Source organism: Nicotiana tomentosiformis, chromosome 6 (genome assembly GCF_000390325.3).
Source record: "Nicotiana tomentosiformis chromosome 6, ASM39032v3, whole genome shotgun sequence".
In the NCBI taxonomy this organism is placed as follows: Eukaryota; Viridiplantae; Streptophyta; class Magnoliopsida; order Solanales; family Solanaceae; genus Nicotiana; species Nicotiana tomentosiformis.
In genome coordinates, this window is record NC_090817.1 from 116,723,413 (window position 1) to 116,795,501 (window position 72,089).

The 72,089-nt window shown below is 37.8% G+C and overlaps 5 protein-coding genes across 6 annotated transcripts in view; 2 read left to right on the forward strand and 3 right to left on the reverse strand.

Moving 5' to 3' along the window:
- Positions 1–6,399: 6,399 nt before the first annotated feature.
- LOC104085628 (mitogen-activated protein kinase kinase kinase 20-like) lies at positions 6,400–7,566 on the reverse strand. Its single transcript, XM_009589720.4, has one exon. It carries the CDS (start codon positions 7,534–7,536, stop codon positions 6,571–6,573), a length of 966 nt encoding a protein of 321 aa, XP_009588015.3. The 5' UTR covers positions 7,537–7,566; the 3' UTR covers positions 6,400–6,570.
- An 8,335-nt stretch (positions 7,567–15,901) lies between these two features.
- Positions 15,902–18,589, forward strand: LOC104091753 (uncharacterized). Its single transcript, XM_009597156.4, has 2 exons — positions 15,902–16,481; positions 17,159–18,589. The coding sequence occupies exons 1-2, from the start codon at positions 16,156–16,158 to the stop codon at positions 18,462–18,464; spliced, it is 1,632 nt and encodes a 543-aa protein (XP_009595451.1). The 5' UTR covers positions 15,902–16,155; the 3' UTR covers positions 18,465–18,589.
- An 860-nt stretch (positions 18,590–19,449) lies between these two features.
- On the reverse strand, positions 19,450–25,197 carry LOC104091755 (uncharacterized). Its single transcript, XM_009597157.4, has 4 exons — positions 24,861–25,197; positions 24,151–24,263; positions 23,979–24,063; positions 19,450–19,888 (listed from the first exon to the last, which is right to left on the reverse strand). Exons 1-4 carry the CDS (start codon positions 25,071–25,073, stop codon positions 19,799–19,801), a joined length of 501 nt encoding a protein of 166 aa, XP_009595452.1. The 5' UTR covers positions 25,074–25,197; the 3' UTR covers positions 19,450–19,798.
- Positions 25,198–65,202: 40,005 nt separating this feature from the next.
- Positions 65,203–69,237, forward strand: LOC104092563 (myb family transcription factor PHL11). The gene is made up of 6 exons (XM_033655189.2): positions 65,203–66,005; positions 67,110–67,186; positions 67,272–67,335; positions 68,040–68,115; positions 68,407–68,476; positions 68,697–69,237. Exons 1-6 carry the CDS (start codon positions 65,852–65,854, stop codon positions 69,099–69,101), a joined length of 846 nt encoding a protein of 281 aa, XP_033511080.1. The 5' UTR covers positions 65,203–65,851; the 3' UTR covers positions 69,102–69,237.
- Positions 69,238–69,258: 21 nt separating this feature from the next.
- Positions 69,259–72,089, reverse strand: part of LOC104092562 (isoflavone reductase homolog) — a 5,033-nt gene continuing 2,202 nt past the window's right edge. The window contains exons 2-4 of one of the 2 annotated variants that reach the window (XM_009598186.4): positions 70,357–70,597; positions 70,031–70,234; positions 69,259–69,544 (exon numbers count right to left, since the gene is read on the reverse strand). In XM_009598186.4, the coding sequence (XP_009596481.1) occupies positions 69,378–69,544; positions 70,031–70,234; positions 70,357–70,597 (612 nt within the window). In that variant the 3' untranslated portion in view covers positions 69,259–69,377. Of the gene's footprint in view, positions 69,881–70,030; positions 70,235–70,356; positions 70,598–72,089 lie in introns of both variants that reach the window. The other variant, XM_070177718.1, reaches the window with a different exon arrangement.

Consider the following 72,089-nt stretch of genomic DNA (forward strand, 5'->3'; position numbering starts at 1 on the left):
AAATGGGACCAAGCAAAATAATCTATATTATCAATAAGAAATCGAATAAGCTTTTTCCTGAGTTCGGAGGTTAGTCCCATTCCCAGGTATACCTTTCGTTCAGGCAGATATTCAATTAGTACGACTTGCTCAGTTCTTCGACCATTGATTGGGTAGCATCGGAATCATCGGGGATCACGAAGGATCTTGGGATCCCTTGCTCATCATCTTTGTCAATCTTCTGATCTTCTAGTTGGTTCGAAGCTGACGTATGTGATTGCTATTTGGTATCACGTTCCCCCTTCGAGCCCGAACCCTTTGTCGATGAAAGCGAGGATATCAGAATTTCTTCTTTGACGAAAAACATTTCCCTTACGGCCGGTTGTTCCCCGTATACTATTTTGATTCCCTCCGATGTTGAGAATTTAATAACCTAGTGGAAGGTCGAAGGTACAGCTCTCATATTGTGGATCCACCGCCTTCCAAAAAGGGCGTTGTGTCTCATATCGCCTTCTATTACATGGAACTTCATTTCCTGGATAGTCCCGGCCACGTTTATCGGCAGAATTATCTCGCCTTTAGTAGTTTCACATGCCATATTGAATCCGTTTAGAACCAGGGTTGTAGGTACGACTTGGTCCTGTAGACCGAGCTTTTCTACAACCTTCGATCTAATATTGTTGGCCGAACTACCTGGATCAATTAACATACGCTTAACTTTAGTTTTATTCATAAGTACAGATATTACCAGTGCATCGTTGTGAGGTTGCATGACTCCTTCTGCATCTTCATCATTAAAGGAAAAGGTTCTTATGGGTGCGTAATCCCAAGTTCGAGATCGTTTTTCTCTCATAACCGATGTCTTAGTGTGTTTAAGTACCGGCCCCTGAGGCGTATTGATGCCACCGATGATCATGTGGATGACGTGATGTGGTTCTTCCTGTTCGTTTTGTTTACCGAAATCCCTATTTTTGAAATGGTTTTTGGCTCTGTTGCTTAAAAATTCTCGAAGGTGCCCTTTATTGAATAACCGGTCTACTTCCTCTCTTAGTTGCCTGCAATCTTCCGTTCTGTGCCCATAGGTGCCATGATATTCACATATTTGATTGAGGTTCCTCTGGGCAGGATCGGTCCGTATGGGTCGAGGCCATTTAGTGTCCTTGATGCGTCCGATAGCCGACACAATGGCAGATGCATCGATGATGAAGTTATACTCCGATAGCCGTAGTGCTTCCTTAGGTCCGGTATGCCTATCGAACCCATTTCTGTTCATTAGTCCCCGAGACACTTGGCTTCGATCATTTCTCTTTTTGCCTCGTACGGGGTTATGTGAAAGTTTGCTACCCCGACGATCTCCGTTGTATGGCCGGTATCGATCCTTGCTTGACCTTGGTTATCGATCGGTATCCCTTTTAAAACCGGACCCGGAACCCAACTAATCGTCTTCGACCCTTATTTTAGATTGATACTGATTTTGCACATCAGCCCAAGTAATAGCTGGGTATTTGATTAGGTTATGTTTTAGCCGCCGTGAGCCATCGAGCTTCGTTCGTTCAGACCTTGAGTGAAAACTTGAACATCCCAATCGTCTGTGACTGGTGGTAGATCTATTCGTTCTATTTGAAAATGAGATACAAATTCTCTCAGCATCTCATTATCCTTTTGTCTTACCTTGAATAGGTCCGACTTCCGGGTCTCAACTTTTATGGCCCGACATGTGCTTTTACGAAATAATCTGCAAGCATAGCAAAAGAATCAATAGAGTTAGATGGTAAATTATGATACCGTATCATTGCCCCCTTCGACAAGGTTTCACCGAATGTTTTCAATAATACAAATTCGATCTCATCATCTTCTAGATCGTTTCCTTTAATGGCATATGTGTAAGGGGTGACATGTTTGTTGGGGTCGGTTGTCCCATTATACTTAGGAATTTCGGGCATGCAAAACTTCTTTGGGAATGGTTTAGGGGCCGCGCTCGGGAGGAATGGTTTAGGGGCCGCGCTCAGGGGGAAAGGCTTATGTACGAATTTTTTGGAATCTAAGCCTTTCAATATAGGGGGTGCCCCGGGATCTGATCAACCCTAGAGTTGTACGTTTCCACCTTTTTATTGTTTTCTTCGATCCTCTTTTCTCCTGATTCTATTCATTTTGTCAGTTCTTCGAATATCTTAACAATTTCGGGATTAGTCCCCGATTCTTGCTCATTTGACCTTACTACAGCTAGCTCCGTTCTGTGGGTGATTTCTCGGGGTGGACTGGGCTCCGGTCTGCTCGGTACCTGTGTTTGACTCTGTAACTGAGTTATCGCTACTTGTTGAGCTTGCAACATTTTAAAAATCATACGCAAGCTGATTCTGTTTTCCTCAACGTTATGGGTGTCTTGAGGTGCAGATCGAGTACCACCATGAATGTTATTTTCAGGCTCAGAACGTTGGTTTTCCTCAATAGCCACATACGAATTAACATCTAATGGTACTTCGACTCGAGCTCCAACGGTGTTGACGAGCGGCTTTTCGCCACCGGGCGCCAAGTTAATGTTCTCATCTTGAAGGCCAGCTTCGTTGTCGATAGGCAAGGCCGTTGATCGGGAGTTCGTTGTTCCTAATCTGAAATCAGAGATGCTTCAAAATAAGCGTGAAACAGCCAGTATTTCAGAGATTCGTTTCAAATAGCCATTGTTATCCTTAGCCCCACGGTGGGCGCCAAACTGTTTATCCGAAAAATGGATAGAGTTAAATTTATACATAGTTCTAAGGGTATGTGGCATAACTTGACACAAATCGTAAGAATGAATAGAAATATCAAGTGTCAGCTGTAGAGAATGAAAAATAAGCAAAGTTGGGAAGAAGATGATTTACAGATTAAGCAAGATGAATCAATTTATGAAGCTAAAAATGATAACTCTTCAATATAGGAGTGTATGATATCTCAGTTACAATGTATGCAAAAATTTGGTCCTTACAGAAATAATAATCATCCCCTTTATAGTGGAGGGATCCTACTTTAGATATAATTAAAAATACATAGTGGGAGACCCATGATAAATTAGCTTTTTCATAATTCCTGCCAAGATTCTCTCCTCTAGTGGGATTGCAACGGCTCTTGTCTATGAGCTCGATATTGACTCGAGCTTGGTATCGACTCGAGCTCTCGATCTTGACTCGAGCCCTCGATCTTGACTCGAGCTCGATTATGACTCGGATCATTGTATTGATTCGGGGTTAGTGTAGGTCGGTCTCTACCTCATAAGCTCGATAACTTCACTTTGCATCATAGTTCGATTTGGATTCGAGTATCGAGCTCGACATTGATCGATCCCTAGGGCTCGAGGCTTGGTCCAGTGACTCTTGATATTATGAAGACGCTTCTTCGATCCAATGCATTACTATTTCGACCAGTTCATATGAAGGACTAACCGGTTTTTACCGTAGCCATGTAGCAACATGGCTATATAGAGCAACCAGGAGGCCAACATACTTGGAATTTATCCAAGAAGAGTCTACTACTGCAACTATAGCTGAATTTAGCTGGGACCTTAAATATGTTGGAGCTAGGGGTGTCAAATGGGTGGGTTGGATTGATTTTGGGCGGATTAAAATGGGCTGAGTGAATAAATGGGCGAGTCAATAACCTGCCAAAAGTACATGTGCTGAGATGGGCTGGGTCAAGTTGGGCTAAAATTTGGGTCATAGTCTAACCCGCTCAACTCTTACCAAGCTTTAATTAATGTGTATTATTTTCTTATGAATTATTTAATTATCAAATTAGCTTTTTTTCTTTTGTTATGGTCATATAGAGTATATCAAACAATAAAAAAAAAATTTAATATATTTAAACAAAGTTACTCATGGATCAATTTGGGCTAAAAATCAACCCAACCTTACATGGTCTGAAATGGGTTGGATTAAGATGGGTTGAGTTCAATAAATGGGCGGATCAATGACCAACCCAACTTTGGACGGATTGGGTGAGTCAAATGGGTTTGGGCTCAAATTGTCACCCCTAGCTGGAGCTCAAATACTCCTCTCTAAGGTAATAATTAAAATTCTTCCTTTATATAGACGCGAACGTGTGGTGCCCATGTAACCACACCAGGGCACAATTGGGGTAAAAAAAAAAGTGCCAATATTCGGTCCATAATATGTCGTTCTATTTTGAAGGTGAAAATAGCACGTGCTAGCTAGTTTTCGAACTGGTAATTGAAAAATAGCCATCATTTGCAAAGTCATTGAAAAATAGTCACTATTTTGCTGCAACACGGAAAGTTCCAGCATAATATACTGGAGATTGGTGCACCTGTGTATGAAAGCATATTATGTTGGACCAGTATATTATGTTGAAACTCCAGTATATTATGCTGGAAGTTCACATGTAAAAAATTTGAACTCCAATACATTATGCTAGAATAATTTTCGGATTTTGAACAGTGTTTTCGTTCAAATTTATCTTTACATGAAAAGTGACTAAATTTTGATTACTTTTGAAACTGTGGCTATTTTTCAATTACCAATTGTAAATCTCTCTATTTTTTAATTTCAGGCATTTTGAAGGGGAGAAAGATTTACAGAATTTCAAGCAACAAGCTGATGGTTATATTTGCTCAATACTTCCACATGGCCCCCATCACCAGGTTTATATGTCTTTAGGTATTTCTTTGTTTTGTACAGAAAAATTCATGTCTTTCATCTATTGAGCTTGTTTCAATGGTTTAACATGTTCAACTGCCAAATGTCTAATTTATCAGGGGGTCTGCTTCACCTTAGAGATGGAGCTAATACTCAATATGTTACTGCCACAGCTTTTCTGTATAGTGTTTATAGCCAAGCACAAGCAAAAGGTCAGCTGTGGTGACAAGCAGTTCAATTCTGCTGATCTCGTGGCCAAACAACAGGTAATATATATTTGCACTTTTCAGATGCTTCTCACAATTTTAAATTTAGCAATAGGCCAGCCCTGGATAAAAATTTCTAATGCCGTCATACTATTTGTGTGGGTTCAGGACAATACGCAATTTTATACTAGCTGTTAAAAACAAATATGCGCATTAATTAGTACTCTTTTTTTCTCTTATTTTTTTTTCCTTTTTAGGAATGGTTGTAGGGGTCATGTAATGTATGAATATAACTACATGATCATCTTAGCAGAGGCAGAGCTACATGTAAATTCAATCGCCTTCATCGGATAAATATACTGTGCAAACCTTATGCCCATATATGTGGGCACACGTTTAAATTTTCATTGAGAAATGAAAGCACAGAGGTGCCTCTGTCCCGAAAATGTCTCCAGACAAACTGGTGGACTGCTCCATGAGTTTTGTACTTTTGTATACTGGTACAACACAGAAAAACCAAATCCAAATGAGCTAACAAGCGCCATTGTTGGTGGTCCTGATCGATATGATAACTTTGAAGATCGTCGTTCAACTTCAGCCATGACTGAGCAGGACAACATATACAAATTCTTTGGCCGTTGGTGTCCTAGCAAAGCTCGCGAAGCACCATGCCCGGTGTTGATCACCTAACCACATGTTCATTAGCTGGCTACTAGGGATTGGAGCAAATAAGCTCGAGTTTATCTCTCTTTTCTACAGATTTGATGTGTTTAACTTAGAATAGGATTCTTTTGATGGTCTAGAATCTAGGTACTACTGTTGCAATGTTGATTAGTCACATAAAGTCTGCACCCAAGAAGAGTACCTTCTTGTGGCGGTTTGTGTAAATTTGTATGGATACACAGAATAAAGAAAGAGCCTGTACAGACGAAACATTGCCATAATAGCCAGGTAAATATTTCTGTACTCTGATAAGCACAATGAGAAGCTTCAAACCTCACTAGTGTTACACCATGAGTCAGATAACAACACTGACCAAAACCAGTAGTACTTGACAGGTAAAAACATTGTTGCTAAATTGGTTGACGAAAGAGTGAGCGCAAATATGTTGACTAAACGCGCAGCAGATCAGTCATATTAAAGAAACCAAAGATTTGTTACATTGCAGATCAATCATAATAATAAACTCAATTACTGAGCAGCGTTTACGCGCGGTTGCCAGCTTCATCAAATACAGGACCTCTGATGCCAAAAAGAGGCAATATGGCAAAATCCAATGAAGGAATAAAGAACAGGATTGGAAAATTTTCATTAAACTTTATGATTTGTGCTAGCATAAATCTGCAACAGAGTTTGCAGTTTGAAATTGGACTAGCACTTAACATTAACGAATGACATAGAATAGAACTATGCAACTATTTTACTGAGGCATGTATTTAAAAACTGGTGCCACACATCAATGGCAAAAATCATACTATATAAAAAGAAGCCTTTTCTTTGTAAGGAGCATTGATCAAATAGCTATAAGCATATGTACAACATTCAATTGTATTTCTTCTTAACTAAAAAAGGGGCTGCACCTAAGATCATCTTGGTCACAGGCTGCCTACGTACCCCTAACAAATCCTAAAGAGGGATCAAGCCCAGACGTAGTTCTTTACATACTATATTACAAATCAATTATCAATCTGAGTATCTACTTTCAGTATCGCCTCTCTAATTTCTTCGGATTCTGCAGGCACATTCTGATTATTGCATCAATGTTCTACGATCAGATCACGGTTATGTGGTTGTGTCTTGAATACTATCTTTTGCTGCGGTCTGCGTAAAATGATCTTGTAACTACCTAGCTTCTTAGTTGTCTTTGTTGCAGGCTGGATATTGTCTGCTACTTTGGATGAATTCAGAAACGAATGATTCAATAGCATCTTGGCTGTCCAACGTGAACTGGGATTCTTGACTAGACACCTCTTCAAAAAATCTTGTGCTTCATTCGACAACTTTGCATTCTGAAACATTGGTTCCTCAAACTCGATTCTGTATAAAATACCCGAATCTTGGCTATCTTCATCTGATTCCCACAGCGGTGTCCCCGTCATCAACTCGTAGACAGTGCAACCGAGAGCCCATATATCAACTTCTGGTCCGTACTCTTCGTCAACCACGGATTCTGGTGCCATATACCTTTCAGTTCCCTTCAGTCCCTGATTTTCTGCCCTGCTCTGTTCCAAAGTCATTGAGAGCCCGAAATCTGCGATCTTGGCAGTTTCATCAGTTCCCACAAGAAGAATATTATCTGGCTTGATGTCACAGTGAATAACTCCTCTGCTGTGTATGTGAATGAGCCCTAAAACGATGTTCCTGGTGTGTTTTCTAACTTCAAACTCTGACAGTCCTTTCCCCGAATTGTAGCTCTGAAGACGATCGGCTAAGCTTCCTCCGGAGGCATATTCGAGCAGTAAGTTGTAAAGGGTGACGCCATCTTCTTGTGTAATATTAACTCTGAAACAGTGAATAATGTAAGGCGAATCTTCAAACATGCGGAGAAATGCCCTTTCTTCTTGCAAGGATCCAGAACGATTGAGTAAGCAAGATTTAACTGCAATGAGAGGTGGAAGACGCTCTAACGCGGCAGGTTGAATATTGGACGTCGAACCTAAAGAAACAACTCCAAACCCACCTCTACCCAGCGTCCTCACTCTCTTCCACAAGGCTTCTGCCATTTGTGAAATATCGGTATGTAATTAGTGAACGTCTGCTGCTGCTGCTTCGTACTCTGTTATATGTTTACTTCTTACTTATGTTATAAGGTGAAGTTGGTGAGTATTAGGACATCCCAATCCATTTTTAATTAGGTTTCTAACTTCCCTATTTTTACTTGCGGCCCTATTCATTCACGTAATTAAATTTCATTCTGTCTCTAGCCACAATTCAAAAATGAAAAAAAATTACTCCATAAGAGAACTAACTTTATACATACGTGTTAAATTCCAATACCGTCCTTTTCATTATTAATGTAAACATATATAGGGTGTGTTTGGGAAAATGTTTTCAAATTTTTCCATGTTTTGTTGGTTTAAATATTTTGAAAAATATTTTTGTCATGAACCCATTTTACTTCAATTGGATGAAAATGTTTTCCCTGTCAAGAGAACGGAAAACACTTTTCAAAACTCTTTCTCCACCTTTCCCACTCTATTCCTCATCCCAACCCACCCAGTGGCGGATCCAGAATTTTGGATTCGTGGGTGCTTAACTATTTTTGACGTACAGTTACTATCAATCACATAGTATAGCATAACTATTTGAATATAACGGTAAAAAAGTTAATAAAAAACTCGTATTAATATTATAAACGCGTGTAACGAAAAATGCTAGGTAAAATACAAAAGGAAAAACTTTATAAAAAAAGGGGAGGTAAATAAAGTAGTAGTATTGGATACAAAATGTAGCTATCGGATACAAATTTATAAAGAAGTCCTAAATGGGGTAAACGAAGAAAGTAAAATTAAGCCTCCTATGAGTGAGTTTCGAACTTCCAGCCCCTCACACTAATAAAGCAGCCACTATACTTGCTTGACCAAAGCAATCTTTATGTTATGTGGTAGCTTCCTGATTTAATATATCAAACACCTCAAATTTTCTATATAGCTAATACAGGTCATGCGAATATGGTAAGGTTAGTGGGTGCTGAAGCACCCCAAATTTAGTACGTAGATTCGCCCATGAACTCAGCCCCATACCCCCCACACCCCACCCAACCCCAACCCCGCCCCACTCTCGCCTACCCCCACCCCTCAACCTAAATAAAAATATTATTAATAATACTTTCTTTTTATGTTATAGATAGATTATTTTTTTGTATTTCAAAAAATGAGTATTATTTTTATATGATATAAAAAAGTATTTTTTTTATTTCAGCAAAAAAAGTACTTTCTTTTATTTTAATAAAATGAGTACTTTATTTTCATCTTGTAGAAATAGTAATTTCTTTTTCAACCAAAAAAAAAGAGTATTTTCTTTTTAGTTATGGAGTACAAATTTTAACGTTATTTTTGCGTAAAAAAGTAAGCAACATATTATTTTCTTTGGGTTTATGTTAATTTTTAGAAGAATAATTAAATTCCTTGAAGAAAATAGAGTCGGCGAGCAAGGAAACATGGAGACTTGGAGGAAGGGGGTGAGGAGAGTAGCATACAAAAATATTTTCCTAAAAAAATATTTTTTGCTCTCTAACCAAACATTAGATAATAATTTTCGGCAAAAATTTTCCACTCACCAACCAAACAAGGAAAAATAAGTGATAAAACTACACATTTTTCATGAAAATATTTTCTAGAAAAAAGACACATCCATAATGTTATTTACAAATCATCAAGAAGAAAAGTCATGTATGTTAACCCATAATTAGAAGTCATATGTTAATACATTAGTATAATAAGGCATACTTATATGTAGTTTTCAAATATTTAAATTTAAACAAAAAATTTAAAGATTTTATGTCCGAGTTCATTGTCAAAATTACGTAAATTGGGACGAAGGAATTGTAACTCTAATGTAAGTTGTCATTCTCTATGTTATCACAAGACATGAGCCTTAAATGTTTCTTGTGTAAACAAGAAAAATGTTGTTAGGATCGGTAAATCGGGTAGTGCAGAATTTAGCAAAATAATGTTATAATGACAATAACAAAGACAATGCAAGTTGATAATAACGGCAATTAAAGAAGATAAAGAAGACACAAATTTAATATGGTTCGGTCAAGGTGCACTGCGTCCACAAGCGGAGAGAAGCAATTTCACTATACCAACAAGAGTACAAAAAAAAGTACAAAATTAGAGTAAATACTCTAATTAGTCCCAAATACCCCAAGAGAATAACCTCACAAGATCACTCCAAAGAAAGGGTTCACACAAGTGCTTCTTCCCAACACTCACTCTCTTACAAAATACTCTATAATGAAATAAAGAAGGAGAAAGAAAGACAAGAGTAAAAAACTCTTGAATTGGTGTGTTTACAAATGAGGAGAAGCTCCTCTATTTATAGCAAGAAATCTTTGGCCTAATAGTGGATCTTATGTCATGGAAAATGTCATGATCCACAAATTTTGTTATAGTGGATATTATGTCATAGCAAATGTCATGAAAATTTGGCTCCCACTTGAGAAGAAGCCAAATTAATGGTCATATTATAAATCCCCACCTTGGCTTAATTTCAGCTTATATATAGTAAATTTGTTCCACCTTCTCCGTAAAAATCCCAATAGGCAAAATCATTCTTCATAAATGCCAATCAAGTTCAGGCAAAGCATGAACTTGGACACTGGAAGAGGTTTTGTGAACATGTCAGCAGGATTGTCTCTAGTGTTGATCTTCTGAACAGAGACTTTTCCTTCAGCAATGATTTCTCGGATAAAATGATACTTTATATCAATGTGCTTCGTCCTCTCATAATATATATGATCTTTAGTCAAGTGAATGGTACTTTGACTATCACAGAAAATGATAAGACTACCTTGGTGTGAACTGAGTTTCGCAAATAGACCCTTCAACCGTAAGGTTTCTTTGATTGCCTTGGTCACTATCATATATTCTGTTTCGGTAGTAGATAAAGCAACTACATGTTGTAATGTAGCTTTCCAACTAATAGCGCAACTACCAATGCAAAATATATAGCCTGTTAGTGATCTTCTTTTGTCAAGATCGCCTGCATAATCTGAGTCTACAAAACCAACCAAAGTGTTAGTATTTATTCCAAACTCCAAACGTGTGTTTGAAGTACCTCGCAAGTATCTGAGAATCCATTTCACAACCTGCCAATGTGTTTTACCAGGGCAAGCCATATACTGACTTACCATGCTCATTGCTTGTGAAATGTATGGACGTGTACAAACCATTTGATACATAATACTGCCGACTGCACTGGAATAAGGAACTTGTTCCATGTACCTCTTTTCTTCCTCTGACTGCAGGGGCTGAGCAGCTGATAACTTAAAATGATCAGCAAGAGGGGTACTAACTGGTTTAGCATCTTTCATGCCAGACCTCTCCAAGACTTTTTCCAAGTACTTCTTCTGGGTCAGGAATAGCTTGTTGGCTTTTCGATCTCTTTTGATCTCCATGCCAAAGATTTTCTTAGCTTCTCCCAAATCTTTCATCTCAAATTCACTTTTCAACTAACTTTTCAAATTGTGAATTTCTGTTAAATCCTTAGCAGCAATAAGCATGTCATCAACATAAAGTAATAAGTACACAAATAAACCATCATTTAACTTCCGAAAATAAACGCAACTATCATATATGCTCCTCGAATAACCATAACCCAACATAAAGGAATCAAACCTTTTGTACCATTGTCTTGGAGACTGCTTTAATCCGTACAAGGATTTCTTCAACAAGCAAACATGATCTTCTTTTCCTTCAACTTCAAATCCTTCGGATTGATGCATGTATATTTGTTCCTCAAGTTCGTCATGTAAGAAAGTTGTCTTAACATCAAGTTGTTCTAATTCCAAATCATACATGATAACGAAGGCAAGCAAGATACGAATAGAGCTATGTTTAACAACATGTGAGAAAATATTATTAAAATCAACTCCTTGTATCTGACTATAACCCTTTGCAACTAATCGTGCCTTATACCTCGCATCTTCAACCCCTGGAATGCCATCTTTTTTCTTGAAGACTTATTTGCAACCAACAACTCTTTTTCCTGATGGCGGCTTCACAAGAGACCAAGTACCATTCTTGTGGAGAGACTCATTTTCTTCATTCATTGCAATCAGCCACTTGGCTGAGTCAGCACCAGAAACTGCTTCTGAATATTTTAATGGTTCTCCAATTTCTTCAGTTTCCTGTGCAACTGAAAAAGCAAATGCAACATAATCTCCAAACCTTAATGGTTGTTTACCTTTTCTTCTTGGTCTATGTTTGGCTATAGAATACTCCTCTTCTTCTGGTTCAACTTCAGGAGTCTCAACTTCAGGAATTTTAGCTTTTGTCCCAACTTCAGGAGTTTCAACTGTATTTTGCTCCAAAATTGATGAGCTTGTCTCAAAAGGAATGCCAATCTCAATCTCTACCTGATTCTGTGTACTCTTTCCTTTATCTATATTACAAGAACTAGAAGACTCTTTTCTAGAATGTAACATAGAGGATTCATCAAAGGTTACATCTCTGCTAATTATAAATTTTGGTGTCGTGGGATCAGGATACCATAGTCGGTATCCTTTCACCCCAGATGCATACCCAAGGAAAATACACTTTTTAGCCCTTGGCTCTAATTTTCCATCATTTACATGCATGTATGCAGGGCAACCAAATATCTTTAAATAAGAATAATTAGCAGGAGTACCTGACCACATTTTCTCTGGAGTCTTAAAGTTCAAAGATGCAGAAGGAGCTCGGTTGACAATATAACAAGCTGTAGAGATAGCTTCTGCCCAAAAGGCGTTTGTCAACCCAGCATTTGAAATCATGCAACGAGCCCTTTCCAAAAGAGTTCTATTCATCCTTTCTGCCACACTATTTTTCTGAGGTGTCATTCTCACAGTACGATGTCGAGCAATTCCTTCATTCTTGCAAAATTCGTTGAATTCATCATTACAAAATTCCAAGCCATTATCTATTCTAAGCAATTAACTTGTTTTCCTATTTGTTTCTCAATCAAAACTTTTTATTGTTTGAAATTTAAGAAAATATCACTTTTATTTTTCAGGAAATAAACCCAAACTTTCCTTGAATAATCATAAATGAAAGTTAACATATACCTGGCACCACCTTTTGATGGAGTACGTGAAGGACCCCAAAGATCTGAATGAATGTAATCCAAAGTACCTTTTGTTCTATGAATCGCTGGAGATTTGAAGCTGACTCTTTTCTGCTTCCCGAACACACAATGTTTACAGAACTCCATATTTTCGGTACTTTGGCCACATAAGAGACCTCTTTTGCTAAGGATGAAAAGACCTTTTTCATTCATATGCCACAATTTGGTGATGTCAGAATCTGATTTATCTGATATTGAAACTGCAGCAGCACCTGTAACAGTATATCCCAAAAGAGTATATAACGTACCAGATCTGCGTGCTTTCATGATCACAAGAGCACCATGAGAAATTTTCAGAACTCCACTTTCACATGTGTACTTGCACCCAAGAGATTCTAGAGTGCCCAAAGAGATGAGATTTTTCTTCAAGTCAGGAACATGTCTAACATCGGTGAGAGTTTTCACCACACCATCGTGCATTTTGATTCAAACTGTACCTTTTTCAATAACTCTGCAGGTAGCATTGTTGCCCATCAAGACAACTCCACCTCCAACAGATTCATATATGGTAAATAAATCCCGATTGGGAAATGATAAGAACAACCCGAATCTAAAATCCACTCATTGTTATATTTGAAACTATTATTAGTTGCTAAAAAAATAGTTCCCTCGGTCTCATCAGCAGCTACACTTGTTTCGACAGTGTCAGTATTTTTGTGCTCATTTTTCTTTTCTGTATGCTTTTCTTTATTTTTCAATTTAAAGCATTCAGAAATAATGTGACCTTTCTTATGACAATATTTGCACATGACATTTTTGTATCTATATTTTGACATTGATTTAGGTTTCTCACTACTTGAATTTTTCTTATTGGATCTACCTCTTATGAATAAGCATTCTCCTTGGTTCCCACTAGTTTCCCCAGTAATATCTCTATCTATTTGTTCTTTTGATTTCAAAATAGATTTGATATCTTTATAAGAGATATTATCCTTTTCATAAAGCATAGTATCTCTTATATGTTTAAACGACTGAGGTAAGAAAACAAGCAATAATACAGCTTGATCCTCATCTTTGATTTCAGCATCTATGTTACTTAAATCTATAAGAACGGAATCAAAAGTATCAAGATATGTAAGTATCGAGGTACCTTCAGCCATACGAAAAGTGTAGAGTTTTTAATTTAGGTAAAGCATATTTTCTACTATTCTTTTCATATATATGATTTTAAGCTTTTCCCATATATCTTTGGCTGAGCTTTCTGCTGCAACTTCACGCAAAACCTCATTTGAAAGATTTAAAATAATACCTTCTTTTGCCTTTTTGTCTATAACGGCAAACTCCTCGTCCGTCATTTTATCCAGCATCTTCTCTTTTCCTTGCAGTGCCAAATCTAAGTCATCCTGAATTAGGATAGCTTCCATATTTAATTGCCACATTTCGAAGTTTGCGCTTCGGTCAAATTTCTCAACATAAGACTTTGTTAGAGTCATTTTGGCTATTTAAACTAACCCGGTTAGATCTGGCTCTGATACCAATTTGTTAGGATCGGTAAAACGGGTAGTGCAGAATTTAGCAAAACAATGTTATAATGACAATAACAAAGACAATGCAAGTTGATAATAACGGCAATTAAAGAAGATAAAGAAGACACAAATTTAACGTGGTTCGGTCAAGGTGACCTACATCCACAAGCGGAGAGGAGCAATTTCACTATACCAACAAGAGTACAAAAGAAAGTATAAAATTAGAGTGAATACTCTAATTAGTCTCAAATACCCCAAGAGAATAACCTCACAAGATCACTCCAAAGAAAAGATTCACACAAGTGCTTCCCAACACTCACTCTCTTACAAAATACTCTATAATGAAATAAAGAAGGAGAGAGAAAGACAAGAGTGAAAAACTCTTGAATTGGTGTGTTTACAAATGAGGAGAAACTCATCTATTTATAGCAAGAAATCCTTGATCTAATAGTGGATATTATGTCATGGCAAATGTAATGATCCACAAATTTTATTATAGTGGATATTATGTCATGGCAAATGTCATGAAAATTTGGCCACCACTTAAGAAGAAGTCAAATTAATGGCCATATTACAAATGCAAATATTTTAATTTAAATGAGACGAAGGTTATTTAATGAATTTCTAATTTAAGGAAGACCAATGAGCAAAAAATAAAACATATAAAAAAATATAACGAATTTCTTTTGTTCATATAATTCTTCTGAATATTTTATCAATTCCTATTTTTTAAACGTTTCAGAACTAGGCTGTCGTAACTCATACCAACTTCAATGATGGGCATTGTCGATAGTTTTCACGTTAATCTTGGTTTGATCTCATATTACCAAATTTAACTTCAATTAATTGAAATATTTTTCAAATTTAACTTCTTGTGCCAAATTGGTAATGACATTAACAATCAGGTTATAAATGACTTTGAATTTTAGTAATTTCACATTGATTACTCTTTGTTCTTTTTTAGCCTTTGCCCATTTCATAGAGTACGTGATGAAACACCCACACGTACGTTCTAAGCGACTATTTTTCAGTACACAATTGATTTTTATCCTTCAAACAAACATGTTTTGTTTTTGAAAAAGATTTTAGGATAATTTTTTTTAAAATCTATTTCAAAGAAAAACCTGTTTGGATAGTTTTTGCTTAATAATTTGTTTAACCAGACTTTTTATATATTGTTTTTTAACATCCCCGTCTATGTTAGTTTTACATCGTATATGAATTTACACTGCCGTGCAGTAGTGAGCTAAGACACAGAGAGAGTTGTGGACTTGTGGTAGGTAGATGGCTAGTAATAAAATTTCTCATGTATGATATATCATTATAATAATAATATTGAGTTCATTAGGATGTAGAAATGAAATATTCCAAATGAAGGGAACAGAGATATTGAGGATTCATATACTTAATCCGAATTAATTTGGATTGACGTGCATTTATTTTTTAGCCAATTTTAACTTTCTTTAGATAAATATATTGTTATCAGGTAAACTTGTATTTAATTCAGGAAAAGAAATTTTATTTATTTAATTTCTCCCATCGACCCTAGTTTCCACGAGGGCAATTTGGATTGACCCTAGGCATTCAGAGTGGTAGCAAGCAGGGAAAGAAGATAAAGTCCAATCTGCCCCTAAACAAATTTTTGACATCTTTCTCGCATCCGTTTTCAAGTTTGACATGACATAATTCAATCTGCCGATTAATTTTTTGTTTCCATTATGAAACATTTGATGCCTTTGGCCTCTCAAACTCTCAAAATAGAAAGATTATAACAAGAGACGAACAGTACAATAAAAAACAGTATAAAGCCAAGATGCTTTTTCTCTTGATGTCATAGTGATAAAAACAAGGTTTTCCAAAATTAATACAACCAATATTTACATAATCCAACTAAGGTTTGCAAAATCCAAAATTGGTTTTTTAAATCCTTGAAACCATCACAGCCAGCTGTTCCCTTCACATAAAAGTCTAAACAATCACTGCGATATATATACTTCTGGAACCAAAAGTGAAAACTCGTTTTGCTTTTGTCCATTCCAAAGCGCTAGAATGGGAGACAATGGAGAGAACACTTGTGAAGTGGAACAAGCACCAAGTTTGAAGCCAAGATTGGAACACAACGAAGAGATGGGTATGAAAATCCAAAGGGAGGAGGAGGCCTATAGATTGTTTGCAGGATATGAAGAGAAGCCAACAAAAACTGAAGTATTTGGTTGGTATTTCTATGGGATGTGCTCTTATTTCATTCACACAGTTCTGATTCCCATTGTTTTTCCTCTCATTCTGAGCCAAACTGTGTCCTGGCCATCACAGCCTCAACAACGTCTTGTTAAGAATTCCAGGGGTCTCGAGTGTAGACAAAGGGAGTTACAACTGTAAGTACACTAGTATATAACTAAGACATATTTTAAATGTATGAAGACTGCTATGTATCACTTGAAATAAATATTTGTGCTTTGTTTACGCCAAACAAATGAATGCATGCCTTATATGTGTCCTCTACATACACTTTTGACCGTGGTTAATTAATATGTATCCCCAACTAAATTTATACTTAACCATGGTAAACTCGTATATTTTGGTATAAACATCTTGTGTGAGTGCGTTTTCCATGTACCACGTGCAGTTCAATCATTTCAGTACAAAAAAATGGTCACACAGGCTACAGATCTTGCTATACATTAAAATTTTATAGCTAATTATATAGGAATCGAGGATCATATTCAACTGATCGATTTACTCTCAAGGACGATAAAGGGGAGATCTGCCAAATTAAATGGAGGGAATTTTTTAAATCTTTGTCCCTTTAGTATTGGTGTTGTTTTAGGAAACGAAAAATGATCTTGTTATATTGGCGGCAAACTGATTGTGTCGCTAATTCAAGAGGCTACTATTGCATCGCATTTTGATGCAGGATAAGAAATTTCCGCATGTATAGTTGATCTTTTTTTTATAGCGCTTAATTAGTTTGTTCAGTTGTTATTCAATAAAAGGATTTGATTGGTACTAACTGTGATTAATTAATTAAACCTGCTACTTTGTCCAAATCCAGGTATGAAATGTTAACAAATCATAAAATGAAGCTCTTGAGTGTTGAATTTTCAGCACTGGAGTGGACTTCAGTTTCTTGGCTAATAGGCCTAATTCTGGCCGCACCAATTCTTGGTATTCTTTCCATCCACCTAGACTATGGCAGGAAACAACAGTTCATTTCTGCTGCAGTAACCGCCGTTGGTGCTGTCTTCTGCCTTCCTGCTGGATTTTTCAAGACTAGATGGATCTTTCCACCTTATATCGCTGCTGTTGTTGCAGCTAACACTATAGCTGGAGCTTGCCACGCCCGTCACCTAGGCCTAATGGTTCGTGGACTTGTTGGCTCACCTATCCGAAAGAGCCAATTTCCGGATAGAAGAGCTGTGGCTAGTTGGCTATCTCTTCATTCCACTGCTGCTGGCTGCTTAGGAGCTGGCATAATCTCTGCTTTTACTTATCATATGCTCGGGAAATCTGATGATAGCTTCACTAGCTTGTGGGTTGTTGCAATTTTTAGTGGTCTAATATGGTTTATTGGAATTGTTCATATTATAAGCACGAATAGACCTGGTCCTAATGCAGATATTCCCTCAAATTCTGTTCCGAAAACTCATGTTATTTCCATTTTCGAGTACCCTCATGCAGCTGGAAGCCTTGCTGGAGTGTTTCTTTCATCTTTCACAACAATGTGCATTTTCACAGGAGGGATACTTTATTCAATTGGAGACCTATGCATTACACCAGTGAACATTTTATACATTTGGCTGACCTATTTCATATTCCCATTGATTTCTCTTCCATTGGCTCATCCATTGCAGTTAGTTATGAGGGCAGATGCTGTGAAAATGCAGCTTCTTGGTTTCATATTATCAGCAGTTGTATCGGGATTCGGATTCTATTATCACCATCAGAATTGGAATAAGGTTCATATACTTGTTTTGGCTGCAGTTCAGAGTACAGCAACAGGGATTTTGCATGCATTTGGAAGAGTGCTTTGGTTGGATTGCTCACCAGCAGGAAAAGAAGGTGCTTTCTCAGTTTGGTTCTCATGGACAAGAGCTTTAGGTACTTGTGCTGGTTTTGCACTTGCATCAGTTTTCCCTGGACAAATCAGCAAGTTATTTGGGATAGCATTTTGTGCTGCAATTCTTGGGAAAATTATCCTCATATTTGGGAATATCAGTAACTTTGCAGGAGCTAAAGCTGCTGGACATGTGAAAGAGCATAGTGAAAAAGGTTCACCAATGACTGCCTTGGGTAGTGGTGCTGAAATGAAGGTACCTTTGTCCACAGAAGCCCAAGAAGAAGTGAGAGTTCAGCTCTAGTTGCTTTTTCCTTCTTTGTCCTTTTTTTGCAAAATTTTCTGTTGGATTATTTTAAAATAAGATTCTTGCCATCTTGTGCATGTACCTAGTAAACTTTTCTATGTATCATGGATTTTGCTTTGAAATCTTCATTCTTTTCTTGTGAACATAGAGAAAATTCATGAGAAAAACTGTCTTCTTACTTGCTATATATGGCTTTTTGTTTGAGAGGATCAAACTGGGAACTACAGCAATATTTGTTTTTAATATTTAAAGAGTTCCAGCTACTCTGTGAACGGATGTTTGATGAGAACTTTACATATCTCATCTATGAAATTTTGTGTCTTTGTGTGTATTAATCATTGCACAGATGAAAGTTTGCATGTGAAAAACTTTTGCTGGGAACAGTGTGTTGGGTTTTTAACTTAGGCTAACCACTTAGTTTTTCTTCGTTTTTGCTTTGTTTAGTTAGAAACTACGTAGAAAGCTTTATCTAGTTAGAACCATTCGCCAAGATTAAGCTTTATTGTCTGACAAGTTTTTGTCCATTTCTTAGTGCTAGCAAGTGGAAAATAGACTAGGGATCATTCTTCTTTTGGCATTAGCATGTTGGAGTACCTACAATTCTCTTCTTAATAAGTACAATCTTGAACATTAGTTTGAAATTGACATGAAATATATGTGATAATCAATGGGAAACCTGATTGTTCATTTTCCCTTGGAATAACATTTGATCAAGTCAACAGTTCGACATTTTTAATGAGGTGGTTAGCACTTTGACACCAAAAATTATGATTAACAACTTATTCCGAAAACTCACATAATTTAACTATTTACTCACCATATTTCCTGACAAACACAACCGCTTGACTAGTATCAATTTGTGTCATTGCTAAATTGCTTTATATTAGATTACGTACTTTAACTTGCTCTCTTTTAGACTCTTCAACGTGTTGTAAAATAAATCCTGTGAAAATTGCTAGGCTTTCCAGAAGTCGTCTAAAAATATGTAAAATAATCAGTTTATATTTGTATCACAGTTGGAAAAGTTAGTTAAACTACCAGAAACATGTTGAAGACTTATCCACTTGAATATCAGAGAATATTTTGAGTTCGAACGACTTGCTCCTGAGATCATCTCTAGGTAATCTTATTTGTTCTTACGAAACCTCTCAAAATCCACTCATTTGCCAGAGAATGTAAAAGCTTTGTTATGAACGACCTGAAACAAAAGATGTTACATTTTTTACTTAAAAAATCTTCTACACTAGAAGCTGATACCAGAGGAGAAACCAATAGAATGAGGAGTAAAAAAAGCCTCTAAAGCGCAGCAAGGGCGTAGAACTACAAATGCTTCAACCACAAAAGTTGAGCTTCTTCATCACTTTTGCATAAGCCAAAGGGACAGTAGCAGGTTGCCTGAGACGACGTTTTGATTTCTTAGACTGCAGCAATCAATAAAACTAGTTTAACAACACATCGAAGTTATAAGAATGCCAGTGTACAAACACAATACCATGCAGATAATTCAACACAGAAGATGGGAGCTCAACTTCGGTTAGGTGCTCAAGGATCTCTTTTTAATGATAAATGTGTCATTTTGTTGATGTGTAAAGAGCACCATGGAGGAGGAGAAACATGGAATTCTACCTTTTTATTCTTAAAAAAAGTGTACTCCAGCATATTTGACCTTACTATATTTCTACATATCCAAGAATCTACCATAAAATCAACTTCTGAAGTCCTTGAGTTCAGGAAAATCCAAAGATTTGCCTACCAAAACCCGTGGTGGGAAATAGCAAGTACCCGGTGTGTGCAAACTTTCCCCGACACTACCGTCATCAACAACTACGCCTCCATCCCAAACAAGTTGGGGACACCACTCAATGAAGGCATAAGATAAGAGTGATTCAGAAGCTGTGATATCTTACGGCAGACTTCACCTTGTTAAGGAAATTTTGAACTTACTATTCCTCTTAACAAGCTGAATACTCTGCAGTTGAGCAGAAATCAAATCTAATTTAGACTAGTTCAGCCTGACAGCTTGCAAGATTATGTTCCCACAGGACTTTAGTTTAATACATCCCACATCAAATACTGTATTACCGCACCAAGTTACACTTAGCTGTGATGCACAATATCGTAATTAACTACGCCGATATTAACTAATTGGAGAAAGAAAAGCAATGCCAACTCATTAGTAAGTGTTTCTATGCAATTCGGTTGAGGATGGATTTTACATTCGATACATAGTAGTTAAGAAACAAATGACAACCAATGAATCAATCAATCATGCCTCAAAACAAAATTAGTTGAATAGGCTATATGGATCTTCTTTATCCATTCTACTCTATTCAGCTCCCACTCCAAGACTTAACAATTTGTATTTTGATAATTAGTGGTTCTCTAAAACTTAAGGTTCTCTTGATCTTGCATTTATTTCCACACATATAAGTCTAACCAGAACCAAAAGACTCCCGAAAGCACCACACCAAATGTAAGTGTAAAATTAACAGTTAAACCTCAATCCTAACTAGTTGGTATAACATATATTGTTTATTTGCTTTAATTGGATCATCTTCTTGGCTAAGCCTATATTAATTTCGAAAGATTGTCAAGTATATTGAAATTTCTACCTCATCGCATTTTACCACTTTCTATCATCATATTGTCGCACTCGCATGTATAGACAAGTACATCTTAAGGTCTTACGTAGGACATGAAAAAGCCATCTTAGTTGACCTTCTCTTTTTCATCCTCTGTGTTACTTGCACCATCGGTTAGATGTGATCATTTCTAATCTTGTTCAATCTTCCATGAGCGCACAAATATCTTAGCATTCACATTTTTACGACATTCATCTTGTGAATTTATCAAATATGAAGATTCTTCAGCCAATCAATAAGAGAAAAAGGAAGAAATGATGGAAAGGATTACATGGACACTCCCACTCACCATGGAATGCAAAAACTTAGGCACCAGCTTTCTTTTAGAACCTAGGGAGAGCTGATACAAAAACAGATGGGGCAAAACTAGAAGTTCCGTAGGATCACTATTCACCAGTGTAGTAGAATCGTAGTTGTGGTCCTGTAGCACTCTATAATGCTTAGGTTATTAATTCAGCTTCTATCTTTTACTTATTCTAGGCAAATTTTGATTATTTGGTTCCTAGTTTTCTGGATTTCTTTTATATTATTTTCCTTCCTTTTATGTAGTTTGTTGATCTGCAATTTCTTAATATCAGCTATTCCTGCCTTTTATGTTTTTTTCAAGAACTTCTATAACGTGCTAAAAGGAACATCTTCAAGGATTTTGCACAATTTCCTCTAAGAAATAGGGCTTCAACTGAACCAAAGTGAACCCTTCCCACTCGTGCTCCTCTTGTGTCACTACAGAATACAAATCAATTTTTCGACATGCACTAGCAGCTGGTCAAGTTAACCTGCAATTCTGATTATTAGTACATCTTAATTTCTCTAGGTGTTTGAAAGCTTTTAGTCAAGCTTAGTGATCAAACTTTTATGACTGCATTTGTTTAATTGACTACCCTCTGTTGCCTAACCTTTAACCAAAACTCAGCATACTAGAACAACCTAAAAGACACCAAAACACGCAATAAAACCCCAAGATAAAGATTGCCCAGAATGCTCCTCGCAACATAAATACAGATAAACTTGGACAGAAAAATGAACTTTAGTGTGAAATCCTTCTAAAAGGCAACACGAACTTTGATAATTAAGATAAAAGAAAATAATTCAGATCTTTCCTTTTTGTGATAAGTATGAACATTAAATTCATAGTTCCTGCACTTATAGCAATCTTCATTCTAAACGTAATTTTCTGCATCACATATGGCCTGCCAAAATTTATTAAAAATGCACTGAAAGGAATGCAATCCACTTAGAGGCTTTTACTTTTATCTTTTGCCCTCAAACACGTAAGATCGAAAAAGAAGCTTTATTTTGTTTTGCCTTCTATCCCTCTAGCAAAAAAGATAACACTTGCTTGCCACTTGAGTCTAAAGCCAATTTCATGAGACCTTTTTTTAATAAGGAAATTCATGAATTTCGTGAACCTTGTATACCACTACACCATGCTGCCGGTTAGGAACCTCTCAATATCTAGATTAGTCAGAAAAGCCTTGATCCATTTCTATAGTCTTAGTTGACAAAAGTTGAAATCCTAATTTTCTTAGAGCACAAGTTTGATCCCGCAAGGGCCTACAACCACAGTAAGTTTGCTCCAAAAAAAACTTCAATTCAATAAGTCGTACAAATCCTTTACACATTCTCATTCCTGATTCATAACTAGTTTCACTGCATATTGGATTCCAGATTTCTTCCTTACAGCATTTCCCTTATTTATTTTTTGATAAGGAACATTTCCCTTATTTATTTAAACTCCAACATCTGAAAGCTCCAATTTAGAGGTCTCACCAAAGTCCAAACTTCCTTAATCCCTAATTTCTTTCTCCTAAACAGGTGTCACAAATCATCAACTAACGATTGACAGACAGCCCTAGATTTTCACTTAGATTTTAGTTCATTACATCTTTGAACCCTACATCAACTGGATTGTTAAACCATTTCAATGTATTAAGCAAAAAGAATCCTATCAATTCAATAAGTTTAGCACCCTTCGATCACATGAGCTCATTTCAGGAAGTAATGACTACTTTACAAGTTATGCACCTATTCACAAACTTGAACAATTGCAACAGCAAGGTTTAATCTTCCCACTCATTGCCAAAGAGTAACCAAGTTTCTTGCATGGTGGGAAGAAAGATATACGCTTTCACCGAGAAGCATTCTTCTCCCCCCCCCCCGGGGTGGGGGTGGGGAAGTTCAGGCAAACAGTTAAAAGGGGGATCACTTATTGATCTTTATTCCTTACTAGTCAAGGAACAATTCTATTACCAGCAATAAGACAAGTACTGAGGTAAACACATAAGTGGTTGAAATTATAACCTAAAACCTAAGTTGCTCCGACACGGCAATTTAGGTGCCACACCCGTGTCGACACGGCACTAGTATGGGTGTGGGTATGGGATCCGTACCGGATCTAGTCAAACAATTTTGGGTGCTTTAACCACGATGGAAGGAAAATTTCGAGACGAGATACAATTTGATTCCCGAAATCAGAACCAAAACTAGGGTAAATTTGAAGAAAATAGCATACCTTATCTAGGAAATCAATTCTTTACTTATTTATAACTTGAGAATAAAAAATAAATACACACTTTACAAGCTATATGTAAGTGTTCCACAAAATTTCTCATAATTTAGAGCTATATATATATACTTAATTATTTTTAGCCGGATCCCTGCACCCTTATCCATACTAGGATCCGTATCCCCGAATCTTAGAATTTATATTTCGAAGGATCTAGAAGTCTAGATCCGCACTCGTGTCCGAGCAACTTAGCCTAAAACACCACCTCTCAAGCGTAAGGCAATATAAACAAGACTAAAAGGTCATGTATAGAGCATTTGGCTTAATCAATCCCAGCTTCCTAAGCAAAGGAGAAAAGCAGACCTTTAAATGTGCATTGTGTCGCTTCCCCTCTCTCCAGCGCCTAATCAGTCCATCTTTCATCACCCTAAATCTGTCCTTATAAGACCTGATTCAGAAACAAGTGTTACATCTCTTCAATATCTCAGATGACTAAAAATATAAAACAAATTGGTTAATGAAGACATATACATACGAGTAAAATTTCATTTTGATTTTCTTGACTTTTGATGTGACTGGAGTCATCGGTTTCCTGCTTTTCAACTTCCTTTTCTTCTGTTTTGCAGTGATGTACCGCACTTGCGTGAACTAGAAAATAGCAATCAACACTAAACAAGTAAATAACAGACAAATGCAATAAACATAGAACAAATGCTACAAGACATTTCAGCACTCTGGAACTAGAAAAAAACATCAATCAACAATATACAAGTAAATAACAGACAGATGCAATAAGCACACAAAAGACTCTACTAGCATTTTCAGCACCATCCAAGACTGATCGCGAATTAAGCTCAAATTTTTATTAACCCCTTTACTTTTCCTTTCATTTTCCAGCTCTTAGTTAAATAGCAGTGGCACTTATTACAGCAATTACATATAAATAGCAGTAATATAGCGCATTATACTATTTAAACGTTCTGGGAAACCAAAAGAACTGAACACAATATGCAGACGCCAATCCAAGATTTTAAGTCATTACGGGCTGCCCCTTATGAATGAGTGCAATTTAATATAAATATACACATGTACAAAAAATTTCATCTATATATAGTTCAAGCCCAACACATCAGGTGACCAACAAGTACCCACTAATTAAAAATCGCTTTTTTAACTAAATTTTTCTCGACAAAAAAAAAAAAGGAAAATGATAAAGATATGAGAGAAAAAAAGAACCCAACTTACAGAAGAAGGGAGGAAAGACGAGTGAGTAGAACTTGGGAATGAAATGGGGCCATGGGAAATGGGTGTAAAGGTGGAAGAAAATAAGGTACGAGTAAAAGGTCTGTTAATGGGATTGGTAGCAGTGGTAAGAAGACGATAGGGAAGAGGGTAATGGGTGCTTGGAGTTGAACGGAGAGCGGCGAGGGATCGGAGCTTGGTGCACCATCTCTGCATCTTTGATTTTTTGCTCTTTTGTTTGAGACTTAGGTTTGAGAAAATTTTGCTTTGGGTTGTAAGAGGGAGGGGACTCCACTTTTTTCCGGGTTGAAATTGCAAAGATAGCCGCTTTCAGGATAGCTATTTAAACGATAGTCACCATTCACATTGAATTTAAACTTTAGACATTAAGAACATGTTTGGCCAAGCTTTTGATTAGTCGAAAGTACTTTTTTGACAAAGTAAAAATTTAAGATAATTGGCCAAGATGAAAAAGTAATTTTGAGTAGCAGTAGTAGCAGTAGCAGTTTTTCTGCTTTTGGATAAAAGTTATAAATTCTAGCTTTTTTCAAGAAACAGAAGCAGAAAATTAATTTATTTAAGACAAAAATATTCTTATAATAAATTTATATTTTTCAAATTATATCTAGTTAATTTATATTTTCTTTTTCTTTTTTCTATCATATCTTTTTTCTTTTTATTTTTATTTTATCATATTTTTATTCTCTTTCTATTATTACTCTTTTGAACATTCCTCTACTATAAATAGATCTCTTCTTTTATATAGTGATTTATAAGAGTAAATTTTTAATTTATAATTAATGATTTTGATATATTTATAAATATCATGTAAACAATTAGTAATACTAGGTGTATGGGGTAAAATTGATTCATAATAAATGGTCGAATGATAGCATGGCACGTGGAGCCGAAGACAAACGAAAGGTAAGTCAAGTAACAATCAGTACCGGACAGGGCAACTGTGGTTGAGGCCGGGGAAATCCCGAAGAAAACATAATCAACGGGAGCAGATCGGGTATTTGCCATCGGATAGCATTTAATAAGTTAATATTCTCTCACATTAAATGAGAAACTGTTGCAAAGAAGATTTGCATTCATGGCATGCCGTTATATATTCATCAATGCCCTATTTATTATTATTTAAGTGGGGCTTAATCCTAGGATATTATTTCCCTAGGTATAGCTATAAATAGCAAGCTCAGTAGTCATTGTAAGACACGAAAATTCTTGGCAAAACATATGTTGTATTTCATTTTCGCTCTCAATTAAAAAACATTATTTGCTTTTTATATTGCTTTCATTTCTGCCCTCGGAGACATTGCGCTCGGAGCCAGACATATCGCTTTCTTTAATTTCAACTGCTAAGTCTTACTTTTAATCTTATTTCTTTATCATTTTTGGGATCAAATCAGTTCGCTTGTCTATAAATCAAGTAACAAACTTAACTGTACTGTTTTACAGGTAACAGTTTGGCGCCCACCACGAGGCTTAGGCAGTTGTGTGATTGCTTTGATCCTTACGTTTATTACTAACTTGTTTGATTTTTTTCTTAGCAAGGGGATGAAGCAACCCCGGTTCGTGAAGGGCAGTACCCTCGGCATGTACGGGAGCCAACTCCCGATGACGCGGAGGAGGAACACATTGAGGAAACAGTGAAAATCCTAAGAGAGAAACAGAAAGCCATTATGAACCACGTCTCGAGGCAGGATCGGGTGATGACGGAGTTGAAGTAAGAGTTTTCAGACGCTTCCAATAATGCGAGTGGAAGAGGTCCAGTTTCTCCTAGCGTTCCTGCAAATCAAACGACTCAGAGAGTCAATAACAACACCCCCCCCCCCTCAAGAGGTGAGGTTGGTTTCGATGAAGCCAGAAGGACTGGTAGCGGACCAGGAAATAACAACAGGAATAATCCCTTCAAAACCGAGCTTATGAGATTTATGAGAGAAATGAACGAATGGATGGATCAAAATGCAAAGGAGTTTCACGCCCGAATAGATCAGATTCCGGGTGCACCACCAATATTAAAAGGCTCGGATTCGAAAAAATACACGTAGTTACTATTTAAATCGAGCGCAGCACAAGAGTTGATTCCGAAGAGGTTCAAGATGCCGAATATACCAAAATATGATGGGACTTCGGATCCGTAGGAGCACATCACAACATATACCATGGCTGTGAAAGGAAACGATTTGGCTCAACATGAGATTGAATAGGTCCTACTAAAGAAGTTTGGTGAAACCCTCACAAAGGGGGATCTGACATGGTATTCACTCTACCCGAGCATTCAATTGACTCTTTTGAAATGCTTGCAGATTCATTCATTAAAGCCCATGTTGGGGCCAGGAAGGTCCAAATTAGGAAGGCAGACATATTTAGGATTGCACAAGGAGAGTCCGAATTGATGCGGGAATTCGTGATCAGATTCCAGAAATAGAGAATGTTGCTACCGGTTGTACCAGACGAGTGGGCAGTAGAGGTGTTCATAAAGGGTTTGAATCCGAGGAGCTCTGACGCCTTTCAAAAGCTAAAGGAAAGCCTACTCAAATTCCAAGCGACCACATGGGCAGATGTTCATAACCGTTATGAGTCGAAAATAAGGATCGAAGACGGCCAGCTCGGGTTCCCGACATCAACCAAGGGACGGGACCGAGACAAAAATCTGTATAAGTTCAAAATGACCTCGATGCGAATCGGCAGTCTTCTAAAGGTCGTTTCTTGCTGTATGAAAGAACTGAGGGATGCAACAGCAAAGGGTTTCAGTCATCGAACAGGTTCGTTCCCAATAGAAGAACTGACCATGGCCGGAACAATAGGTCATTACAAGAAAAAGAGGTATCGGGGGTTCGGGATTCCACATATCCCAGATTATCGGACTACAACTTCAACATCAGCATAGTGGAGTTGGTATTGACGATGAGGAATATCAAAGAAGCACGATTCCTGAAGCCAATCAGATCTGATCCCAGCCAAAGGGATCCCAACTTATGATGCAAATATCATGGGACTCACGGCCATAGAAATGGGGACTAGGGATGGGTATTCGGTACTTCGGTTCGATATTTAAAAATTCCAGTTCGATATCTCGGTATTCGATTTATCAATCGTGTATACCAAATACCGTATCAAAGTAGTTTGGTACAGTTTGGTATTTTTTATTTTGGTTCGGTACGGTTTTAGTTTGATACATTAACGAAATATATGATATAAATGTAGTGGATAGTGGACTGGATACAATGTGCTAAGCTAGTTGTTACTTGGTAGACAATAGTCGTGGCTGTTGTGTTTGGTTGAACTGTAAAAGAATTTATGTTTGATATGATATTTGGAAGAAATATGAAGAAGAATATAAAGCAAAATCCTCATAATACATGAATGGATCACGTAGAGAAGATTTTCTATTTAGTGGTTGTCCACATTCCGATCTCTAGAATGGAAGTAGTGGTGAACAATAGAAATAGAGTAATAGCAAAACCAACATTCCAAGCAGTCCATATATCCTAAATGGATTCCATAGAAAATATTTACTACTGTCAAAAGTATCAGAACCCTTCCCAGTGTGTAATGGTACCAATTCAAATATTTTCTCACTTTCGATTCCTTGCCTGGTCGAGCCGAAAATGCAATAACCTAACCATATAAACAAATAGGACAGTTTGATCTACTAGAGTCAAAGTCAAATATTTGCTAACAATAACGAAAAGAGGGTAAATTTAGTCCTTAGATGTAACAAACATGCAAGCAACCAAGAACGAAAATGATAGAAAAGGGAAAGGGGCTAACCAGATACTACCCGTAAGTCTACTTGAGTGCTAAGGGATTAGGGAATTAGGGGGCTTGGGGAGGTAAAGTATCCAAAATGGTTAACCAATGTAGTTGTAGTACCTAAAAAGAATAACAAGTTTAGAATGTGCGTAGGCTATAAAGATCTACCTAAGGTGTGCCCTAAAGACTCGTTCCCATTGCAAAATATTGATCAAATGATTGATGTTATGGCCAGGCACGAGTTGATGAGTTTCCTTGATGCTTACTCTGGGTACAATCAAATCAAGATGAACCCGGAGGATCAGGAAAAAACTTCATTCATGATGAACTTTGGAACATATTGTTATAATGTGATGTCATTTGGGCTTAAGAACGCTAGAGCCACTTATCAGAGGCTCGTTAACAAAATGTTTGAGGATCAAATAGGCAAGACAATGGAGGGGTACATTGATGATATGTTAGTCAAGTCTTTGAATGCAGGAGAACACTCGATGCACCTCCAAAAAACCTTTGATATCTTGAGGAAGCATAATATGAAACTCAACCCGGAAAAATGTGCGTTCGAGGTTGGTTCCAAAAAATTTGTGGGGTTCCTGGTCTCGTAAAGAGGGATTGAGGTAAACCCCGACAAAATCAAAGTTATCGAGGACATTCCGGATCAAATGACAAATGTAAAGGAGGTACAAAGATTAACCGGAAGGTTAGCATCCTTAAGAAGGTTCATCTCAAGATCTTCTAAGAAGTCTTCTAAAAAAGAAGAACAATTTCGAGTGGACTCCCGAATGCCAACAAGAACTGAAGGATTTAAAGAGATACCTATCTAGCCCTTGTTACTATCAAAATGGGGGGGAGGCGAACAATTGTTGATATATCTAGCAATCTCGGAAGTTGCGGTAAGTGATGTTCTAGTCCGAGAAGAAGTAGGTACACAATTTCTTGTCTATTATGTTACTAAAATATTGTCGGGAGCAGAAACTCGCTATCCGCACCTCGAAAAGCTGGCTTTAGCTCTCGTAGTCGCCTCTCAAAAGCTTATGCCTTAATTTCAATGTCACCTAATAGTCGTTGTGACAACCTTTCCCTTGAGGAATATTCTTCACATTCCTGAGTTGCCAGGCCATTTGTCTAAATAGGCAGTCGAAATTAGCGAGTTCGTCATTGAGTACAAACCTAGGACTGCGATCAAGTCACAAGTTTTGGCCGACTTCGTGGCCGATTTCAATCCTAGGTTAATGCCCCTAGTTGCTAAAGAGGCATTGCTGGTGTCGAAACTGACATCAGGAGTTTGGACCTTGTTTACGGATGGAGCTTCCAATGTAAAAGGGTCCGGGATCGGGGTAGTTCTAGTCACGCCCTCGGGAGAAACCCTGAGGTAGGACATTAAGACTGTTCCGTTAACTAACAATGAAGCCAAGTATGAGGCTTTAGTTGTAGGACTTAAACTGGCCTGGGGACTTGGCTCCAAGGTCATCGAGATCAAATGTAATTCCAACTGGTAGTAAAGAAAGTGTACGGGATTTTTGATACATAGGAAGAACACATGCAACCGTATGTGAACAAGGTTCAAGCATTGCTTGAACAATTCAGGGAATGGTCAAGCATACACATTCCGAGAGAAGAGAACGTGGAAGCAAATGCATTAGTCAATTTGGGGTCATCTACGGAGATGAAAGGATCTGACTCTGAAACTGTCAGTAAACTTCTACATTCGATATTGGATGTGAATGGTTACTATGAGATCAATTCAACCAACCTAGTATGGGACTGGAGGAATGAGTTCATCGAATATCTTCGACATGGAAAACTACCCGAAGATCTGAAGGTGTCTCGGGCACTACGCACCAAAGTGGCTCGTTACTGCCTCATGGATGGACAATTATATAGACGATCTTACGGAGGTCCATTGGCCTGATGTATGGGAGCCTCAAAGGCGAACTACGTGATTAGAGAAGTCTATGAAGGAAATTACGGAAACCATTCCAGTTTAGATTTGTTGGTTTTGAAGCTAGTTAGGGCAGGATACTATTGGCCCCGTATGGAACATGACGCAAAGACGTTCGTTCAGAAATATGACAAATGTCAATTCTATGCACAGTTGATACACCAACCGGCAGAACTCTTGCATTCGGTACTGTCCCCATGACCATTCATGAAATGGGGGATGGATATAGTTGGTCCACTGCCATCAGGTCCCGGAAAGGTAAGACTCCTTTTAGTTCTAACAGATTACTTCACTAAATGGGTTGAGGCAGGTCCTTACCAAAATATTGGTGAGTGCGAAGTGGTCGACTTCATATGGGACCATATAATTTGCTGATTAGTAATACCAAAGGAGATTGCATGCGATAACGGATCGTAGTTCATAGGCTCAAAAGTCACAAATTTTTTGAAAGATTTGAAAATCAAGAGGATTACATCCTCACTGTACCATCCGAGCACTATGGACAGGCGGAGTCAACCAATAAGGTGATTAGCCAAAACCTCAAAAAGAGGTTAGAAACTGCTAAAGGCAAATGGCCCGAAGAGTTACCGGGTGTACTATGGGCATATCAGACGACGGTAAAATTAAGTACGATAGAGACGTATTTCTCTCTCGTATATGGCGCGGAAGCTTTAATACTAGTGGAACTAGTGGAGCCAACTTTGATGTTTTCTCGAGTAAATGAAGAAGCAAACAATGAGGCATTGCTGGTAAAGCTAGATCTGCTCGATGAATGCAAGGACTTGGCATACGTGAGGATGGTGGCTCAAAACCAAAGGATGGAAAGATACTACAATTGGATGGCCAATCTCCACTACTTCAAAGTAGGAGACTTGGTTTTGAGGAAGGTGACTCAAAGCTCTCGAGAAATCAACGCTTGGAAGCTGGGTCTAACTTGGGAAGGTCCTTACCGAGTCTCAGCTGTCATCGGTGATGAAGTCCACAACACACCTCTATAGGAGATATGATACGGTCGTATGAAATAGTAGTACCCAACAAGAGTCGGGGTCAATTTCCACGAGGAGTTATGAGGGGTGTTAGGAGTTTGTATTTGAAGCAAGCAAATGTGTTATCTAAGATTGCACTTTCACAACAAGGTTTTGTTTTCTATTTCTATTGTTACTCTAATGAATGCAAACTAAAGAAAATAGATTATAGATAAATGTTTTTGAGGTTTTTCCAATTGGATTAAAGGCCTAGGGCTGTGACCATAACCTAGGTGTTTGCCTAATAGGATAAAGATATTTATTCTTATTTTATTAATTGGGGTGTATTATATCTCTCAACTCTACATTACCCACTCAATACCTCTCGGTCGGAGAGTGATTTTGCCAAATTTGGCTTTCACAAGTCCAAATGGATGTCAACAAAAATAGCTGATAAGAGCTCAAGTCGCGTTCTTACTATCTCTAGTTTTAACCCTTTAATTAGGTTAATCAATCTCTCAATTAACCCAATTCATTATTAGCTAAGTTATCCTAGTCTAGGTCCATCTTTCTCAAGTAGAGACTAGGTCAAATAGGAATGAATCAATGTTTGCAACCATTAATTCTAAAATTAAATCATAAACTAAGTTAAATAATCAACACCCAATCATAAACAAGCATAAACTTAATCACCCATAAAGTTTACACACTAGGGCTGGGTCACAACCCTAGTAAAAATCTAGCTACTCATAATGGGATTTGAATAAAATAAAAAAGCTAATTAAACTCATAATGGAAGATTAAAATGATGAAATCTAATGTTAAAATACTCAAACAATCTAAAACTTCCTAAAATAGAAAAGAGAAACGGCTACAACAGCTTTGTATGTTCAAACTTGACATGATTCTGTGAAACTCGTATATTTATACAAGACCAAAAATCGTGAACAAAAATGCCCCTCGGGAGGTTTTGCGGCAGCACAATTCCATGTGCGATCCGCAGATTTTTTCAGTTGGCAGGCAGGTGAGTTCTGCGGCTGCACATTTCTGGACTGCGGCCGCACAATTCTCGTGCGGTCCGTACTTCACAAAGGCTCCTGGACTTAGTCTTTTTGCATACTCTCTGATCTTTGACTCTTAAGCCCAGTTCAACGGCCGCACAATTTATGTGTTGTCCGCAAATTGCTGAAAGTCCTTTGGGTATTTCTTCTTGGTTTGCGGTCGCAGATGAAATTTTGCGGTCCGCAATTTTTTTTTGTGCCCTTTATTGCCTTGTGTTTCGGAACACTCCTTTTTAGTCGGATTTTATCTCGGGAGACCAAACTTCTAGCATTCCTGCAATTTACACAATTTCATTAGTTTCAGAAACACAATTCAATACTTTCTGACTAAAACAAAAGCTAAAAGGTGCTAATAAGCAATCAAAATCTCCACTTATCAACTCCCCCAAACTTAAGTTTTCGCGTGTCCTCAAGCAAATAAATTAGTTCCCACCTCTAAAAGTTAAGGGTCATTTTAGCGAGTCAAAGGTGACCCATCCACATATCAGTTGGGACCAACAATTACTCACACTACTCACGTATTATCAACAAGGCGACAAGTTGAACATTCATGTACATATAGTTCTAATGTGACATTTAAGCTTCAGGCATTGACTTTACTTATCAAGGACTCTTGCTCTATCATGTAGGTCATGGTGGACTCCAAACTCGTCTGCCTCTACTTTCCATTTGCCTAGCTCACTTAAAATATTTAGCACTCAATCCAAAGATTTGTAAAAGATTCACTTATCTATCTCAAGAGAATGTCACAAGTAGTGTCTCAAGTACCATAGGCTTGCCCCTCATGTAGATCGCCACTAATATAAGCTCACTCGGTTTGAAATCAAGTAGGACTTCTTTCGGGATGTAATGAAGGGTTTTGGGTTATGGTAGGATACCGTATGGGTAAGTGGTTACACATTTCCTTAAGCACTCCATCTTCCATTTCCCGGCTCACACTTTGCCAATTCTTATAGGCACTTTCTTTTCATTGGGGACTAGAGAGAATTAACATCACTCTTTCTTGATCAATTCATTCTTTTTCTCCCTTTTTGATTTCTCCATGTTTGGGATCATTACCTCTTTTTAAATCCCTTCAACCCCTCCACTTATTCACTTTTTGCATCTTTCTTTTTGTTATTTACTTTTCTTGCCTTTTCTTCTCATAGAGATCATTTATTTTCTCTTTTTGTGCCTTGTTTACCTTTTTCAATTTCCTCATCTCTCCCCCAAACTTACGTTCTAAGCCATTTGTTTCATAAGAGTGTTAAGAAAAGTTCGGGTGTCAAGTGAGGGTCACGACCAAACGGGTAAAGGTTTGTAACATGGTTTTCAAATGAGAAAGGCTATAGGCTCAAAGGGGTTGACTAGGGATAATGACATTGGTTGGCAATAAAAAAATCAAACGGGCCAATGAGAGGCTACAATAACTTCTCAAACCAAGCAAAACTTAGGATTTCGCCTTGAAACACATTCGGGGCAAGTTTTAGACCCTTCGCACGGATACTTGGACTAGCAACAATTCATCTCACCCCTCACGCAATTGGATTGTAAAAGAGGACAGAGTTGAGGGCCCACAACGACCACATTCAAGTTTAAAGATTACTATGATTCAATTATACCACTCGATGATTGCCAAAGTGAACACAAGAGTCACAAAGTCACTAACTAGAGCTTTTTTTTTTTTAAAAAAAAAACCTTATTTCTAACCATAAGCACGTAGTTAAGTGTGTTGGTGCCAATTGAAGCATGGTTGACTCTTCGAGCATGACTTAATTAGGTTCTTTTATTCATTACTACTACTATTATTACCTAAACACAAAAATGGACTCATTCCTTTAAGAAGGTTGTCACATCATCCATCGTTGGGATGAGTCACCTGGTTCACACAACAACTACATTTGGAAAGAAGTGTGGCATTAAGTAAACCAAAGGCTTATTATCTACTAAAACATAAAAAGAAGCTACTAAATCAAATAAAGAACTAATAAAGAAACAAAAATGAAGAAACTAATAAGCAAAATTACTAAAGATAGAATGAATATAAATAATGAGAGAAAGAGAGAGAATATATATATACATAATAAGAAAAGAGAGAATAATGTTTTGAGTTATTACAGGCCAAATATCTCAGAATGTATCAAATATAATAAATAAACTCCACCCCTCTGAATAAAGATAAGCATTATCCCCAATGCTTAACAAAATAAGAGTAAAAGAGGGAAAAGAGTGAAGAAAACTCCTTATGAATTCTTGGACATCTCTGTGTCCCCAGCAATGTCATCGCCCTCAGGCTCAGCCAACTGAATCTCATCATCCTCAACTGTAGGTGTGGTTGGGTTGGCAAATATCTGAAGCACTGCCTTAGCAGTGTTGACAGCAAGGTCTAGCTCTTCAGACTAGCCAGTTGGTGCCGCTGGTGGAGATGGTGATGTAGGATCTGGGTCAGAATGGTCTAGGTCAAGCAACATGTCAAAAGGGAGATCTCCGGCTGTAGTGAGCCTGGTCACCATCTCCGGAGCTTGTCCACTAACTTCTTGCTGGCCTGGGACTTTCTCATCTTCTTTACTTCTTTTTCCAACTCTTCGATTACTGATCCGTGCTTACCAAGGTAGTCATAATAGTGTTCTGGTTCTCTAGGAGCTTCTTCAATGTCTCTTCAACTGTTGGGGGAAACTAAGGTGCCTGAACAGAAGACTGTTGTGCAACAGTACTGGATAAGTTAGGCAGCTTTGCAGTGGCTGTCTGCATCCAGTTGTTGAGGCTCGCCAATATCTGGGAGACTCACAGCGCAGAAAGTGGGGAAGTAGGTATCGGCAATGGCTTCAAAACCGAGGTGGGAGTTGTGGTAGGGGTTGTGGAGGAAGGCGGAGGCATAGCTGCGGCACTAGAGGAAGGCTCGACTGAAGTGTATGGAACATCAACTGCCATAGTAGCTACCATAGTTGGCTCATCAAACTAGCCCGCGGTAGTAGGAGGCCGAACTTTCTTCTTCAGATTGTTTGCATCCATCAATGAATACCAAGTAAAAGGCTTCTTCGGCTTCACCTTTGTGTCATAATCCCTCGGCACTACCCTTGCATCCGTGAGATATTCTATAATATGTGAGAAACGGGTAGGATGAGTAATCTTGCCGAGAAATCACTGAGATGATCACGACACCCACATTGATAGGGTACCTGGCCATAATAAAAGCAACCAGAACTGCTCGAGGAATCGGAACGTAAGTCTCATTCTGGCTCAGGTCCAGTCTGCTGCAGACAAAGGTTTGCCACCCCTTCGCCTCGAAACTCAGAGTGCTCCGGTGGATAGGAACCCCAACGGAAATTCATGGTGGTGGTGGCCCTGGTGATACTAGAATCTCCACTAACCAAGGTCGGGTTGCGTCTCCCAATGCATACTTCTCCAAATATTCCTTTGGATCAACATCTTTGAATCCCAAGTACGTGTTGAGTGTATGATGATTAAATCTCACTTTTAGGTTACGTACTTTAGTCACTTTTGTCCCCTTTTTTATGTGAGCTATATTTGCATAGAATTCACGGACCAGGTACTCTTTGGCGTCCACTACACTTTGAGTGAACCACATCTACCCCTTGCATTCCCTGAACTGTCTCAACACTACTGGGTTGCACCTCTCCAAATATTTCAATAGAAACTGCCGCTCAAGGGTTAGCGACCTCACTGGACACTATGTACGAAAGCCGGTGAAGGTATCCAAGCTAACAAATCAGTTTTACCAAACCTCTTTCTTCTTTGACCTTTCAAGGCCAGCAGCTGTAGTATCTCCCCCTCTGCCATCATAGGGGATATCCTGAACTGGTGTATTATGTGCCTTACGGACAGGTGAAGCCGATGGCTCAAAAGCCTGACTAGCACTCTCCGATTCCTCATAAGTTCTAAGAGATGAGGATGACTCGTCCCTGAGTTGGTATCTCCCAGACGGCATTGACTATACGGTCGGTTGCTCCTAAACAGAGGCTGAGTTGCCCTCTGATGCTTCCCTAGACGGGACATATGAGCTTGTGTTGGAGATATCTGCACCTCTCCTCTTGCCGGTTGTAGATTTCTTTGTAATTGTCTTTTGTTGGCCAAGGGACAAGGCACTCTTGCCTCAACCCCGAGAAGGTCCACCTCTCCCTTTAGATGTGTCGCCGCGTCCTCTAGATCGAACCGTTGTCTGTATCAAGCAAAAGCGATTGTTAGTTGCAATTCAATATTCATACATACACATGAGATATGCGAGTAAGCTATAAACCAGATGACACAATGAGGGTACACAGTCAAGCATGCTTGCAGGAAACCAGATATGCGGTCCGCATAATTTTCTTACAGACGCAGATGATGACTTGCGGACCACACAATTTTGTTTTGTGGCCGCATAGGTCGAGTGTGGTTCGCACAATTCCAATTGCGGTCGCATCTCTGTGACCCAAACAATGCCAACGATATGATGATAGAGAATTGGTTGATGTACGGCCGCGGCACATTTTCTACTTTTTGCACAATTAAACTCGCGGTCGCACATTGGAGTCTCAAAATAGGGACTCTCTGATGACAGTAAAATTGCATTTCTACGTCCGCAATGGGAATTCTGCAGTCCGCATATTTTACCTTGCGGCTACAGATCCCTTCTTCACTATTGTTGCCATAAAATCTATTTCTGCGGACCGCACAAATTCAGGTGCGGCCGTAGAATTCAAAAATTACAAATAATTCAGTTGTTTCATTCTAGGTTTTTCAATTTCGTGCACAATTTGATATGACAACATCATAAACGCATAAAACTAAGTTAACCCAATCCCCATAGATCATGTATTATTTAACCCATTACAGATTTACCCTCACATGGATACACAATTGAATTCTAATAACAAATGGCCTAAAAATAACTAAAAATCTACAAATTAAAAGAAAAGGATTAACAAGAAATTGAAGCACACCAGATGAATGAGTGTAATGAGTCATTGATCAAGGATGTTGTATGTGTGGACAAATGAAATCACCAAGAAATTTCAAGAGGGCACTATTTCGATGCTTAGAGAGTGAAAAGAACATAACAAATGCTCGTGTTCCTCTATTTATACGAGTTGGTTCGCTAAGAGAAAGAGGAGCGAGTGCGTCCACATAATTTCATGTGCGGTCCGCACTCTGTTACCTGGTGACCTTTACTCAGCACCTCATCTGTAGTCCGTACAATTATGTGTGCGGCCGCAGATTTTATGTTGCGACCACAAATTTTCTATTTGAGGTCGCACATCGACCTTTTCTCTGAGAGACTAAACTTTAGAGAGTTGACATTTTCAACCTTTCATTTGTGTGGTCCGCAAGATAATTGTGCGACCGCATTGCACTTTTGTTGCAGCAAGCATAAATGTGTGGTCCGCACAAATCAACTGCGATTCGCAATTCTTGCAACACTTTTTCAGATTTCTGTCCACAATTCCTGTAAGTCACACTCAGCCCTGTAGCACACTTCAAATCAAGTTAGTGCAAAAATAACACCTAACTACAAAAGAAAAAGGAAAAGAAACATGGGTTGCCTCCCAAGAAGCACCTGATTTAACGTCACGACACGACGCAGAATACCATCAATTGAAATGAATGACCGCCACGACGTGGCTATCTCCAACCTTTCCTAAATAGTGCTTCACTCGGTGACCATTGACTCGGAATACTTCATTGTTTTTGTTTTTAAAGTCAAATGCACCAAAAGGTGTCACACCCACAATTTCAAAAGGACCACTCCATTTAGACTTTAGCTTCCCGAAAAACATGCTCAACCTTGAGTTAAACAACAATACAAGATCGTCCACCTTGAACACTTTGTTCCAAATGTATTTGTCATGAAGATATTTCATCTTTTCTTTGTACAAGGACAAACTTGCATAAGCATGGTACCGGAACTCATCCAATTCATTCAAATGTGCAACCCTCAAGTTAGTGGCTACATCCCATTCAAGATTCAACTTATTTAGAGCCCACATGAACTTGTGCTCTAGAGTTCCACCAGAAGATGACAAGCTTTTTCGAACACCAACAGTATGGCGACATTTTGATATGTGTTTTGTAAGCCGTCCGATAAGCCCATAATGCATCATTAAGCTTCTTGGAATAATCTGTTCGATTAGCATTCATTGTTTTGGACAAGATACTATTTATCTCTCGGTTGGAAACTTTCACTTGCCCACTAGCTTGTGGGTGATAAGGAGTCGTGACTTTGTGAGTAACACCATACTTGCTAAGCAAGATGTCGAAAGCCTTGTTGCAAAAATGTGACCCCCATAACTTATAATAGCATGTGGAGTACCAAACCTATGAAAATATTCTTCTTCAAGAAAGCTACCACACTTCTCGCCTCATTGTTTGTTAAAGCAACGACCTCAACCTATTTGCACACATAATCAACCGCGACCAAGATGTAGGTATTTCCACAAGAAATCACAAAAGGGCCCATGAAGTCAATACCCCACACATCGAAAATATCAATCTCCAAGATGGTTATGAGAGGCATTTCCTTCTTATTTGAGATTCCACCGGCCCGTTGACATCCATCACACCTTTTCACTAGCTCACTTGCATCACTGTAAAGAGTGGGCCAATAAAAGTAATAACTAAGCACTTTGGTCGACGTTCTTGCGCCACCATGATGACCACCATATGGCGAATAATGACAAGCCCTAAGAATTTCACCTTGTTCTTCTTCCGGTACACATCTTCTAATCACCACATTCGTACAAATCCAAAAAAGGTATGGTTCATCCCAATAATAATCTTGACAATCCCGTTTGAGTTTCTTTCTTTGGTTCGAAGAGAACTCATCCGGAATGATTCCACACACAAGAAAATTTTCTAGATCCGCGAACCATGGCACCTCTTTCATTGAAATATCCAAGAGTTGCTCATCGGGGAAGGAGTCATTGATTTCAAGTCCATCATGCGGCTCCCCCTCCTCTTCTAAATGAGACAAGTGGTCCACCACTTGGTTTTCACTCCCTTTTCTATCTTGGATGTCAATATAAAATTCTTGCAACAAAAGCACCCATCTCATCAACCGAGCTTTGGAGTCTTTCTTGGTCATAAGATACCGAAGCGCCGCATGATCCATGTGGACAATGACTTTTGCACCCATCAAGTACGAGCAAAACTTATCAATTGCAAACAAAATGGCAAAGAGCTCTTTATCCGTAACGGTATAGTTGACTTGGGCACTATTTATGGTCTTACTAGCATAGTAGACCGGATGAAATATTTTGTTACTGCGTTGCCCCAAAATAGCCCCAACCGCTACATCACTTGTATCACATATGAGTTCAAAAAGGACACTCCAATTTGGAGCGGTGATGATGTGAGTAGTTATCAACTTGAACTTCAATAATTCAAAAGCTCTTATGCAGTCATCATTGAAGTTGAACTTAGCATCCATCTCAAGAATCTTGCACAATGGGCTCACCACCTTAGAGAAAGCTTTGATGAAACACCGGTAAAATCCCGCGTGGCCTAAGAAACTCCGCACACCCTTCACCGAAGTTGGAGGTGGAAGTTTAGAAATCACCTCAATCTTTGCCTTGTCAACTTCAATTCCATTCTTTGAGATTTTGTGGCCAAGGACAATGCCTTCCTCGACCATGAATTGGATTCTCCCAATTAAGCACCAAATTTGTTTCTTCACATCTAGCCAACACTTTATCCAAATTTGAAAGACATTCATCAAAAGAATTTCCAACCACCGAGAAGTCATCCATGAAACCTTGAAGGTAGTCCTCCACCATGTCCATAAAGATAGCCACCATACACCTTTGAAAAGTCGCTGGTGCATTGCACAAACCAAATGACATCCGTTTGAAGGAGAAATTACCATAGGGACATGTAAAGGTTATTTTCTATTAATTTTCCTGAGCAATAAGAATTTGGTTGTAGCCCGAATACCCATTAAGAAAGCAATAGAAAGCACGACTGTCCAATCTATCAACCATTTGATCTAAGAAAGGAAGTGGAAAGTGATGCTTCTTTGTGACTTTGTTGAGCTTGCAATAGTCCATACACACCATCCATTCGGTCACCGTTCTTGTAGGAATCAACTCATTTTTGTCATTGGTGACCACCGTCATGCCCCCTTCTTTGGGACACATTGAATCGGAGAAGTTCACGAACTATCGGAGATGGGGCAGACAACCCCGGCATCCAACCACTTAATAATCTCCTTCTTTACAACTTCTTGCATAACCTCATTGAGTCTCCTTTGATGTTCAATAGATGGTTTGGCGCCATCCTCTAACTTGATCTTATGCACGCAAAAGGCGGGGCTTATCCCATGAATATCCGCCAATATCCACCCAATAGCCTTCTTCCTCTTTTGTAGCACTGCCAATATGGAATCTACCTGCACGTTAGTCAAACAAGAGGAAAGAATAACCGGTAAAGTAGAACAAGGACCAAGAAATTCATACTAAAGATGTGGAGGCAATGACTTCAACTCCAAGGTAGGAGGCTCTTCAATAGAAGGCTTTGTATGAGGAGTTGTACGACCCTATTCCTTGCAAAGAGTTCACACATTCCATGAAGCCATCCATCTCATCATAATTAAACTTGAGCAAGACGACCTCCAACATATCACCAACATTGATTATAACACTTATGTCATCAACAATAACATCGGTCACCAAGTCCACAAAAGAGCACACCTCATTGCTATTTGGTTGCCGCATGAACTTACATACATGAAAAACCACTTTTTCATCACCAACACGGAATGTAAGTTCTCTGGATTCAACATCACAAAGAGCTTTCCCCGTAGCAAGGAAAGGTATTCCAAGAATAATCGGCACCTCATAATCAACTTCACAATCTAGAATGACAAAATCTGCCGTAAGAATGAATTTATCAACACGAACCAAGACATATTCAATCACTCCTAAGGGTTTCTTCATAGTACAATCGGCCATTTGCAATCTCATAGAGGTGGGTCTTGGTTGCCCGATCCCCAAAGTCTTGAAAATCGAATATGACATCAAATTGATACTTGCCCCAAGATCACAAAGAGCTTTAGCAAACTCGACACTTACAATCGTACAAGGAATTGTGAAAGCACCGGGATCCTCTAACTTAGGAGCCATTGAATGCACAATTGCACTCACTTGATGAGTGACTTTGATCATTTCAAAATTCATTAACCGCTTCTTTGTCACGAGATCCTTCATGAACTTTGCATAACCAAGCATTTTCTTCATAATTTGAATGAACTTGAGAAATTTTCCCCATTTGAACTTCTAAGTTGCGGATTGATGTGGTGTGTGAGTCAAGTTGGGCATTCTAATAGGCATTCTTTTCCATCATTTGCTTGAACATGTTTTCAATATGCCTATCTCGTTATTTGAAGAACTTGAACCATGGGAAGGATAAGGAGGCGGGTTGTTCGGTTGTTGATACATTGGGGGCCTTTGAAAGCCTGACCCCCGGTTGCCTTGATTGTTTTTCCATCCTCCTTGATTGTTACCCCCCCTAATTTCCTTGATTATTTCCACTCTAATTTCCTTGATTGTTGTTGTTATACCAATTCCCTTGATTGTTGCCACCACTCCAATTTCCTTGGTTGTTAGAATTCCAATTGCCTTGATTGATTTGAGGTCGCCATTGTTGTTGATTTGGGCCTTGGTAGTTGTTTCTTTTCCCTTGAAAGTTGTTCACATATTGCACCTCCTCTTCTTGTTCATTATAAGAATTATCTTGATCAAAACCACTATCTTCTTGCACATAATTCTCCACTCGATTTTGCACTTGTGGACCTTTAGCCCTCCTATTATTCACCATCATGTTCACTCCCTCCATGGCATTGACTTGCTTGAGATTTTGCACTTGATTTAGTTGGGCCTTTGCTAGTTGCGTCATGGTGGTTGTCAACTCGGCATTGATCATGGTCTTGCAATTCTTTGTGAAGGTGAATCATGTTTGGGTCACCTTGTGAAAAATTTGCCCGAGATTGCCAAGCCGATGACGTTTTCGCCATCTCATCCAAAATCTCAAATGCCTCCACATAAGGCGTAGTCATGAAATTCCCACCGGCAAGTTGATTCACTACACATTGGTTGGTTGTGTTAATGCCACGATGGAAAGTTTGTTGAATAGTATTCTTCGTCATATAGTTATTGGGACATTCCTTAACCATTGTTCTATAGCATTCCCATATCTCGTGTAGTGGTTCATTTGGCTCTTGCTTGAATGCCAAAATTTCATCTCGAAGTGTAGCCATATGCCCCGAAGATAAGAACATAGAAATAAACTTTTCTTCCAAATCATCCCAAGTGTGTATGGAATGGTTCGGTAATCATTCCAACCAATCTAAAGCTTTCCCCCATTTAGAGAAGGGAAAAAGCCTTAGCCTCAATGCATCCTCGGAGACATTTATTTGTTTGCTCCCCTAATAAGTATCCACAAACCACTTCAAATGTTTGTATGCATTTTGAGTTGGAGCACTGATGAATAAACGATGTTGCTCAAGCAAAGTAAGCATCACATTGGTGATTTGAAAGTTGTCCGCCCTAATACGGGGAGGGACTATTGCACTTGCATATCCTTTATTGGGTAATATCCGGTGTGGAGTCGCTCGTAGTGGAGGCGGGGATGGAGCTGGGACATTGTCATAAGGCACTCGGCCTCTTCTATTGGCTTGAGGTTCAAGAGGAACCTCATCAACTTGATCATTCTCGACGTCCACATCCCCCAAAGGTAAATTTTCGAGCTCATTATTCGCCATGGTTGTACCTATGATTTCTCAAACAAGTTAGTAACACGGAAGAAAAAGAAGATATTCCAAAAACACACCCAAATATATAGCTAACACAGTTTTAACTCCCCGGCAACGGCATCGAAAACTGATGATGTCTACAACACACCTCTATAGGAGATATGATACGGTCGTATGCAATAGTAGTGCCCAACAATAGTCGGAGTCGATTTCCACAAGGAGTTATGAGGGTTCTTAGGAGTATATATTTGAAGCAAGCAAATGGGTTATCTAAGATTGCACTTTCACAACAAGGTTTTGTTTTCTATATATACTGTTACTCTAATGAATGCAATCTAAAGAAAATAGATTATAGATAAATGTTTTTGAGGTTTTTCCAATTGGATTAAAGGCCTAGGGCTGTGACCATAACCTAGGTGTTTGCCTAATGGTATAAAGATGTTTATACTTATTTTATTGATTGGGGTGTATTATAGCTCTCAACTCCACATTACCCACTAAATACCTCTTGGTCAGAGAGTGATTTTGCCCAATTTAACTTTCTCAAGTCCAAATGGGTGTCAACCAAAACAGTTGATAAGAGCTCAAGTCGGGTTCTTACTATCTCTAGTTTGAAACCTTTAATTTGGTTAATCAATCTCTCAATTAACCCAATTGCTTGTTAGATAAGTTATCGTAGACTAGGTCCCTCTTTTTCAAGTAGAGACCAAGTAAAATAGGCATGAATCAATGTTTGCAACCATTAATTTTAAAATTTAAGCATGAACTAAGCTAAATAATCAACACCCAATCATAAACAAGCATAAAATTAATCACTCATAAGGTTTACACACTAGGGTTGGGTCACAACCCTAATAAAAATCTAACTACTCATAATGGGATTTGAATAAAATAAAGAGGGAAAGCTAATTAAACTCATAATAGAAGATTAAAATGATGAAATCTAATGTTAAAATACTCAAATAAGCTAAAATTTCCTAAAATAACAAAGAGAAACGGCTACAACAGTTTTGTATGTTCAAACTTGACCTAATTTTGTGAAACTTATCTATTTATACAAGGTCAAAAATTACGAACAAAAATACCCCTCGGGAGGTTCTGCGGCCAAACAATTTCATGTGCGGTCCGCAAATTTCGTCAGTTGGCAGGCAGGTGAGTTCTGCGGCCGCACATTTCTGGACTGCGACCGCGAGGCAATCTTCTGTGGCCGTACATTTCTGGACTGTGGCCGCGAGGCAATGTTCTGCGGCCGCACAATTCCTGTGCGGTCAGCACTTCACAAAGGCTCTTGGACTTGGTCTTTTTGCATACTCTCTAATCTTTGACTCTTAAGCCCAGTTCTGCGGCCGCACAGTTCATATGCGGTCCGCACATTGCTGAAAGTCCTGTTAGGTATTTCTTCTTGGTTTGCGGCCGTAGATAGAATTCTGCGGTACGCAATTTCTTCCGTAGACCACAAATTTGTGCTTCTGCACCCTTTATTACCTTGTGCTTCAAAATACTTCTTTTTGAGTCGGATTTCATCTCAGGAGACCAAACTTCCAACATTCTTACAACTTGCACAATTTCACTAGTTTCGGGAACATAATTCAATACTTTCGGACTAAAACAAAAGCTAAAAGGTGCTAATAAGCAGTCAAAATTCCCACTTATCAACCGGTAAAGGATCGTACGAATTAGAAAATCAAGACGGAGTCAAATTTCTCAGCAATTGGAATGTGACTCACCTTAAAAGGTATTAGTGCTGATGGATCCTATCGATACTGAAAGTATATGTTGCACTCTTTTTCCCTTCGACCAGTTTTTGTCCCAATCGAGTTTTCCTGACAAGGTTTTTAACGAGACAACAACGGAAAATATACTATGAAAGGAGCGTCATCGGTAAGGTTATGACCTTTAAATGACAAGGCACTGAAGTCTACACATCAATGTAAAACCGCTATGGGATGGTTCAATAATCTTTGGCTCGATGGAAAATTCCTAATGGGAAACAAAGCTTGTCATCGAACCAAAGACTATTCAACCATTCACGAGTTGTTTCACCAATGAAGCAAGACTTCCAGTCTTCCGATTCGTGTACTTCGCATTTGAACACTAGGGGGAAATAATATAAGATACAATATCAAGAATGCCATGAAAATCGGGGACTACAAGAACCGGGAACAATAATGCCTCATCAGGACCGGGGACTGCATGACTAGCCCCGAAGAAATAAGTTGTACAAGTTAGCCATATTTATTAACAATTTCTTTCTTCTTTAGCAAAATGAATGTTTATGTACTTTTAAAATAAAATGAGTTGATTTTACCGTTTGAAAGTTAGCAAAAACTTCAAATGCTTGTGCTGGAATGAACAAGAGATGTCTTCTTCAATAGTACCGTAAACATAAGAGGGCCCTCGCTTATGAAACCCTCATAGTAAAAGGTTTATTAGTGAAGAATTCATGCCCGGAATCAGATTCTATCGGATGAAAGTATACCCGAAGCTTTAACTAATTCAACGTAAAGAGAACGTATTTTGCACAACACTTAAATAAAAATCATCTTCATTTATCAAAATGCCAAACTCGATGAAATGATTCACACAGTTACAAAGTACAAAAAAACACAAAAATAGAAGAAGAAGGAATCTAAGCGTTATCGCCGCCGAGGCTTGAAGGGAAAGAGGGACCCACGCCTCCTCCAGTGGAAGAAGGTAGATCAACTGCCGGTTCGAGGCCAAGACCTTCATCATCATTTTCCTCAATCTCTTCTTCAGTCTGCAAGTATTCATAACCGGTGCTCGAAGAGTCGGTCGCAGTAGGCCGAACATAAAGATTTTCTCGGGCAGTTAGCTCCAGTTCTCGAGCCTTGACGATGCAATCATCAATATCGACGATGACCACTTTGACCTCTTCCAAGGTTTTACTCCTCATATGATAAATAGCATAATCTTTTCAAACATGAGGGGATGTTCTTGGTACTAGAGCCTTGCTTTAAGCCAATCAACCTCGGCCTGGAGGTCATCCCTTTCGGATCTCATGGCACCGAGGTGAGAATCAAGTTACATAGTTGTAGATAAATGGACCCAATTTTGCTCCATGATTCTCTTAAACCTCTCCTACATCTTGTCCCTTTTCTTATCGGCAACACTGGCTTCCTTGGTTCTAGAGGTCAGCTCTGCCTTCAGGTTATTTATTTGGTGCTCCGATCCCGACTCGCGCTTGGAAGCAGCAAACATAGTGTCTTGGAGCTAAGCCACTTAGCCTTAGCCTCTTGAAGTTGTGCGTGTAATTGAGTGGCTTCTTGGCTGTGGGTCATCATCTCTTTTTCACTTTGCTGCAACCGGGCCTCAAGTTTGGTCGCGTCGGTAACTTTTGCCTCCAGAACTAGGAGGCATGCAACAAGTTGGTCCCTTTCGGCCTACAGTTGATCCTGTTCGGAGGTGAGTCCTTGCTTATCAAGGATCAATTTCTACAGGCCCTCGTAAACAAGAAAGTTGGTCTGTAAAAAAAATATCAAGGTTAGAAATCTCATTTCAACAGATAAATGAAAAATAAGTGATAAGAAAGCAAATACGGTACCGCTGCTGCATTGTGCATAACATTATTTACAAGCATTCCCCCAAAAGAGAATTTGTCTTCTTCCAATCTTTTTCTGAAGCCAGCGGCTTCAGGTAGTTTGCAAGATCCACCGGCTTGGACAATAAATGGCACTCCTTCGAAATCGAAAGAGTAGCACTTCTCCTTCCTCCGTAATCTGGGGAAGGAGGTGAGTAATTGTGCCCCAAATTCTCATGATCGGGAGACTGGGGAAGAGAAGCACCCCTCTCTCGAACATCTGTTACCGATGGAGGAGATACAGTGGGCGCTAGTGGTGAAGGTGCAACTGGCGTTAGGGGAGGGCGTCAGCCGATTCGGTTCGGCTTTTATGAAGTTTGATTTGATTTGTTTGGTTTTCAGTTTTCTATTTGGTGCACCAATAACCGAACCAAAATTAGTTCAGTTTCTTCGATTTTTGCTAATTTGGTTCGGTCGATTTTCGGTTCAATTCGGTCAGTTTGGTCTTGTCGTATTGAGCTTTTAAATTGGACTTTTTCTACTAAAAAATATGACTAATTCCATATTGTAGTGCAACTAAAACTCGAAAACGCGATACTTACAATATGATTAGCCAAATCATTTAGTTGATATTAGAAATATAAATTTATTTGACATATATTACTTACAATATAACTATCTCGTAGAGACGTAAACAATCATCTAGAAGCAAAATCTAAGCAAGTTCAAATCCCAAAGGTATGTAGCTTTTATTACAACATCTTTGGCTGATGAACAATAAAATATGAGGAATCTGGACATTGAGAAATTCACTCGAGTTGTTGTAGATAGGTGCTTTCAAAAGATTGTGGAAAGAACTATTTAGTACATAGACTTTGGAGTCGTACCCTTTATAGAAAACTTAAATCGCAAAGCGACCGAATAAGCCAAAAAACCGAAATCAAATATACTAAAGTTTACGGTTCGGTTAATTTTTTCGGTTCGGTCGGTGTTATGTCCACCCCTAGCTGGCGTTGAAGGGCGTGAAGTTGTTGACATAAAAGGATGGGAAACAGCCGTGATAGGAGCAACTTTGATTATTGGTTGCTCAATGGCCGAAGGCAGAAGAAGCCTAGGGTCCGAATTCTTTGGACCGGAGACAACAATGGGCTTTGGAAAGCGAGAATTGGTGATGCCCACCAAGTCCATCTCGCCCCAAAGCTCTTGGGTTTCTCATGCAAAGGGGTTTTGAAGCTCCCCCGACTGATCCTCTGATTGAGCTGATGAAGATATTTTTTTCCTTTGAAGGGGGGCCACTTCATCACTGGCTTCCCCGTCCTCTACAACGACCACTGTGGCTGGCTCGGTCATTGCCTTCTTCACTTTTTATTTTGATCCCCAGTCGAGGAAGAACGTCGCCTTTTTGGTTGCTTGTTCTTTGGCTGGGACTCCGAGAGGAAGCACCTTCACCGGAAGCAGGTTCACGTGCATTGCTTCGAGCAAGGTCACTTTGTAGCACCCTCATGGCTTCCTCGGGATTAGTTAAAATGTCGACCTTGAGGTAGGTGGCGGACCTTACAGGATTCCTGAACTAAGCAAAAATGGAGTTTACAAAGTTATCTACGTTCATACAAAGATAAACGGAAGAAGGACTCGGTTTACCATAGTTTTTGGCCTTCCATCCATATTTGGGGGCCATTTCCTTCTATCTGTGGGATTCTGGTGTTGTAATTTCCAGAATCTTATGAACGCACTAGTCCAGACCTTGAACCCGTGATGGTTTCCACCGGGAAGCTGAAATAAAAGAAGTGAAGAGGTCAACAATAAAGGAAGACAATCTTTTTATAAAGGAAAGAAATGAATCAAAAACTATGAAAACGGTTTTACGACTCAGGAAAAGGCGGAGTTGTGGCCGGGATAATGTCCCTGGTGGCGATGATGACAAATTGCTCCATCCACCCGCGATCATTTTCATCATCCACGCTGGTGAGAAGAATGTGATGGCTACTCTTACTGAGGTTTATTACTCCCCCATGGAAAATTTGGGGGGAGTAGAGGTTCATTATGTGTGCAAAGGTTAGGGTTTCCTTGGTCTATGTGCACAGTTGGCGAAGGAAAGCCACCGTTCACCATATAGATGGTTCTAGTTGTGCTAAGCAGATCCGGTACCAGGGGGACAAACTCCAAAATTACGGGGTCGAGACCTTCATTAGAACCCAAGGAAAATGGACCCAAGGTAAAGGGATACGTAAGACCCTCATTGATGAAGGTAACTCGCTCTATCATATACGAAGCGAGGATGTTGAGGTCAGGGAAATTGCATTCCTCCTTCACTGTAGGGATAGTAGAAGGGCGGATGGAGGAGGGATACCTACTAACAGCCCAAGTCCGTGAAGACACAGATGGGGCCTTCTATTGAAAGTCATTAACGATGCTCAAGTATTTTGGTATGATAGTGTTTACAGTAGGAGTCTCAGAATCGGCCTCAGCGTCCTTATTTTTCTTTGGGCCTCCACCAAAGAGAAGGCCAGAGTTTTTAAAGAATGCAGTAAAAGAAGCCATGGTAACAAAGAGGCAGTAAATTTTTTGCTGAAAACGTTGAAGAAGGTGGAAAACTTCCTAAGCAAATGCAGAGTTAAAGCATAGAAGAAGAAGGGTTTATGAAAGCTAAAACTTTGAAAGTAAAGAGGTAAAATGATGAGTAGAAGTAAAGATATAGACGAAAAAAATCGTGGTCATGATTACCTAAAAAATCGGCAAAAATATTTGTTGAATTATGGGGCAACACGTATTCGGAATTTTAAATGCGAGAAGACATGCGTCCTTTCAAGCGCCAGAAACTGTTCAGGAACTTTTCCGCCAAGAAAGGACTCTTCACCAACTTCCCGATGACACAAAGATGTGTCACCAGAAAGCAAGAAGACTATCTATATAGGCTAAAATTGATTCATAATAAATAGTCAAATGATATCATGACACGTGGAGTCGAAGAGAGATGAAAGGCAAGTTAAGTAACAATCAGTACCGGACACACCAATTGTGGTTGAGGTCGGGGAAAATCTCGAAGGGAACATAGTCAACGGGAGCAGATCAGGTATTTGTCACCGGATAGCATTCAATAAGGGAGTATTCTCTCGTATTAAATGAGCGACCGTTGTAAAGAATATTTGCATTCATGGTCTGCCGTTACATATTCATCAATGCCCCCTTTATTATCATTTAAGAGAGGCTTGATCCTAGGATCTTGTTTCCCCAGTTATAGCTATAATAGCAGGCTAAACAGCCATTGTAAGGCACGAAAATTCTTGGCAAAACATATGTTGTATTTCATTTTCGCTCTCAATTAAACAACTTTATTTGCTTTTTATATTGCTTTCATTTCTGCCCTCGGAGACATTGCGCTTGGAGTCAGGCTCGTCGTCTTTTTCAATTTCAACTATTAAGTCTTACTTTTAATCTTATTTCTTTATCATTTTTGGGATCAAATCAGTTCGCTTATCTATAATCCACGTAACAAATTTAACTGTAACGTTTTACGGGTAAACACTAGGTATCCAACATTATTGCGTCGGAATAACTATATTTTATATTAATTAAAAAAATTATTTATATTTTTACATTATATTTATATTTTAATTAAATCCTTTATAATAAATATTTAAATTTATATCTCTTTTTTAATAATACTAATTACAAATTGAACCTTTACTGTCCTTTTTGTAATTTAATATTCAAACATACTTTTTGTAAAGATTAGCCAAATACAATTTGCTTGCAAAAAATACTACTCAAATGAATTGGCTAAACACAAACTGCTTGCAAAAGTAATTTTTTGATTTGATCAAAATCACTTTTCAAAATAAACAATTTTTGGCGAAATTTGATATTCCTAGAGTTCCACTTATGAGAAATAAAACCATATGACCATGACTATGTTTCAATGGACTGAAAAATAACTAGCCCGTGTTATTACTACTATCAAGGCAAGCGACCTATCATAGACTCCGAAGCCAAACCCTACGATAGCCTATCTTTTTTCATTATTATTTTGGAACTTTAAATTTTGAAAAACTTCCAACTTCCAACTTGAATTTGAGAATACCATTGAAAGTTGGAATAGAAATACATAGAAGATGAAAATATTTCCAAAAATGGTACTATAATTTTTTACCAATTATTTATTCAACTTCTGACTTGAGTAAATCTTGTTTCGAATAACAATCATTCGACAATATTTCTTGAGCCCTTTGTTCACTTCCTTACTGATCAATCTCCATCATAAGTCTTCAAGCAGATCTAGCATGTAGCATGTATCATACAGTAGTTTTTACTTAAATATTTTTTTGTATTAATTATTTAACAAATATTACTACTTATATAGAAGCCACAAACTTGACGCTCCAGGTTGCATCATCCCATTGGTTCCTTATAAACCGTATCCCCAAAATGCATATACATGTCTATGAACCTAAGGACCCCACTAAAATTTCCCTTCTTTCAAACCTGACTGCATTTTTAATTTTAAGCTAGAACTAGAATGTGTCTTGTACTGTTTGAACGTGTCCTTCAATAGTGAACTTTAAATAATCTCTGCCTTTTACTTTTCTATCAAAGCCACAATTTTTCTCATTTAATGTAATCTTGTTCCTAGCCAATAAAAGCTTTTATACCTATAATTTATAATTTTGATGACTTTTTGGTCCTAATTCTTTTTAATTTACCCATGAATAAAATGTTTTTGAAGGTAAATAACTTTTTTTGGAAATTAATTGAGAAACCTATTTGACTTGGTAATACTAAATTAATCTCATTAATATTCACTTCGGATTTTATTTATCTTAGCAGGCATTTGGATTATATTTAGTTGAAGTTGAGACCAACAGAGTCTATCAAAGAATTATTTACAAGAATTGAAGAAATTTATTAAACTAGGGAGAAAACGTGGTAGGAGGTTTTTTCACAACTCATAAACTCTTGAATCTCTCTACATCATAGTTACCTCTCTACAATAGAAAATATGTAGTAGCACCCCTATTTATAATACTACAAACCAAAAATTTGTTCCAATATAAAATTGGTAAACAAAACCTAACTAGACATGAATTAAATGAACTACCAAATATCAAATCCTAGACAATTTAGGAATATTAATTAATCTTGGTTTAGTTTCCAACAGCCTCCTTTAAACCAAGATCTTCAAATTTGATCATGCCCAACATCTTCTTCAACTTGATGAATAACTCCAATTTTAGCGGCTTTGTGTAAACATCAACAACTTGCTCTCCAGTCTTGTAATACTCAATAACTATCCCTTTGTCTTGAACCAAGTCACGAATAAAGTGAAATTTGATATCAATGTGTTTGTTACGCCCATGAAAAACTGGATTCTTTGTTAACTCAATTGTAGACTAGCTATCATAAAAAACTATTGTAGGATTGTCTTACTTGTGTTGAAGAAATCCAATCATTCTTCTTAACCACAATGCTTGTGTAACACTACTTGTTACAGCCATGTACTCTGCTTCAGCTGTTGATAAAGCAACAACTTGTTGCTTTTTGAAAGACCAAAAAAATACACCAGAACCCAAATAAAATGCATAGCCAGAAGTATTTTTTCTTTGTATTGTATCACCAGCCCAATCATTGTCTATAAATCCCACAAGACTACTATCATTAGTCTTTGAATAAAATATACCATCAGTCTATGTACCTTGAAAATATCTCAAAATCCTCTTTGTTGCTTGCAAGTGGGATTGTCGGGGAGTCTCCATAAATCTGCTAATTAATCCAACTCCATAAGTAATATCAGACCTTGTAGAAGTCAAGTACCTTAGACTCCCTACCAATTTTCTAAAATATGTAGCATCAACAAAGTCACTAGTCCCATCTCTAACCAACTTCAATGTTTCTTCAACACGGGTCAAAATTGGTTTGGCTTTATCCATATTAAATCTCTTTAGAATATCACCGACATATTTTTTCTGGGAGATAAATATTCTATTATCTAATTGAGATACCTCAATGCCAAGAAAATAAGACATTAAACCCAAATAAGTCATCTCAAACTGACTAATCATTGCCTCCCTAAACTCAGAAATTAATTTAGAATTATTGCCAGTAAAAATTAATCCATGTCCAATAAAATAAGAATCAATACGAGTGTACCAAGCTCTAGGTGCTTGTTTCAATCCATATAATGCCTTTTTCAGCCTATGTACTTTATTTTCTTGACCCCTTTTGACATAACCAGCAGGCTGCTCAACATATACTTCTTCTTCAAGTACACCATTTAAGAAAGCAGATTTCACATCTATTTGAAAAAATTTCCAGCTATTATTGACATCAAGAGAAATTATTATACGAATAGTATCAAGTCTAGCAACAGGTGCAGATACCTAAAAGTAATCAATACCTGCCTTCTACTTGTATCCTTTAACAACTAATCTTGCCTTAAAGCGATCCACTTCTCGAGTTGATTTGATCTTGATTTTTTATACCCGCTTGACTCCAATTGGTCTTTTTGACAGTGGTAAAGTAGTCAATTCCCATGTATTATTTTTCTCAATAGCATGAATTTCTTCATTCATTGCATGAACTCATCGATCATCTTTAAAATTTTTCTCAAAAGTAATTGGATCACAATATGCAAATAAGGCAAAATTTACAATATCTTCATCAGATAAATCATTATTATCGCCAACAATATAATCTTGCAAACGAGATGGTAATTGGTGTTGTCTTTACGAGCGACTGGACGTCTCTGCTTGAACATGATCTACTGCACGTTCCTCTTGAGGTCTGCTAGAACTTCCTTCCTCTATGACTGGAGTTATTGGTTGAGACCTAGATGATTCAGAATCCTTCTTTGACCAATCCCAAGAACTCTGCTCATCAAAAATCACATCTCTGCTAATAATCACTTTTTCTGTATCTGGATTAAACAACTTGTAACCCTTTGTCTTATGACTATAACCAATAAAAATACACTTTTTAACTTTATCATCCAATTTCTTTCTCAAAGCATCAGGAACATGAGCATAAGCAAGACAACTAAATACTTTTATATGAGAAATATTTGGTTTATTACCTGTCCAGATCTCTTATGGAGTTTTTCCAAAATTAGACAATGTAGGACATCTATTTAATACATAAATTGCACAAGAAACAACTTCTGCCCAAAAAACTTTTGGAATATTTTTGGAATGCATCATAGATCTCACCAAGTCCATCACTGTTCTATTTTTTCTTTCAGCCATGCCATTTTGCTGAGGTATATATCTAGCTGTCAATTGATGCTTAATACCATACTTGTCACGACCCAAAATCTAACCATGGTGGTGATGGCGCCTATCGTGTTACAAGGCAAGCCAATTTTCAAAAATATTACTACTAAATCGATTATAAGAATTTAATAAAACAATACCAATATTTGAATTTCTCATAAACTAAATCAACTCTAAATATAATATAGAAAATCCAAAAACGAGCCCCAAACATCGGGGTATCACTAAGTCATGATCATCTAAAACTCTGAACTAAGATATATAAGTTGTCTAACTGTCCAAAAGAAGAAATGACAAAAGGAGTAACAAGGTCCTGCGGATGCTAACAGCTACCTTGCAGTCTCCAAAGATAGTCGGCCTGAACTCAACGATCACCGCCTTCTAACTCACTTGGATCTGCACATAAAGTGCAAGGTATAGTATGAGTACAACCGACTCAGTAGTAACAAAAATAACTAAGGAACTGAGCAGTAGTGACGAGCTAAGCAGAATAATCCAATTATTATTTCCACGATTAAGTACAAACAAGAGTAGACAGGTAATTTCATAAATCAGTAAGACTATAAGAAAAATTAACAGGTAAATGCAGCAACAACAAAAGTAAATGCAAACTCGCAGCAATGTCACTCCATCACTCAGCACTCGCACTCAGCACTCAACGCTCAACACTCTGCGCTCACTGAGGGTGTTTACAGACTCCGGAGGGGCTCCCAAAACCCAAGCGTCTAAGCACGGATAACTCACGTGCCATCATATCAATACCTGAATCCGCACGGTCAACTCACGTGCTACGCGGATAACTAACGCGCTATGGTATCAATACCTGGACCCACACGGTTAACTCACGTGCTACGCAGACAATTCACGCGCTATGGTATTAATATCCTCACAACCAGGCCCTCGGCCTCACTCAATCATGTACCTCACTAGCCTCACCATCATCAACAAATAAGGGAACACATCCCACATCAAGTATCACAACATATTAGCAAATAATAGGGACTGAGGTAAACATGTACAATAATTTCTATGACTGAGTACAAATAATGTGAGCATGAATAAAGCCTAAGCATGATCTCAAACATGAAGGCAGACACGTTCAACTACAAGTAACTACGTAAACATAGTGATGGCCATGAGGCCTCACGGAACGGACCAAGTCTCAATCCCTCGACGTATACACCCACACGCCCATCACCTAGTGTGGGTATCACCTCCAAACAGTCACACGATATCAAATTCTCTGGGTTTATACCCTCAAAGCCAGAGTTAAAACTGTTACTTACCTTAACAACGTAAAATCCTACCCCGGGATGCCCTCGTCTCTGGACTCGGTATCCAAAAGCTCCGAATCTAACCAAAAATCAGAATACTACTATCAACATAGTCTAAAGAATCAAATTCCACAATAAAAACTACATAAATATGCCAAAATCCGAAATCGGCCAAAACCCAGCCCCCGGGCCCACGTATCGAAATCCATCAAAAATGGCAGAATAATAAACCTCGTCCTCTACTGAGTCTAACCCTGTAAAATTTATCAAAATCGGACTCCGTTTGGTCCCTCAAATCCTCACTTAAACTCTCCAAAACTCAAACCCTAACTCCCTCAATTTCACACTTTGAAATCATTAATCAAATCCCAAAAACGAAGATGGATTCATAAAATATAACATAAAATGAGTAGAGAACACTTATCCCAATCCTTATGGTAAAAATCGCCCTCAAAATCGCCCAAATCCGAGCTCCCCAACTCAAAATATGACCGAATAAATAAACCCTTGTTTTATATATTTTTCTAATAGTTATTCTGCCTCGTTTCTCGTACCAAATGATTCCGAAACTCGATTTTTATACCTCAAATAGATTTCTTGTGAAATATTAGTCAAGTTAGGCTTTTGTATCACTCAATTTGACCTTATAATGAAGGAGATATGTAGGTTTTAATATTTGCAAATCGTGGAGATTTTTAAATACGAATTCAGTAGCAATTTCGTAATTCTTCTGACAATCTAGCAACCCAATTTGTTTAGTAAAATGACCATAAATTCCTCATACGATACCCAAATTCGATGATTCTTTTTGCTATGGCTCCGTAATTACGATATGGATCTAATTATTCAATCAAAACAGAAATCGGAGCTCATTTTCCAATGCGGTACCATTTATGTTTGAAGAAACGACGTCGAAACATAAGAAAAACGAGCACAACACAACCCAAACCTATCCGAAACTCACCCGAGCTCCTCGGGACCCCGTACGAACATACTAACAAGTCCCATAATATAACACATACCAACTCAAGGCCTCAAATCATGCATAACAACATTTAAACAACGAAACACGCCTCAAATCAAACTAAATGAACTTTCGAACATCCGACTTCCAAAAACTCACGTCGAAACATATCAAATAAACTCGGAATTAACTTAAATTTTGCACACACGTAAAAAATGACACTACGAACCTACTCCAACTTTCAGAATTTTATTCTGATCCCGATACCTAATTTTCCACTGCCGACCAAAATCGCTAGATTTCTAACTTTCGTCAATTCAAGCCTAATTCTACCACGGACCTCCAAATTTTATTCCGGACACACTTCTAAGTATAAAATCATCCAACGAAGCTCACCAAATCATAAAAATCTCAATCCGAATTCGTTTACTCATATGTCAACTTCCGGTTGACTTTTTCTAACTTAGCTTTCTAACTAAGAGTCTAACTGCCTCATTTCACTCCAAAACTACTTCGAACCCAAACTACTAATTCAAAACAACTCAACACAGCTGGGCAACACATAAATAAGCATAAATGGGGGAAACGGGGCTATAGCTCTCGAAATGACCGACCGGGTCGTTACATCCTCCCCCTCTTAAACAAACGTTCATCCTCGAACGAGTCTATAAAAATACCTGGAATTACCTCCTCTGAAGAAAAAATGTCTGGTCTAGATGGGAGGGCATAGAAACGGGCCTGACCACCCCCTGATCTGCCTTCCCCTCTCGGGCGACCCTAGCTGACTGGGCTCCGCCCCTAGCTAGCTGAGATCCATCCCTAGCTAGCTGAAATCCATCCCTAGCTGGCTAAAATTCATCCCTAGCTGGCTAGGTGGGTGGTGGAGGAACTGGTGCTGGTGACGGCAGCCGAGCACCCCTCTGTGGACTCCCACATGACTGCCTAGGGCAATATCTCGCAATGTGGCCAAAATCCCCACACTCGAAACAACCTTTCCTATGGCGAAACTGCTGCTCCTGATGTCTAAAAGAATTACCTGATGATACTTGAGCGGACGGGGCATGATGAAAACCCTACGCTGGCAGTGCACTGAATGATGACTGACCTTGCTGAAACTGGTCCTGCTGAAACTGACCTCCCTAAGAAGCACCACTAAAACCAGCCTGACTACGAGGCCTCTTAGCCTCTCTCTCAGCCCTCTCCTAACCTCGAACCATCTCAATTTGTCGAGCAATGTCGACGACCTAATCGAAGGTAGCACCAAATACTCTCTCCTTGGTCATAAGCAATCGAAGCTGAAAAACGAAACTATCTACAAACCTCCTGATCCTCTCTCAGATTGTGGGAACCAACCAGACCGCATGATGAGCCAACTAGGAGAAATGCATCTCGTACTGTGAAACATACATCTCACCCTGGCGAAGCTGCTCAAACTGCTTGCGCAGCTCCTCTCTACGGGACTCAGGTACAAACTTTTCCAGAAAGAGTGTGGAGAACTGCTGCTAAGAAAGGGGCGCTGCGCCAACCGGTCTACGTCTCTCGTAAGCCTTCCACCAATTAAGTGCAGCCCCAGAGAACTGGAAAGTAGTGAATAAGACCCCACTGGTCTCCAGAATACCTGCGGTCCGTAGCATCCTCTGACACTTATCCAAGAAACCCTGTGCAACCTCACTCTCAGCACCACTAAATGACGGAGGCTGGAGTCTCCCAAACCTCTCCAATATGCGCTGCTCATCCTCTAGCATCACAGGAGCTACATAGTCCTGAGCAGCTGCAACCGGCTGGGCTGGTGGTGCCTCCGGTGTCTGAAGTCCCTGAAGAACCTACTCGGATGTGCGAGCGACGGGAGTCTGAGTGCCTCCCCCAGCCTGAGAAGTGGCTGCGACCGTCGACATAGAGACCGCCTGAGCAAGGCCGATACACACTGTCAGAATTTGAGCTAGGGCCTCGTGAAGTCCTGGAATAACGATAGGCACAGGTGGTGCCTGAGCTGGTCCCGTCGGAACATCTACCTCTTGGACCTGACCCTGAGCGAGAATAACTGGGTGAACTGCCGGTGCTGTCCCAGCTGCTGCGCTGGCGATATATACGCCCCTACCAAGGCCACAGCCTCTCGCGGCCCTAGTTGATGACTGTCCCTCTTGACCGGTAACACGAGTCCTCACCATCTGTGAGAAAATGAAATAACAGATGTTCAGTTACTAGAATACACAGAACGCACGATAAGAATCCAAGAATGTGAAATTTTCCTAAAGGTTCTGCAGCCTCTCAAAGATAAGTACAGACGTCTCCGTACCGATCCGCAAGACTCTATTAAACCCGCTCATGACTCGTGAGACCTATGTAACCTAGGCTCTAATGCCAACTTGTCACAATCCAAAATCTAACCATGGTCGTGATGGCGCCTATCGTGTTACAAGGCAAGCCTATTTCCCAAAATATTACTACTAAATCAATTATAAGATTTTAATAAAACAATACCAACATTTGGATTTCTCATAAACTAAATCAACTCTAAATATAATATAAAAAATACGGAAACGAGCCCCAAACATCGGGGTGTCACTAAGTCACGAGCATCTAAAACTATGAACTAAGATATATAAGCTGTCTAACTGTCCAAAAGAAGAAATGACAAGAGGAGTAACAAGGTCATGCGGACGCTAACAGCTACCTTGCAGTCTCCAAAGATAGCCGGTCTGAACTCAACGATCGCCGCCTTCTAACTCACCTGGGTCTGCACATAAAGTGCATGGTGTAGTATGAGTACAACCGACTCAGTAGTAATAGAAATAACTAAGGTACTGAGCAGTAGTGACGAGCTAAGAAGAATAATCCAATTATTATTTCCACAATTAAGTACAAACAAGAGTAGACATGTAATTTCATAAATCAGTAAGACTACAAGGAAAATTAACACGTAAATGCAGGAATAACAAAAGTAAATGCAACCTCACAACAATGTCACTCCATCACTCAACACTCGCACTCAGCACTCAACGCTCAACGCTCTGCGCTCACTGAGGGTGTGTATAGACTCCGGAGGGGCTCCCAAAGCCCAAGTGCTAAGCACGGACAACTCACGTGCCATCATATCAATACCTGGATCCGCACGGTCAACTCACGTGCCATCATATCAATACCTGGATCCGCACGGTCAACTCACGTGCTATGCGGATAACTCACGTGCTATGGTATCAATACCTGGATCCGCACGGTCAACGCACGTGCTACGCGGACAACTCACGCGCTATGATATTAATATCCTCACAACCAGGCCCTCGGCCTCACTCAATCATGTACCTCACTAGCCTCACTATCATCAACAAATAAGGGAACACATCCCACATCAAGTATCACAGCATATTAGAAAATAATAGAGACTGAGGTAAACATGTACAATAATTTCTATGACTGAGTACAAATAATGTGAGCATGAATAAAGCCCAAGCATGATCTCTAACATGAAGGCAAACAAGTTCAACAACAAGTAACTATGTAAACACAGATGATAGCCATGAGGCCTCACAGGACAGACCAAGTCTCAATCCCTCAAGGTATACACCCACACCCCCGTCACCTAGCATGGGTATCACCTCCAAACAGTCACACAATATCAAATTCTCCGGGTTTATACCCTCAAAGCCAGAGTTAAAACTGTTACTTACCTTAATAACGTAAAATCCTACTCCGGGATGCCTTCGTCTCTGGACTCGGTATCTAAAAGCTCCGAATCTAACCAAAAATCAGAATACTACTATCAACATAGTCTAAAGAATCGAATTCCACAATAAAAACTATATAAATATGCTAAAATCCGAAATCGGCCAAAACCCGGCCCCCACGTCTCGAAATCAGTCAAAAATGGCAAAATAATAAACCTCGTCCTCTCTCGAGTCTAACCATATAAAATTCATCAACATCGGACTTCGTTTGGTCCCTCAAATCCTCACTTAAACTCTCCAAAACTCAAACCCTAACTCCCTCAATTTCACTTTGAAATCATCAATCAAATCCCAAAAACGAAGTTGGATTCATGAAATATAATCGAAACTGAGTATAGAATACTTACCCCAATCCTTATGGTGAAAATCGCTCAAATCCGAGCTCCCCAACTCAAAATATGACTGAACGAACAAACCCTCATTTTATTTATTTTTGTGCTAGCTATTCTGCCTCGTTTCTCATGTCAAACGATCCCGAAACTCATTTTTTATGCCTCCAATGGATTCCTTGTGAAATTTTAGTAAGTTAGACTATTGAATCACTCAATTTTACCTTATAATGAAGGGGATATGTAGGTTTTAATATTTGCAAATCGTGCAGATTTTTAAATACGAATTCAGTGGCAATTTCGTAATTAATCTCAAAAATCTGGCAACTTAATTGTTTTAGTAAAATGACCATACATTCCTCATACGATGCCCAAATTCGATGATTTTTTTTGCTATGGCTTCGTAATTACGATACGGATCTAATGTTTCAATAAAAACATGCTTAATGTGGTACCATTTATGCTTGAAGAAACGACGTCGAAACACAAGAAAAATGAGTGCAACGCAACCCAAACCTATCCGAAACTCACCCGATTTTCTCGGAACCCCGTACGAACATACTAACAAGTCCCATAACATAACACAGACCAACTCAAGGCCTTAAATCATGCATAACAACATTTAAACAATGAAACGCGCCTCAAATCAAACTAAATAAACTTTTGAACTTTCGACTTCTAAAAACTCGTGCCGAAACATATCAAATCAACTCGAAATTAACTCACATTTTGCACACACGTCTCAAATGACACTACGAACCTACTCTAACTTTCGGAATTCCATTCCGACCCCGATACCTAATTTTTTACTGCCGACCAAAATCGTCAAATTTCAATCTTTCACCAATTCAAACCTAATTCTACCACGGATCTCCAAATTACACTCCAGACACACTCCTAAGTCTAAAATCACCCAACGAAGCTAACCGAATCATAAAATCCCAATCCGAATTCGTTTATTCATAGGTCAACTTTCGGTTGACTTTTTCTAACTTAGCTTTCTAACTAAGAGTCTAAGTGCCTCATTTCACTCCAAAACTAATCCGAACCCAAACTACCAATTCAAAATAACTCAACACAGCTGAACAACATAAAAATAAGCAGAAATGGGAGAAACGGGGCTGTAACTCTCGAAACGACCGACCGGGTTGTTACAATACTTCTTCAAATAATTATTACAAACAAGAAATTCAGTGCCCCTATCAGTCCTCAATGTTTTAATAAAATACCCACTTTGCTTCTCCACATAAACTTTGAATCTCTTAAAAATATCACATGCATCGGATTTATTTTTTTAAAAATATACCCAAGTCTTTCGACTGAAATCATGAATGAAAGTAATAAAATACTTATTACCACCATTAGAAGAAACTTCAACTGAGCATAAATCTGAATGAATTAACTGCAATGGTACATTAGCTGTCCAAGCCTTGCCTTTCTGAACAAATTCTCTGTACTTCTTTCCCAAAATACACGACTCACAATTCTTGTCAGGAAAATCAATAGAAGGCAAACCATCAATCAAATTCTTTCTTGCAAGAAATTTCAAAGTCCCAAAATTCAAATACCCATGACGTAGATGCCACAACAAAGTATCATTACATTTTATAGACTTAAAGCAAGGTAAATCATCACTATTGAGATAAATAGGCTACAAACGACTATTGTTCATGTTAAACTTTGCAATTAGTCCAAATTTATCATCACTGATTGTGCCAATCCTATACTTAAAACACAAATCACACCCCTTTTCTGATAGTTGCCCCAAACTCAATAAATTATGATGAATACTCGGCACATAAAACACATCTGATCCAAAATTAGAAGAACCATCTTTCACAATAATGCAAATTTTTCCCTTTCCAACAGCAGATACCTTTGCGTTATTTCCAAGTCTTACTGTACCTCTAAATGTTTCATCCAGATCAGTGAATAATTTCTTATTTCCATTCATATGATTGTTGCAGCCCGAATCAATAAACCATTCATTCCTTTTAGTTTCTTCAACCCCAAAACTGGAAAACAATAAAGTCTCTTATTTATCCCCATTATTTTCACCCATCTTAGCATGTACTTCTTTATTACCATACTTATTAGACCAACATTCACTTTCATAATGTCCAAATTTACCACAATTATAACACTGAATCTTAGATTTATCACGTCTTTGAAAATTTTGATGACCTTGTTGTTCCTTCAAAAAATTATTACTACTTCTTTGTTGATAAGAAAAATTATCTTTACCACATCCTCAAAAGTTCCTTCTACCACGACCTCTACCTCTGAAATTCTGGCCTCTTTGATTTGTTTCTTTAGGATGACTTGTCTCTTCTTTTGCTTTAGGTTGATTCACCTTTGCTTGCAACGCCTCCTCCACTATTTCGGGTGTGTCTTGAGTTAGGGACATCTCATATGTCACCAATTCACCTTCTAAATCATCAAGTGTAAAGTGCTAAGATCTTTGGTAGCCTAAAAAATCACCTTCTTCGTGTGAAATTTTATACTCAGGGATCGCAATATTTTTTCAACCACTTTAACTTCATTTAATACTTCTCCATTGGTAGCATTGTGGTTAAGAAGAATTCTTGAATTTCTTCAATACAAGCATGACAATCCTACAATAATTTTTTGTGATAGCAAGTCTACAATTGAGTTAACAAAGAAACCAATTTTTCATGGGCGTAGCAAACACATTGATATCAAATTTCACTTTATTTGTGACTTGGTTCAAGACAAGGAGATAGTTATTGAGTATTGCAAGACTGGAGAGCAAGTTGCTGATATTTTCACAAAGCCACTAAAATTGGAGTTATTCATTAAGTTGAAGAAGATGTTGGGAATGATCAAATTTGAAGATCTTGGTTTAAGAGAGGCTGTTGGAAACTAAATCAAGATTAATTAATATTCCTAAATTGTCTAGGATTTGATATTTGGTAGTTCATTTAATTCATGCCTAGTTAGGTTTTGTTTACCAATTTTATATTGGAACAAGTTTTTGGTTTGTAGTATTATAAATAGGGGTGCTACTACATATTTTCTATTGTAGAGAAGTAACTATGATGTAGAGAGATTCAAGAGTTTATGAGTTGTGAAAAAGCCTCCTACCACGTTTTCTCCCTAGTTTAATAAATTTCTTCAATTCTTGTAAATAATTCTTTGATAGACTCTGTTGGTCTCATACGAGCCAACTCAAATTGACTCCTAAACTCTTGTAGTTTCTCCTTCTTTATGTCAGCAACTTTTCGATATGACTTTACCAAGATTGTCCAAGCCTCCTTTGATGACTTTGCATGCAAATATTTTTTAGATGCATGCAATTCGACCTTAATGGCGAGATAGTAGCGTGCCTTATAATCTAAATGTCTTTTCTTCTCCAATTGCATAGCTGCATCACCCGTCAATGTTGTGCCTTCTGGAGGTTCCTCAAATTCTTCATCAATGGTGGACCATAATCCAATAGCCTTAAAAAAATTCTTCATATGTTGATACTAAGTTTCAAAATTATTTTTGCCATCAAACACAAAATCGGGACAACTAGGTAATAGAGTATCCATATTATTTTTGGATCTTTTACCGGCTCTAACAAGATCTCATACAGGCTCTGACATAATTTCACACAAGCTCTGATACCAATTTGAAAGATTGAAATACCCCAAGAATAATTTAGGCACAAACAAAAAATTCAATAAAGACTATATAGAAGAAAATTATTAAACTAGGGAGAGAACGTGGTAGGAGGCTTTTTCATAACTCATAAACTCTTGAATCTCTTTACATCATAGTTACATCTCTACAATATAAAATATATAGTAGCACCCCTATTTATAATACTACAAATCAAAAACCTATTCCAATATAAAATTGGTAAACAAAACCTAACTAGACATGAATTAAATAAACTACCAAATATCAAATCCTAGACAACTTAAGAATACTAATTAATCTTGATTTAGTTTCCAACCGAGAAGTAGAAGAGTTTAACTAGGGATGTTTAAAAAAAAATTGAAAATAATCAAACTACTTTAAAGTTGAACCTTTATTTCTAAAAAACATCATTTCGTAACTAAATGCGTACACACTTTCACATCCTACTATTGATATAAAAACAATCAGCTCATATGACAGAAAAAACTTTTACATGTTCTTAATTCTCTTTCTTGGTCCAAAAGTTCTGGGAAAAAATATAAACTTATACTTGCAAGTTTTAACCTCTTATTGATGATTTAAAATAATTTGGAACTTTGAGGTTGATGCTTATGACGTCGTAATAAACATAATTTTCATATGCAAGCTACGCTTATGTGATTTCTCGTTACATTTTTTTTTCCAGGATGAAGATAAGCAATACTCACTTTTGAATAATTTAATGACTCAAACTACTCACGAATATATTTAAGGAATTATTTTAAATCTATGGTAAACATAATAAACTATTTTTCTTATTTTCTGTCGAAAGATTTTCATGTTAAATAGACTTTACTCCCCCCCCCCCCCCCCCCCCCCCCCAAAAAAAAACAAAAACAAAGAGAGAATAAAATAGAAGAGAGGTGGATTGTTGGTATTCCGTATTTTGGAGGACGTGGCATGTGAGTACATGAATACTCCTATTCCTGATTTGCCGGCGAATATTCCACGCTGTCACCGACGCATCACCTCACCACACCGTAAAGTTTTTCATTTAATTAATATTAATCTTATATTAATTATAATTATAATAAGTTAATAATAATATGATGTGATGTGGTAAAGTGGTCCATTTTATCATCGAGCATTTCATTATTCATCATACACTACAAAGCGTTTGGATCAAAATGACATAGTATTAGTTTTTCGGCGGTCATGTGTCTTCAGATTCCTCGCCGATGTTTCCTCTCCGTGTCGTTTTCTCTATGAAATTGATACCACAACAAAGTTAGTAGTACTATATATTATATTATCTGCCAGTACCAATTATTATACACATTTTCATGCTTTAGCAACTCGATTTGATATTGGAAATTTTTCTTAAGTGTTTTTTTTCCCGTCATTTGTTACGTTAAATATGTAAAAATATTCTTGTTGATATGTTTCAGGAGACACAAACTAAGAATCTCTGCTAACTTTAATAGAGTATTACGTTGTACTCTTTCATTTTAAAATAATAACCTAATAGAGGGACATTTTTATTTATTTATGTTAGAGTTTGTGATTGGAACCTCCATTTGATTCTCTTCCTCTCTTTATTGATTTTACATCCTTCTGATCATCATATCTTCCCTTCTACTAATATAGTTTCTGTCCTTTTGAGATTCGTTGTCCTACGTAATAAGTTTCAAGGCTACATTAATTATATCAATCTGTCTTTCCCATTGACTTTTTGAGCTTTCTTGTTACTCAAAATCACTGTTTTCTAGTCACTTTTGAGTGTCTTGATTTAGTGGGAATAGAAGTGAAGGAATAAACAGTAGTTATGTATAATAATGGAAGTGGGGTGGGAAGAGGAGGAGGTTTTATGTATGAGAATGAAGTGGTGATGACAAGAGACCCAAAGCCAAGGTTGAGGTGGACTGCTGATCTACATCAACACTTTGTCGATGCTGTCACTAAACTTGGTGGTCCTGATAGTAAGTCTTTCTTTTTCTTCTACTTTTAATCTTGTTTTTTGTACTAAGTCAAGGTTTTATGCATTTGTTTGGCCATCTTTTTCTGCTTTCTGTGTTTGGAATTACTGAAATTCACTTTGGTTCTGTAATACTTCAAGATCACCTATTCACTACAAATAAATCCAAGTTTACTTCTCTCAGAATTATAGTAGTGTATCTTTAAAATGGTACTTATATTTTAGGTTTTCTAATGGTTTTCTGTAGGCTAATATATACAGGTGTTTACCCTTAAAATCGGATAACAATTAAATTTTTAAGTGGTTTTAAGGATATGTGATTTCACTTGGCGCAAACTGAGAAATATAAGAATTGAAGTTAGAAATTAACTGTAAAATGAAGCAAACCAATGTAACGCGCAACTTTGGCCCTCAAGCTAGGTCGCCCTCGAACCAACTGAGTATATTATTGAGAAGCAAGAACTGAACAACTGAATAAGAGAGCTTAAGAGAGAAAACGTAATATCTTCCTTTGTTATGCGTGAATCCCCTTTATATAGTAGAGGAGTTCTACATATGGTACAATTCTAAATGCAGAAGTAAATCTTCTGATTGACTAATCAACCGGTCTTGACTTGATATATGCCGAGATCTCCGCCACAATCTTCGTCCGGTCACGAATTCCTCGGCTTTCTGCTATTCGACTTAGCAGGCCTCCTTCGATCTCGCTAGATACCTATCCTTCTTGGTCTCGACCTTAACTGGTCTCGATCTCGATCGATCCCTGAATCACGAGTTAGACAATATTTATTCACGCAATGATCCAATATAACTTGAGATTGAACCTCGGTCTGCCACCCCGATCTCGATTAACCATACAAAATCGGATAAGCACGATTTTGACCCTATACAATAGGCTAGTGCTTTCTTGGCTATATGTTCCCAAGTCATTGTTTTGAGAAAGATGCTAGTTTTTCAGGGTTGGATTTAACTTTTTGCTTTTCAACTGGATAATTAAAATATGAATTTTATATGTATTCTCTTTCTTGTGCCAAAGTTATTTCCTTCATTTGGAGCCAGTTTCCGTTTTATGCTCTGAAATGTTTGATAAAAGGTTTTGGATTTACAGAAGCAACTCCCAAATCAGTACTGAGGTTAATGGGCGTAAAGGGTTTGACACTATACCATTTGAAGAGTCACTTGCAGGTAAAAGTTTGTTTCTGCACCTCTGTTTACAAATTTTCCTCTCTCTGATAAACCTTTCAAATGGTTTTTCTTCTTGTATATTCAGAAGTATAGACTTGGACAGCAGGCCAAGAGACAAAACATAGCTGAGCAAAACAAAGAGAACAGTGGTGAGTTTGCTATAATTTGGAGAATCCAATTTGAAGTTCCAGCAGAGAACATAATGGACTCCTCAGGACTTTTGTTGTTCATATTTTCTCGCCGTTATTCTAATGCTTAATGTTGATCCTGCTAGTAAAACTATGTTCATAAACAGAAAATCAAAACCGTTAGTTAACACAAGACAAAAAATACAAAAAATATCACGAATCCAACAGAAAATTGTGTTTGCTTAAGGAATTTAATCCCCTTACAATTGCCTAAAGTTTTGGATAAATTCCCCCAGAATAGAACGAAACACTGTTCTGTAATACTAACAATAGAAATTACAGAAATTACAGAATTCCAGTGAACTCAACAAACAGTAGCAAAACCACACTTGCCACTTTTGTTTGTTTTGGAAAAAACAATGCAACAATATAGGGGAGAAGTTTTCAGATTTTTCGGTGTGTCAAAAATGAGGGCAAGCCTCTAAAAATGAAAGGGTGAGATGAAGAGATGCAATCCAAAAAGTACATCTTCTATATCTCATTCACACCATTTTAAAAAAACCAACAGATAGTACAAATAGCCAAAAAGCAAAATTGAAAAAAAAAGCTTTTGCATGATCTTTGTATTTGAGAACATTTTTCTATACCTCTTTTTTTTCCTTTTTGCACTAGTGATGTTTCGCGTACAAGGAAATATGATTGCATTATTTTCTCCAATTTTACAGGGGACTCGTCGGGACAATTTAATTTGCATTCCTCAGGCCCCAGTACCTCTTCATTAAGTATGAACTATATGCAAGGGTAGGTGCCATGAATCTCAACTGTTACTCTTCACTTTGTTGCTTGTCATTTATCTTAGTTACACGCCATAAGATGCTCAGTTTAGGTACTAATATTCGTCTTTATTAAATTCCAGTGGTTTACAGATCAATGCTTCTGTATTTTCAGTCTTGAGAAATTAAGCACTGGTTTTATTAGTTGCATATATGTGTGCTTTTTCGGCTTAATGTATATTTGGTTTTAACCATAATGGACCTTATCAAGCTTAATTTATTCGGCTAAACTAGTGTCTTCTCACTAATATCTGAACAGAGATGTTCCAATAGCAGAGGCAGTAATGAGTCAGATTGAAGTTCAGAAAAGATTACAGGACCAGCTTGAGGTATGCATAAACTTATTTACTAGCACTATTTGTATTCCTCATGAGCGAAAACCATGAAACACACACACACACACACACACACACACACACACACATATAATGGTGTTGCGCGATGATCTGTGAAGTAATGATCTTAATCTTGTCTTACCCTAGCCCTCAGCTTTCATTTTGACATGATCCTCATCCTAATTGCGGGACTAATTCTCTGGTCTAAACACAGGTGCAACAGAAATTGCAAATGAGAATAGAGGCACAAGGTAAGTATTTGCAAGCGATATTAAGTAAAGCTCAGAAAAGCATTCCAGTCAACATGAATTCTCCTAGTGCAACAAGAGCTCAGCTTACTGATTTTGATTTACCTCTGTCAAATTTAATGGATTACGCGAATAGAGAAAACCAGGATGATAAAATTATTGATAAAAGAACACATGATAATATCAAAGAGGAGCTACAAAGGTCTAATTACATTGTGGAGGAAGAACAAAAGAGCAATACTGTGAATCTTAAGCTCAAAGAAGCTTTCATTAACTTCGATTTGAACTCCAGAAGTAGCTATGACTTTGTTGGTGCAAATGCAGCCATATTGGAAGCCAAATCACTTTCAGATGGAAGATTAGAAACATAGCATTTATCAACACATAGTCAAGCTACCTTTTTTAGTTCTGCTTTGAAAATATTATAACTTGATATGTGAAGCTGTGATTACTGATCATATGTTATTCTTCATCTTTGCAATGAATAGAAAGTTAAAGAACAGTAAATGATATCTGTCGCGGTAAGTATTGCAGAAATAATACAACATTATCATTGATTAGTCTCTTCAGTACACAAGATTATTGTAGTACATTATTTGCGGTAATTTTCTTTGAACTCCAAATCAAACAGTGTGTGAAAGAGAAAGCTAATTAAGATATCGTTTTAAATATTCATCCATACGAGTGTAACGAACTTCAGGGTAAAGTTTAGAAGCTTCTTCTGCATTTTCTCCAATTTCAAAGTTTGTTAAACAACCTTCGTAAAATATGTGGTAGAAATGTCCAACTCCTACCTGCCCAGCATAGTCCATTCCTGCAATATTACCATTACTCAAATGTCAACTACATGAATGATGGATCCTCTCCTTTTCTTTTAGCGGGTTTTTGAATTATTATATTAAGGTTAGAAAAGTGAGTACTAAAGATTCTTTTAATACAAAATTAATTAATCAAAAGCATAACTAGGAATTATTTTTAGAGTCACGGGCTTCACCAAATTCTTTGAATTAGTTATAAAATATGCATTCAATCTTTTGAAATAATAGTTACATATACATAGAACGTAGTATTTCAATCCGGTGCACAAAGCATCCCGCATTCACGCAGGGTCCGAGGAAGGGCCGCACCCTTTAGGTGTGATGTAGACAACCTACCATAATGCAAATATTAGTGGCTCTCCTTCCATATAAACTATAGTTTCTCAGAAAATAAAAGAGTATTTAAAAAATAATAGCCAACAAAAGATTACTTCACTAATTAATTCCCAGAAAATAAAAGGAATTCTTTTTGGATAGAGCACCTTTCATGGAAGATAAGAAGTCTTGTTCAGAGATGCTAATTTTCTCAAGGTCTGTTCCTTTAAGCTTTTCCCACTTGGCTATCAACTCCCTTTGAGTCAGAATGTTTTCCTGTGGTCTAAGGTAAACCGTCTTGTTCAGTGTCCTTGGATCATCTATGCTTTTAATTGTGTATGTTGCTACATCATCTTCATCCATATACACCACTGCATATAATTAACCCAATATTTTTTTTTTTTTTTTTTTTTTTTACAAAATTAATCTTTTTCTGAAAAGTATATCTTAAAGATAAATCTTTACAAGTATTCAGAAAAATTATTGTGTGTACCTTTAACATTGCCATGTCCATAGACACAAACTTTGTCTTTAGGAGGAACAAGAGTTCCAAGTTGAGAGAGGTTGCCAGCAAAGTAACCAGCAAAGCAGTTAGCAGAAATGTACGTGTAAGGAATATGAGCTTCTTCTATCGCTTTTCTCACTTCCATCTTCTCATCAAATGTCACTCTTCCTGGTTCTATTGCATGTCCCATTATTGCTGGATCCATTCCAAATTCCGATGGCAAGAACCGCTGCCAATTTCATTTTCTTGTGTAAAATAAAAATAAAAATAAAGGAAGTAGCAAAATTTTTACTCCATACGGCCATAGAGGCGGACTCAGGATTTTAACGCGACGGGGCACATTATGTACCTCTCTGTAACCTTGAGGGGTCATTGGGTTCCACGGACGGCTCAACAACATGCGGTGCCTAAAACCAAAGTTTAATATGTGTCTATATTTTTAAAAGAAAGTTATAAGATTGTTTTTATTTGAAGTCTATTCGTCTAACTTTTTGAGATACAAATTTTAAATAATATTTTTTATAATCGATTTTTTCTAATAATTCCTTCTCAATTGATGATATAACCAATTCATCAGTTAATCTTTCTTGAGAAATTGTTGATCTTAAATAAGATTTTATAGAGTAATAAAAGTATAGAACTATTGGAAACTTAGAAGTATTGTTGAACACTTGCACTAATGAAATTTTGGAGAAATAAGCTAAGTAAGAATATCAAAGAGAAAAACAAAAAATAAGGGGTTTCTGAAATATGAAAGAGATTGGAAATAAGAAAGATTGACTTGACAAATTAAGGAATAAAGTAAAATTTTTAAACGCTGTCTAATGAATGAGTAAAAAGTGAAAAATTGAAACATTAAAAAAATTATTCATCTAACCATTTTTAAGTAAGTTAAGTTATTACTTTAACTCTACTTTTATATTAAAAGTACTAAATATTATTTTTAAATACCTATAAATCTATTATTTTAAAAAAATAAGACCCCTCAAATTTGGGGCCAAGTCACAAGCCTTACCTTCCATAACACTGGAGCCGGCCCTGTTGGGTTCTTAAACTTCGGTAAAAAACTTATACAGGAGTTCTGAATTTGACCATGCATGTAATACTCCACTAGTTTAATTTTATTTTTATGGTTTGTTTTATCTTGATGATTGTAGCAAATGTGTCGAAGACCACATGGTACGTAATTGTTGGAGTACTAAAAAGTTACCTATATCGAAAGGAAATATATACATAGAGAAATGGATTCGTATCTTTACATAAGATACGTGGAAGAATATATCTATCTAATAAGAAAAGAAATGGAACGAAAAGATGAGTTTGACATAACGAATGACGGGACTAAGAACACAAAAAATATTGCTTTTTCTCGTATAAAAGAACTATACTCTCGGTACCAATTGATGTGATGCACCTTTCGTTTTCGCTCTATTTAAAAAAATGATACCTTTATATATATATATATATATATAGAGAAATAATTTAACAATATTTTTTTTTATATTTTCACCTTAATGAGATAATTTTTTAATCACATAAATATTTATAACTTGATTTATACCACAAATTTAAAAATAAAATCTTTCTTTTTTAAACTCTATGCTTAATCAAACATCATGGGATGGAATGAGTACTTATATAAATAAGCATTTATGTTGATTCATTAGGATAGTTGCAACATTTTTAGCTAGGAAATATTTAACAATCAATGTTGCAGAGCT

Bases quoted from the DNA above. Each gene is read 5' to 3' on its own strand.
- LOC104091753 (XM_009597156.4), top strand. From the start codon at position 16,156: ATGGGAGACAATGGAGAGAACACTTGTGAAGTGGAACAAGCACCAAGT. The intron at 16,482-17,158 runs GTAAGTACACTA...GTCCAAATCCAG, and splicing joins AGACAAAGGGAGTTACAACT to GTATGAAATGTTAACAAATC.
- LOC104085628 (XM_009589720.4), bottom strand. From the start codon at position 7,536: ATGGCAGAAGCCTTGTGGAAGAGAGTGAGGACGCTGGGTAGAGGTGGG.
- LOC104092563 (XM_033655189.2), top strand. From the start codon at position 65,852: ATGTATAATAATGGAAGTGGGGTGGGAAGAGGAGGAGGTTTTATGTAT. The intron at 67,187-67,271 runs GTAAAAGTTTGT...TTGTATATTCAG, and splicing joins ATTTGAAGAGTCACTTGCAG to AAGTATAGACTTGGACAGCA. The intron at 68,477-68,696 runs GTATGCATAAAC...GTCTAAACACAG, and splicing joins GATTACAGGACCAGCTTGAG to GTGCAACAGAAATTGCAAAT.
- LOC104091755 (XM_009597157.4), bottom strand. From the start codon at position 25,073: ATGCAGAGATGGTGCACCAAGCTCCGATCCCTCGCCGCTCTCCGTTCA. The intron at 24,064-24,150 runs GTATGTATATGT...TTTCTGAATCAG, and splicing joins ATCAAAATGAAATTTTACTC to GTCTTATAAGGACAGATTTA. The intron at 19,889-23,978 runs GTCTGCTTTTCT...TGATTGCTGCAG, and splicing joins GACACAATGCACATTTAAAG to TCTAAGAAATCAAAACGTCG.